The sequence below is a fragment of the Lepisosteus oculatus genome, chromosome 2, assembly GCF_040954835.1.
Source record: "Lepisosteus oculatus isolate fLepOcu1 chromosome 2, fLepOcu1.hap2, whole genome shotgun sequence".
Classification (NCBI taxonomy): domain Eukaryota; kingdom Metazoa; phylum Chordata; class Actinopteri; order Semionotiformes; family Lepisosteidae; genus Lepisosteus; species Lepisosteus oculatus.
Window position 1 is genome coordinate 7,495,422 of NC_090697.1, and position 68,830 is coordinate 7,564,251.

At 38.8% G+C, this 68,830-nt stretch overlaps 1 protein-coding gene across 2 annotated transcripts; it reads left to right on the forward strand.

Moving 5' to 3' along the window:
• The first annotated feature begins 28,470 nt into the window (after positions 1-28,470).
• On the forward strand, positions 28,471-59,528 carry map3k7 (mitogen-activated protein kinase kinase kinase 7). Of its 2 annotated transcripts, XM_069196351.1 has the most exons (18): positions 28,471-28,766; positions 29,118-29,206; positions 33,088-33,198; positions 33,587-33,652; positions 33,985-34,030; positions 36,162-36,300; positions 37,095-37,223; positions 39,282-39,406; positions 40,536-40,666; positions 41,614-41,695; positions 41,877-42,007; positions 42,481-42,640; positions 44,411-44,491; positions 49,456-49,523; positions 52,307-52,406; positions 53,108-53,169; positions 53,697-53,812; positions 56,195-59,528. In XM_069196351.1, exons 1-18 carry the CDS (start codon positions 28,706-28,708, stop codon positions 56,373-56,375), a joined length of 1,878 nt encoding a protein of 625 aa, XP_069052452.1. In that variant the 5' UTR covers positions 28,471-28,705; the 3' UTR covers positions 56,376-59,528. The 2 variants fall into 2 exon arrangements, with proteins under 2 accessions (XP_069052452.1, XP_069052454.1); XM_069196353.1 differs by lacking the exon at positions 44,411-44,491 and having other exon boundaries at positions 28,472-28,766.
• Positions 59,529-68,830: the final 9,302 nt, after the last annotated feature.

The window sequence follows — 68,830 nt, forward strand, 5'->3', positions numbered from 1 at the left end:
TCAGAGCTATGCAGCAAGAACCGGAAAACATTTTTACACTTGTGGTAAAAAAAAAACTTAATAAGGCAGATCTTTGTTTTTCAGAGAGTTAATATATGCAAATTAAAATCCAGGTGCACTCAGGCAGCACTAATACATATGATGATCCTTCTTGAAATAAAGCCACATTTTTCAACAGAAAGTGGAACAGTCACAGTGTACGTTATACTGATAATGATGATTATTGCTTTTTTAAAATTTTGAGTTGGTGAAACGGCACTACACACTGAATGCCCCACATTGTAAGTGACTTACTTTTATTTTAAAGAGCTCTACCCTTCAAGCAGGTAAGGGGTGGAGAGGTGGCACTGGGGCTAAGGATCTGCACCTGTATGGCATGGCTGGAAGATTGCTGGTTCAAATCCCATAGCCAGTAGAGGAATCCTACTCTGCTGGGCCCCTTAGCAAGGCCCTTTACCCCAGCTCTCTAGGGGTGCTGTATAAATGACTGACCCTGCACTCTGACCCCAACCTTCTCTCTCCCCTATTGTATGCCTGTGTCTCATGGAGAGCAAGCTGGGGTATGTGAAAAGACAAATTCCTAATGCAAGAAATTGTATATGGCCAATAAAGTGATCTTATATCTCTTATCTGGTTTCTACAAATACATAGGACAGTTTAAGCATTACACATATCATATATGCATTTAAAACAACAACAAAATGTGTTCAAGGTTAGCCCTAGGCTGTTACCTTATGAGGTAGGCATGATCTTTGGCAATGCAACTACAGCTATAAGCCAGTCCATGAAATCCAGTATATGAATACTCTCCCTTTTCACTCAGGGGTACCATGTATGAGCCATACAAGCAGACACTGAAAAGATGCACAACACCGTGCATCCACAATGTGAATGTTAATCAATCACAGAGGATGACATTAACAATTTACAGATTAATCCCCTGTCCTATTGCTCTTTGAGGTCAAGTCTCTTTAGACAGTGTCACAACCAACACTGTTCTAAAGCAATGTGTCAAACCGTGCATGACACAGTGCTGCTCAACTCCCACACTGTGTACCTGCCTGTCCATCTCGGTGCTCCAGGCCACACGCACTACATTAGTTTTACCAGTGAGGCACCAGACTGGATTTTAGTAAAGTGACAAAAACAGATTGACAGTGCTAACTAATTTAATACACTGTACAAGTTTTGTTAAATGTTTAGACAAGGTTAATTTAGATTTTTATCCAGTATATCCTTTCTATCCTATTTCAGTTTTGTCCTGTTGATTATTTTTTAAATCTTAAGAATAATACAAATGCTAGACCGCACATCATTCTGAACCTTCCAAAGAAAGTTGTAGACAATTAAAACTGTTAGACAGAGATAACATAAAAGTTAATGTTTTATCAGGTTTGAAAGAATCCAAGTGTAATTGTACAAAGTATTTGACAAAACCCCAAAAATGTTCTTCATGTTTTATACTATTGCAGTATCAGATACAATAGCTTTTCATGTGGTAAATTTCAATAAACTTAATTTAGAGGAATCCATGCCTTAATTCAGTAAATATTTGCAGACCCTGACTCTAGTCTGAGGCAGCTCTGTGGTGGAAAAAATAGAAAATAAACTACTAATAAATTAGCATTTCACTCTTCTTGTGAATTACTTCACAATTCCCATCATACAGTATATTTGCACATAGGAATAGTCCATCAGTTTGAGGCTTTTGATATTAAATCTAAATGAGGGCAATTTTTTTTACAAGTATACTCACAGGAAGGCAGTTGAGTGCTCGGAGGATAATTCAGGATCAGGATTATATGAACAGTGTCATATTATATTGTCTAGTACATTAACACAGCTAACCATGTCCCCTTTGCAATCAGCTCTGAAAACAGTACAGTATATGCACCCTTCAGAAAAAACAGGCAGTACACCATCTCCCCAGGTTACCTCTTGTGCATAATACCCTTAAGACACTTTGAAGTAAGAGCTTGTTACATGTGTAAAAAAGAATAAGGCACACGCCTTCTGCAGAAGAATTGGGAGAAACAAATGTACCTGTAGATAAACAGTGATCAGCTCATCACAGTAGGACCCCAGTATTACTTATTGTAAAAAAAAGTTGATATTGCTCTGTTTATTTTTATTGACTATAGTCAGGTTTGGTCCAGGCAATTTATCAGTTACTTAATTGAAAAGCAGTTATTTAAGTATTTGAATCACACTTGGTTTATATATTTTGATACTGTTGTTAACTTACCATAAGATGTACTGTAAGTGCTACAGAAAAGAAACAGATTAATTTTCTGAACCTTTATTAACTATTCAAGAATTACACTCACAATGACATTTTCACACACACCAACTACTGCATATATGCACACCAATTCATTTGCATCTTAGGCTGTACTTTATTATACTGGAATCTTATTAAATAGTCTAGAAGTTCAAGGACACAGGAGATGCGCAGCAGACATCAGAAGACACTCAGTATAACCACAACAAATTAACAGTGATCAGGAAAGTAAAACCTCTTGAAACAGGTGCCCCTACCATATATTTTACTGAACAGACATGAAGCACATGTACAGTGCTGATGAATAGTTATCACCAACAGAGGGATCTACAGTGAAAGTTGCAGACTAATAGCATTGAGAGGACTGTTGGAAGCAGTACTGGATGTAGATCTAGGACATTCTTTGGACCAGGTTTCAGATACTTTCCTGTTGGATTCTATTGCTTTGCTCCTTTGCTTGAGGGCTGGGTCCCATCACCCTGTTCCCTCCTTCCTCCATGAAACCTACCTAGATTCTTTGCCATGTTCAGATCTCCCACTCAAGTATAGATCCAAGTCACAGCAGCAGGTCTTACCAAGAAAGATCACAGTCCCTTTCCACCTTGTTTTGTTTTCCTCATGCATAGTAAAGAAAGTTTCCAGCAAGTAATATCAGACAAACCACCGAATGTCACAGCCCTGCCTCTAAACAGGTGGCTCATGAGGCTTAAGCACATAGAAAAATCACAATGGGGAAAAAAAAACATCATACAAGATTTTTTTTCTATCAAAAGCCTTTATACTACTCAAAGAAAGCCTACCACCATGAGTCCCTTTATACAGTATATACCAAGTAATCTAAATTAAACCCATGTGACTCTCAGCCCTTCATCAATGATCTGATCAATCAATAATGCACCACATGTAAACCTATTTACATGGAATAGAGGCATGGGCAACATCTAGTGGCATGTCAGCTGAAACTAACGTCTTAATTACTCCTTAGCCTGCCACAGTTTCACATCTGAAGATTAAGAATATTTTATAATGCAAGATACCTGCACAGTATCTTTTAAAAAATGGAGAGAATTTCTCCAGTAACTTAAATTGGACCAAGTGATAATTACAAGGTTGGTTAGAAGGAAAACAAGCATATACTACAACCCTTGAGGGATTAGGTTTCAGACATTGGTCAAGAATCTCTTGTCTTTCCAAGAAAATTATTTGGATGCAGCCTCTTAACACAAAAGCTTTGCCCTAATGGACTGGACACAATAGTGTAATGGGATTTTTAAATCACTTTTATTTGGTTGGTTTTAATTCACCCATGTAGGCTTAATTTATCTTCTTTGATCAGTATATTCCCTGAATCCCAAACCAATTGAGTTCCTTTAGAACTTGATCACATCAATTGAAAAAGGTTTCCTTTGTGCTCCTTTTTCTTATTGCTGATAGATCCACATTAAAGACATAGAATATTAGTTCTGTGGGGGGATTCTCTAGAGTTTACTGCAGTTACAGCATGTCAACCTGATTGACATTAAGTGCTAGTGAAAAAACAGAGGTTCTGAAAGTGTTAAAAACCTTTACAAGGCTCTGGAAAGTGATTTGGGATATACACTTGTAATTATCTTGTTTAATTATTAATAAATATGAATATAGTTGCAGGAAATTTCATGCTGAAAAAATAAATATGAACATAATTGCAGGGAAATGCAGAAAACAAATACTAAAATATACTGTTTCACATCAACATTTTCTTAGGACTCAGAGACTCAACAACCTGCTTGATATGAATTCTGCTTGAATGTAAATAGGCTTATTTAGGGTTTCATAATAAAAGAGAGAACTCCTGAGAATTCTGGATTGGGTATTTGAAGCAGATATACATATAATGCATGAAAGCTCATGCAAAACCACATGAAAAACAGGTGCATATTTTTAAACAATTCTTTAAGGATAACACATTATTCAGCACAAATGTTAACTAAATGTTTCTGAAGTGGGATTTATAATTTTTTTGTAGAATGTTATTTGAAAGCCAAGATGCAAAAAAAATCTAGCAACTTAAACATGAACCAGTGAAAGATGCCTAAAGGAACATGCATTCAATTGGATCGTTTACTGCGTTCTTCAGCAATGTTAAATTTACATTTCCTTAATGCTCTTCAGCATGTTTCTTTTGTAGATTGTTATACACAGATTATTACCAATCACGATTTGTTGGTTTTCAAAGCTTGCAAATTAGATTTTTTGATAACACTATCCATTTTGTTGTGTTTATATTAACCTAGTTTTAGTGCTGCTTTTACAGAAAAAAATAAAATCTGTCCTGAAACAGTTACCTAGACTACCAACTAGCTCATCAAGGATAACACTTCCGCTTTTATTTCAAACAAAAAATAATCATGCACATATATTTAAAATCTTATTTAAATTCACTATAATTTTTTTTAATTATTCTAATTTCAGAACTGGAAAATTAATTTTGCAACATTGTTGTTTAAATAAAAGAGCAGAAAAGATTATAGAGTGTGTGGCTCTCCCCCTCCATTGTGAATTTACACTACTCCCATCTGGGAGACACCTTTGTTAACCCGGGTGTAACAGTAAAAGAGTCAAGAAATATTTCATCACTCTCAAACAGTATAAAATAAATCCTGTAACACTATTGTACAGAAAACGTTGTACTGTGGCACTGTTGTACTCTTGGTGATGTTTGTCTTTTTTTGTTGTGTTGGAGTAATAAAATACAATTTGGTTGTAAAAAAATTATCCCAGGGGATAATAAATTATAAATTGTAAATTGTAATATCTATACAATAATAATACAAATTAATAATTGCTTCCACTTGTATAGCGCTTTTCTAGACACTCTACTCCAAGTGCTTTACACGTAATGGAGACTCCCCTCCACCACTACCAGTGGGCAGTGTGCACCCAGTACCAGTACACTCATCACACACCAGCTATTAGTGAGGAGGAGAGTAGAGTGATGAAGCCATTTCAGACATCGGGATTATTAGAAGGCCATAATTGGTAAAGGCCGGTATATAATTTGGCCAGGACACCAGGGTAACACCCCTACTCTTTTCAAGAAACGCCCTGGGATTTTTAATGATCACAGAGAGTTAGGACCTCGGTTTTATGTCTCATATGAAGGACTGCGCCTGTTTACAGTATAGTGTCCCCATCACTATACTGGGGCATTAGGACCCACATAGACTGCAGGGTGAGCACCCCCTGGGACCCCTGCTGGCCCCACAAACACCTCTTGCAGCAGTTTTTCCCAGGAGGTCTCCCTTCCAGGTACTGACCAGGCTCACACCTGCTGAGCTTCAGTGGGCTGCCAGTTGTGAGTTGCAGGGTGATATAGCTGCTAGCTAATATATGTCTGTAATTTTCACCCTGCTCATGTTACTTCTGTTCTGAGGGTGCCATTTTTTAAGAAAGTCATTATTTACACACTATTAACTTCCATATTTCATCTGTGATAAAAGAACATAAGAACATAAGAAAAGTTAAAAATGAGTGGAGGTCATTTGGCCCATCTAGTTTATTTGGTTCTTAGTAGCTAAGTGATCAAAAGATCTCATCCATCTACTTCTTAAAAAATGCCAAGATGTCAGTTTCAACAGTATGACTGAATAAATTATTCCAAACACACACAAGTCCTACTTGGCTTCTTTAAATTATCACATATTGACTGTTTCATCCAGGCAAGTGTCTGATAAGTAAAGGCATTCAGAAAATAAATTGTTTTCTTACATGTTGGCTGCAAAAAGCACTATCACAGTTTTAATAACAGCTGAGTTGAAAAGCACAGATCCCTTCAAGCAATTATGAATATTTCAGTTTTACAATAAAATACAGAAGCCAGCAAACTTAGATTATAAGTAGTAGCAGTAACAGTATATATGTTAAGTATCCGCATACTTAAAAAGAAGTTCTACAAATATTCATAATCTGGACATTCTTCTAAAAACGCAAATTGTCTTGAAGAAATGCAGAAATTAGCAGAAATAATCCTAGTGAGCAGAATTACACTGCTTGTTAAAGACTGTGTCAATGATTTGTGAAAACAAGTAGGTGGCGATTACACAACATATGCAAAAAATAATATTTTTCAAACTTAATTTAATGGACAAATAAAAAAGTTTTCTGACCTTTTTGAGCAAGAAGGAGGTTTAACGCCCCTCATTACTGTTTTATTGGCAATGTATTTAAATACCTTTTGTGTAAATTTATTTTCTGTTCAGATGTTCCATTCATCTACCCTTTTCCTATGAACTGAGGTCCCATGTAATTGCAATCGGCGTTTCAGAACAGAAAGAAAATGTATTGTTTGAAAAGAATACATGCAACCTCGATAGCCCCTGAGAAGATCATGTTCCTCCTCTGGGTACAACTAAAATGGGCAATTATTACCAGATGCCTCCCAGGGGGGTATTTTTGGATTGCTAGCCCACCCAGCTGGAAATTGCCCATATGGCAAACACAAATCACTCTGAATATGATTGTTTCCGTCTGAAACAAGATAGATTCGGTAGCAATCCAGATTGCTTATTTTGAACTCTGCCTACCCTTAAGAATACGGGGTAGGTTTATGAAACCGAAAGTCAGAAAAAAGTTTGTAACATTGTATAACATATAAAGCACAAAGCCACCTTGTGTGTCTCACTCAGAAACACAAGGAGGCTGAGTAAGCAGTCTAAAGGCCACACTTGCTGTGTATCAAATTATACTCCTGACAATGTTATTATTATAAAGTTATTTGACTAGAACATTTATCCAACGCAACCTACATTTGTACCCATTCATACAGCTTCACATTTTACAGATGAAATTTGAGTGAAGTACCTTGCTCAAGTGTTCAAATATAGCGCTCCATGCAGGATTTAAACCCACAGCCTTCCAGGGACAAATCTAGAGCCCTTAACCACTCAGGAGCTTGATTAGTGTTGTTTTGAAGTCCCTGTGTGATTCCACAACATATTGCACAGCAGCCTCAGCTCAGCAACAGAAGGAGAAAAATCTGTTGACCACTGAAAACCATTGCAGAGGACCTGATCTGGCTCATTGTGATTTTTGCATGAGGAAGTATTGCAGGCTAATCCTTGTACTTTTGAGGATTTCAGAACAGCAGCTGAACAAGTCTTTTAATCAATTGGATTTATTGCTCCCAAGTGTACGGTAGAATTTTGCAGTACATTGGTAGAGTGTTATTGAATATATTTAATAGGAAGCAAGATATATACAGTAGGAAGATAGATGGCATCTGTTTTAAAATGAATTGTGAATGGTACAAACTACTGTATCGTGAGAACTCCATTAGAGAGTAGAGCAGTAGAGCACAAAAGGTGCATACCCAAATGAGACAATGAGGAGAACATTGCTGTGGACGAAGACACACCAGCCAGAGAGCACTAACATTTTCTGCACCCACCTCAACTGTCAGTCGCAGAGTGCACTGTGGCATTGTGCGAGTGCAGATGTACACAAAGAGATTCATGAAGAATGGTGTATTCTGCGGCACCTCCGGTGTTTTCTGATGCAGGCTGTGTGGGAAGACAGGCTGGAGCACGGGAAGCAGACTCACACAGAGGCTTTAAAATATAATAATAATAATAATAATAATAATAATAATAATAATAATAATAATAATAATAATAATAAAAATAGGTTGCCTGAATTGTATATGCAGGGAGAAGCTGAAAGGCCTGGGAGAGAGAAAGATGTAGAGCATCAGCTGGATGAAGATGAGGACAAGAACCAGAAACAAGACTTCCCCTCTTTTTTATAGCAGAGGAATACCACAGGAGCATGTTCCCTTGGCCCTACACTAAATGTCATCTCTCTACTAAGCACAGGTTTTGCAATACAGCATTCAAATAAGTTACTATCACCATGTATTTGTCAGAAAAATAGACGTTTCACCAAATCAGACTACTTCCTCCTTTTTTGGGCTTATTCCTGCTTTCTTCTTTCGTCCTCACCAGTAAACAGAGGCTGTTGTTATTTTCTCCCTGTTCTCTAGGGCTTCGTTAAGCCTTGTGCTCCAGATGCAGTATTCTTTCAGGACAGCCACATGACATGAAAGGTTCTTACCTGAAATACAGTAGAGAGGCTGAAGGGACTAACGTTTTAATCATGAGCTCTTCCTGTTTCCATTGAACTCCCGGGAATTATGAAGGACCCTTCAGAATACTACTCTGGTTCAGATGGGGAAACGGTGTGTGTATGTTGAGAACAAAAGCTTGACGGAGTTAATGTGGCAGGTCATGTATCTTGCTAGAAAGAGTAACGTGCATAGATGTGGAAGACCACAGGCGTTGCACGATTTAAAAACACATTTAGATTTGGCACCATTTTGCAAAAAGGACAATTCTCTTCTGGAAAGAGTTCAAAGATGAGGGGACCGAACAAATCTCGGTGGCGAAAGACATTTCACAGAAGGCAAAGAAATGGAAAGTATTTACTCCACAAAAGAGGGGAATGTGTTTAACGTATTCACAATTCTCAATGGGGAACTTAGCCTTGGGGTTACTTCAACCCCAACCACAGAAAATGAAGACTTGGGGTAAGAAGCAAAGAATTAAGAACAGATGTTTGCAGTGCATAAAATAGGAGGCACATTTTGTGCAAAAAGTTTCTGGGAGAGCAAACTACCAAGCTATGTTGTGACTGACCTTCTCAGATCTTTTCAAAAACACCTGGATGCGATGCCAAGATCACTTCGAAGCCTGAAAACGTCTGTAAGACAGGCCTTGTTTCATTCACAACCTTTATGTTCTCTATGAAACTTGTGTAGGATCTGTTGCATGTGTTGTTCAGGTCTGAACAAGCATCTGTGCATCACTGGGGATTTGTGTGCTAAGTAATGGGTTGATATTGCTCTCCTTTATAAGTTACAGTGAATGTTGACGTTTATGCCACTGGAAATGTGGAATTATTTCTCATTTGCAATGACTTCTCTAAAGATTTATCAGAAATGTCTCTGGGGTCTGCTTTAGGCAGGGTCACAGGAAGCTCATGAACAGTTTGGATCCCTGTCATAAACAATATATCATTCACACCTAAAACTGTATAAACAATTAGTGGTGTGTCTCAGACATCCTTTCAGAAAAGAGATTAAGGCAAGTATTAAATTTGATACCACTGTCTTGTTGAACTGAAAAGGTCAACCTCTCCCCTTAGTCAGAGCTCCTTAAAACATAAAGTGAGAGAAACTATCGCTAAAAAAACATTGAAATCCCTGTCTTAGGTGATCATAACAATCTGGTAAAGCATTGCTAGTCATAAATATAGTTTTGCTTCTTCGCTGCCCACTCACTCAGCATTGCTTATCAACCATAATGCCTCAGAACTAGAACTGAAGAATCTGGAAAGGTCACTCAGTTAGTCTTTGTGTGCTGCCGACAGTCTCTACTCTGGGTTGGGTGCCAAAAAAAATTCTAAAGTATAGCTTCAGCACATTCTGATGGTGAATGTGTTAGACTTGAGCACAAAATAATGTTTGGTTGTTTTTTAAAAGTAAAGCCTGAAAGTATTTAGGGTAAATCGGGGCATATTATGTTTACACAAAAAACATTGGCAATGAAAATATCAGGAAGTATTAGTGAAAACCACTTCAGGACAATATAATTTGCTTTGCATAAGGGCCACGGGTTTTCAAACCTTTCCCCATGACCCATTCAGCTTAATAGTGTTGCTGCAGCACAGACTTGGGCTGGGCAGGCTTCGTGAACTAGTGAGGAGAATTGTCATTAACACAGTATGAACAAAGCTTGTGTTGTTGCCTATCACAGGCATCCCATACTGTATGTCTTCCAAGAGAGAACTCAGGAATTAAAAATCTGAAATCTTGAACAGGAAAAAAGGTCCATGAAACTCAGAGAACCAATAAGGGACACATCACCTAATAGTTTGATCAATGGTCAGGCCATTTAAAGTCAAAATATACAAACACTGCTAAATGCAATATTAAATATGCACCAAATATGTCCATTTTACATACAAATTACAACTTGCAGAAGTGTACAGCAGGCAGCAAATAGCAATGTTTTAAAAGGCAATTCTTAATCATCAAGTTATTTAAAAGGCAGACAGAACACCGCAATCTCAAGTAGGCCCAGACAAGCAAAGGGTCGTGCTTTAATCCAACTGACATTTTTCATTCCAGAAAGAGCTAGAAAAAAGATTACAGCGAATTAACCGTGCAGGTGACTGGAAGAGCAGAATCCTGATTAATAGGACAGTGTAGTGTAGAAAATTAGGACTGAGACAATGAAAAACGCTGACCAGCCTCTACCAGCAAAGTTGTCAGGTAAAAACACACACGGAGGCACTTCACAAGTGCATGACATAACAAAAGGGGCTCACTTGATTGGAGCAAAGCTCGAGCCCCCCAGTCCAGCGGTGACTGAGCAAGCCTGGGCTGAATCATTAGCCGGCCGTGGCTGGGGTACCCCCAGTGGCTGCGCTGGAGCAGCAGAGTGCCGTTGGGCTTGGGTGGGCCGACGTCAGCCTATGTATCTTCCAACTGTCATGCGGCTGTGACCCCCGGGACTTGCCCAGTTACCTGTGAGCACGCAGCGCTGTCAGTGAAAGATCACCTCTCCGGTCGATGAATTATCTCCTCCGAAGCACTCTGTATGCCTGTCGTGCGCCGGCTGGCGAATGCCCTGACAGCAGGGGTGTCAGGGAAAAGTGCACGCGCAGCCTTCACAAGCCCCTCTGCTGGTGCAGGGTTTGAGACAGTGTCCTGAGCTGATTAACAACTAGTCCAAGTCCAGGGTGTGAGCAATTAACACAGAGGGGAAAAAAAGACGTAGACAATTCCGGTTTGATTAATGGAAACATGCACTAAGGCACGGGCTTATTTTCTTCAAGGCAAGTCAGAAAGAATGAACCATTTCATCAAAAAGTTGGAAGACCAAATGATGTTCTCCAAATTAATTGGTTTATATGAGGATCTCACTGAGAACCCCAGCTGAACCCCTAAGGGGCCAAAAATGATTATCCCCCCTTGTACAATTTTCACATGATTCCGAAGGGGAAAAGCTGATTTTACACATGATCTGTGGAAACGGATAACTCTGCAGAGAGGATATTTAAAACTTAGCAATTTGGCGTAATTAAAGTTGATTTATGTTGTCTTTCAAATGAATTTGTCATATCTTTAGAGTTAGAGTCCAGAGCACTTACAGAAAGTGAAATTTGTGTAAAAAGATAAATTAGTTCACAGTAGTCCCTAATGTCCAATGTTTCATTAGCTCTGTGACAGCACTCTCAGGGAATTGTAGTAGAGCCTCCAACTGAATGTATGTACTTGAATATTTCCTTGGAATAGCTATGTATTTCCACTGTGCAACATTACGCATTTTTCTAATTAAACAACAGTATTTTTATTCAGACCAAGATGAGGGCTATTCATTATACCATGCTTAGAAACTGACTAAAACTCAAAGCCATAAACAAAAGATAAATGTTAGTCAGCTGTGAAGGTGTTATGCAATCAATTTCACAAATTATTATTAGAAAAGTAATATTTCCAAATGAAATATATTGTTCGTTCTGACTTAAGGAAATGAATGCAGAGATTTTATGTTAATTAAATGAAACCAATGCAATAATACAAATGGCTGTCATTTGTTTTGCTGTTTTTCATTTTTATTTTTTCACTTTCCCTTTCAACATACAGGGGTCACTTTAATAGTGCATCAGCATCACCATGTGGAACACTAGGTGTATTACATCGAGTTTTTGTTATAGCGGGACAATGCCAACAGAATAGCACTGAAATCAGACTTCAACTGGCTTCAGTGTCTGCAAAAAGGATATGTTGACAGAATGATAATCACAATCACAGTTAATGATAGTCACAATCGGTATTGAAAAAAACACAAAAGAAACTTTCAAAGTAGCTCTCAAGAGGGGTAAAAGTGATGAGGACAGAGGGCTCATTTTAATTTCATTTTAAGTATTAATTTAACTCATTTTCAAGTATTTTAACTGAGAAACAAACAACAAAAGAAAAAAACACAAAACAAACAATACACCACTAGGCAAAGTTCAAATTTGTTAATGCTTTTTTACCATATATTCATTTTAAAATAAATTATTTCAAAAATAAAGCCATTAACAAAAGTACCAGTGCACACTCATGATTTCCATCTGCTGCATATTGTTGGAAAGCAATAAAAAGCTACAGTATATAGGGAATATTAAAGATTTACACTTAAAACCATACTTTTCAGATAAAACGATTTTTTGTAAAAATCACACAATGCACTAGTAAGACATCACTGTACATTTCTATAATGTTATTCAACACCAGCTTAGAAACATGAACCAGGAGGAGCAACGGGTAATTAATGGGAAGAGTGTTTAAAACTGAGAACAGGAGACACCTATTTGCACAAAGAGTCGTAGGAGTGTGGAACAGATATATTTTGAAGCTGATACCCAGGCTTCTTTGAAGAAACAAATGATGGAATAGCCCTGTCTCATTTATATTATGTTTTTAGAAATAAAACTGAATAAAGGAATGTTTAGCTGAATACCAAAATTAATTTCAGTCGTCTGCCATTTTGTTTTGCAATGAAAGTAAAATTCAGTACAAAGTATCAACTCATACATCACAATAACTCTTTGTACTAGAAATAATGTTATTCAAAAGAGGTGAATGAGCTGTTTTGAGGTTCATTAGTGAAAAGATCTTTCAAATTATTTCTCTGAAACAAATTAAAATTAAACATTTGTGGCTCAAACTTTACACTTAAAGTCCCTTATTGTAATGAAAGTGCTCCAGTATCAATACCATTGTTGATGGATGTTTGACACTTAAATACAAAAGGCAAAGCTGGTTTTGTTGGACTTGGTCTTGTAGATTAGTATTTAAACATTCCTTCCCAAGCTTAGGCTACTGGAACACTCTACTTACTAGTGTGTCATCTACTGTACTAAATAAGCTTCAATATGGCAAGAATTCCGCAACTCAAGTCTAACTTAAAGTAGTCTTTTTGTGCCCATCTTCCCACGTGGAATACTGGAATGAAAGAAGTGTGGATGAACCTGACTCAATGAATTTGCTGACGTGAATTCTGGTACAAGGGAATATTTTAAGGGAAAAGATATTCATTGTTATTTATTAATGATAAAGAAAAGGGAAATATTAAAAGGTTAAACGTAGGATTTTCAAAATCACTAACCCATGCATATCATTTTAAATATTCAGTGTTATTTTGGGAGGAAAAGATCATCATTTTGTCAAATGGTCTGATGCAAGGTTTCTTCCTAGCAACCGGAATACTGAATTCCTTATCTTTCATTGTGTTCTTACCTCCTATGCAAACATCTTAATCCCAAGCTTCTAATTTAATCCTTCTCAGAATGTAAACCAGTAGTAATTAGCAGAAGACATATGGTATAGAATCCTGGTTTATAAAATTATTACAGGAAAAAAAATACTGTTCAAAGCTAATCAGGGGAAAAACAGGTTTAATAATATGATAAAATCAGTACAAAGACTGATGAAAAATTACAAAGGTGAAGATGAAAAATTCGAGGAGGTACATCGTTGTTATACAGTGTATGAAAACACGAAAAGTTTACGATTGCTGAATTAGGAGAGCTCATCTACTGTAGGTGCCTTGTACAAACAAGAGTCATTCATGAGTGCAATAAAACTATTGCAGTCCCACATCATATATCGATGCCTGTGGTCTGTGAAGAGACCTGGGAAACAAAATAATAATTAGATGCTCATTCTGCAATTAAACCCATTATTGCAATGTGAAGGGATTTAAATCACACACATGCAGTATATTAGAGCAAGCACTTCTAATCTCATTAGAATTACTTAGGAATATGATATAAATATCACAGACAGGATTTTCAAAGCTGTTTATTCAAGTGCATAAATCACTTGAATGTTTTTATAAAGGGAATTGTATCCATTTCTTAAATGGAGAAAAAACATGTTCAACAGTAAATTAGGTGGCTGTGTCATCTGTAGATGTCAGCTCCTTTTATTTGTATTTCACCAGTGTAGTCAAATCCTTGTTTACAATGACATCCTGGAGACCCATGTATACAGCAGGGCATTCACTGGATTCATCTGTGCAAACTGTTTTGCTCCACCACAGCTGTATGTTACCTGGGATTTGAACCCACAACCCAGCAAAGTCCCAAGCCCAAACCACTACTACTTGAGAAAAGCCTGTTGGCTAAATGTCCAGACTAAACTACAGGCTTTTCCCCATTTGTCCTAACCAAGTGTTTTCAAAAATGAAACTTGTGCAGGGATGAATGATCAGGAAATAATCCAGGGCCAAATATTTAGTTGTTTCTTTTTTTAATTACATACCAACACATAGCAAAAGCCATTACTTTCAAGGGGTCTACTGGTTGACTAGTGTGAGGTTTTATATACGAGCTCTGCAGGCTTCATGGCATTTCCTGGGAAACAAGGTCAATGTGAAATAGAGGCTAGAGGGATGAAGATGCTATGAAGATTGAGCACATCCCATTTCTGTGCACTTGGAGCTCAGAGGTACTGACCCTTTGTACTACAGGATTGCTTTGTGTTTTCATTATTCTCATGATTGTACCAGGTCTGCCACTGATTCTGCCTATTCAAACAACAAACCACTATGTCAGCCATGGACACAGGGAAATGGAAAAGGCGGATGATTAATGTGCATGAATAGATCCAAGAGAAACAAAGCTTGCAGTCGCTATCTTGTATTTCGACGGACGACACTGGCCTAAAAATGGAATCATCAAATAATATTCGAAACCATCCGAGAACCAATATTCATTTCTTTGAATAACATTTACTAAAAACGTAAGCAAGACATTCACTATCTAAACACGTCTGGGTTATTGCCCTTCTATTAAGCTTATTTTGGTAACCAACACTTCCAGTGATAAATGTGTGCATAAAATATAACGAGATTTATAAAATAAACATTGGCACAGTAATGAAAAACAAATGAGCAATTATGTACCCTTCAAAAGAATGAACATTGTTTTGCAGTGTAATAACAAGCAGTAAAATTATGCTTATAGCAAAATAATGAAGGCAATGGTAATTTATTGTTTTCAGAAATACTGTGCATAGTTAATGTTTCCTCCTGATTGTTTCTGTACGGTTTGTAAGTTGTGCAATTTAAAATAGTGTGATGTTTTATATAATGCCTTTCCTTGTGTAAATATTCAGAAATCCAGTTAATGTTTTCAGCACTCTCTCAATTTTTTCCAAAAAAAGTGCAGATGGAAGAATGGCTTTAAAAGGTTGAGAATAAGATGCATTCACATCCAGAAGATGGTTTATTCAGGAAGCCACTGGATGAGATCCTTGGACCAATTAACAACTCTCCTCCTTAGCCTTTCTTATGTTCTTATGGCCAAGGGTATATGAACATAAGTGATGTGACAGTACATCTATAAATAACAGATGTAATGTTATTTGTTTTGTTTAAGTGGATATGTAACTGTTGCATGACTCTGTGAAAATGTATAAGCTTTTATGGATGGTTAAATACTTTATTTTAATCAAATTGCCCATCTCTGTTAAAGGTCTGAGAAAAGACGTGGGCGAGTCCCTTTAAGAGAGGATGGTCCTTGGAGAGGAGGGGCTATAAAAGGGACTGGGAGGGCTAAGTGTGCAGAGGGTGTCTTGGAGGGAAGATGTGCAGAGAGGACTCCTGTGAGGGGTTTTGTTTTGTAGTCCCTATTTGGTGGCAATAAATCCAGTTTTGTTTGCTTTTGAAGACTGCTGTTTGGGAGTTTCTTTTCTTTTGAGCCAAACCTGTTTGCTTGGCCGGCGACACAGCTCTTGTACTATACGTGCACTAACGGAGACAGGCCACCCAGGAGTGTGCAGTGTTGAAAATTCCTAGGTCAGCAAGCTTTGACAGGAGGATCTAATGATTCACACTAAGGATTACCTAGTTACTTTGACTCTGTCTTAGGTACTGTAACAGAGGCACCAAGAAGGATTACTACAGAGGACAGGTGAAAAGAAGAAAATCAGTAAAATTGGAGAACAGTTTTTGTTGAGAATGCTGGTCAAAAGCCATATTGGAGAGGGTCAAACAGCAACTGCTGCAAGAGGAGTGGAGACCCTGATCTGTGTTTAGGGTTTTTAGAGCGAAGAGAAATAGGGAAGAAAGTGTGTAAATGGGAGGTCATGAAACCCATCCACAGAAGCAATCATTTAACTGTGGTGATATGATTTGGTAGCTTGTTCCTAATTCACACGTTTTTCATGAAATTGTACTTCCTGTTCTCAGCTTTATTCCAGCTTTAAATGGAGTTTCACTGTTGATTCTGAAGATGGGGTTGGTTTTGTCAATGTCTTTATGGATTTTGAATCAGGTGCCACCCACAACTATCTTGTTCAAGGCAATAAATATTTAGTTTTAGCCGGTCAGTGTAGGACAGGAAGCACAGGGATACGGTATGGTTGCTCTTTTCTGGACAGATTCCAAAGCAGCAGTGTCTTATGTGTGAAATGGAGACAATGACAGTACACCCCTTGTTTTAAACTCTATGCTTTTGACTATGTATCTTATCACTATGTTTGGCTTTTTCATTGACTCGTCACAGTGTCAAACTGTGGTTCAACCTATTCCCTGATCCTGGAGCACTCCTCCGTCTGCTGGTCCTCCTTCTCACTTAGCTGATATCCACTGGTGCTCTATTTATCTGTTTCAGCATCCTTCTGTTTAAAAACATACTTCACAGGCATTGTTTTAAGAAATGTTGCAGGCAGACCTTTATGTAATCTATTTCTGCATTTATTTGGTCTATCTTGCTCTTAATAAGCGATAACAGATACAGGTGGGAACGACAATGTATCAAACATTCCAGCAATAAACTTAATTTTCTTTCTACAGACTTCCTTTTGGTTACTTTCCATTCCTGACGCTCAGAAAATCTTACAAGGATGATGTAAATTACAACCCAGTTTAACTTTTTAAGAGCTGAGCACATGCTTCCATGAGAAAGTTTAAAATAAATTAGACTGTGACTAAGAATTCAGCTGAAACTCAAACCAGAAGATGGGTGACCCTAAGGACCAAGGTACTGTAAATCAGGGACAGGCCGGTCCTGAGGAAGCAGGTATCTTTAGGTTTTCAAGGTCTCTTTAAAACAGCATCTGAAGACCAGGCACAAGGTGGCAAATTCATCCAGTTAAGCCAGCAACCAGATGATTTAGCACCTGAAAAACTGAGGTGGAATGAAAATCCACAGACACACTGAACTTGCAGAATCAGGATTGCCTACCTGTGATGTAAATGATTTGTCAACACAGACCTGTCTGCATTAAATGTCACCTGCCGGGTCTGTCTTCAGCCTTGAAGCATTGCCGTTTCAACACTGTTTGCTAATCCTCTTATATTGCTATTGTATGCAAACCTGACTAGATTGCTAACTATGCCAGAATTTAGACTGAAACATTAATGTTAATTAGGAAAACCACTGGTTGTAATACAGATACTCTGCTAAACACATCACCTGCTAAAAACATCACCTCAGATTGAGCATTCTCTGATAAATTCTATATTGTCCTATATTCTATACAAGATAAGATCACTTTAGTGGCCCTATACAATTTCTGGCATACCCCAGCTTAGTCTCCATGAGACACACAGACAGGGAGAGAGAAGCTTGGGGTCAGAGCACAGGGTCAGCCATGTATATGGCACCCCTTGAGCAGCTGGGGTTAAGGGCCTTACTCAGGGGCCCAATGGAGTAAGAGTCCTCTACCAGCTATAGGATTTGAACTGGCAACCTCCAACCCACAAGCACAGGTCCATAGCTACAGTGCCACCTCTCTGCCCCATGATGAACCATCATATAACCAGTTCTGAATCTAAATACATTTCCTTGAAAGTCTACTGCCTTCAATTTGATTTTTTTATGAGGAACTTCATATCCTTTTTATCAAAACCCTTATGAAAAGCTAACAACAGGACGCTAACAAGTTGCCTTTTTTCTAAATGCATGCTGAATTTCATTATCCACAACAATGGAGGCAGAGTGACAGTTGTGAAAGGTTCAGAGATTAAAGGTGGGCGTTTGAAGAGAGGTACAGTATAATGCAGACCCGTTTGAAAACAGCCCTGTAGTAGAAAGGCAATCAGGAGACAAGAAATAGAGGAACGAAGATCTGGGGCAGCAGGCTGGAAGTGTTGAGTGGGGAGAGGTTAGCAAATATAGGTTTGCAGATAGGTTTATGCCCCTGGAGGAAGGAGTTGATGTCTGATAGCGAGAAACGGGGTGTGAAGGAGAAAAAGGAGGAAAATCCAGTGGGAGGAGTGGAATGAGGGAGAGTGAGCAGGCTGGGGGCTGGGGGGAGTGAGGAGATGAAGTGCCGGAAGAGTGTGTGTTTATCACAGGCCCAGAGAGGAGATGCAGCTCGTACCACCACCCCAGAGAGATGGGGGGGCAGTGGGATTAGACCCAGGCAGGACAGAGGGCTGCTGCGCTGGTGCGCAGTCAGGGGAGATCCGGGTACTGCGAAGGGCTAGGAACATCAGAGCAAGATATAGAATAACTCCACACAGCGAGTGGCACTTGAATATACAACAGTTGTTCACTTAAACAATTAAAAGTAATTAAGATAAGATCACTTTATTAGCCATATACAATTTCTTGCATTAGGAATTTGTCTTTTCACATATCCCAGCTTCCTCTCCATGAGATACAGGCATACAGACAGGGAGAGAGAAGCTTGGGGTCACAGCACAGGGTCAGCCATTTACACAGCACCACTAGAGCCACTGGGGTTAAGGGCCTTGCTCAGGGGCCCCAAAGAAGAGGATTCTGCCAGCCACAGGATTTGAACCAGCAACCTTCTAGCCACAGATGCAGAGCCTTAGCCACAGTTGCCACCAGTCCACCCACAACTAAACTAAACCTAACTAGAAGGGAGAACTAAAATTCTCCATACAGTACCTTTTCCTGGAAAGTACTAAACAACTAACTGCTACAGACATTATCCCTAAAGACAGGGCCTGCCCTAGCTATTTGGGGGCCCTAGAACTCCAGATCACAATTTCTGCAGACAATACTATTATCAGCTCCAAACACAATATTTTACTACAAAGAACAATACAAATAAATTACATAACTAGAAAACGTCCATTAACCAGCTGTGAAGAACACATAAACACCTTAAAAACAAGAACACGAGGCACACATTTTACAAAAGACGACGTATTTTAACATTGAAAGTAATGCAAAGGAGCATTGATAACAATAAATAATAATAATAAACAGGATCTGTTACTTCCAAATTTTAGCCAATCGTAACTTAAAAATTACTGCGTTGAAACCTTTGTAGAAAGGAATTGCAGAAATAAGTATGAAATTACATAAGACATAAAACATAAGTACACGCAATAACAAAGGAGGTGAGATGGGAAAGTTTTATATAAAAACGTTGTATACAGTAAGTCAATTTGCCTAGATTTTCAACCTCAGGTACATTGTAATCAACTTGAGCGCTGAAAAACTCCCAGAGAGCACAGGCTGTGCTCCCACTGCCAGCGGGGAGAAATAGAAACAGGGGTGCGCTTCCTACTGCACTGTGACAGAGACGCTGGGATTAGAGAAACATTCTTCCCTAAATTCAGAAATCTAATCCCAGAGTTCCCACACCTGCCAGTGTAACGCAACGGGGACACAGGCGGGCGCCCTTGCCGCATTAGGTCGGCCCCTGCACCGTCCGGGGCTCGAACCCGGGACTTCCGCGTCTCTCTGCAGCGACCTAGCCCCGTGAGCCAAAGAGAGATCTCTCCACAGCCCAGTAGCTGTGGTCCTGCTATCACAGGGAAGGGCGGTGACGTCACCCGCTCTGGTACGCCGGCTCTTACACAGCGCCTGTCGGCCGTAAGCGTTACACCAGAATCACAACTCAGTTGAACTGGCAGCCCAGTATATGATCTCCTGTCACAGCCTGAGGAACAGTGAGTCTGTCTTCCAATAATGCTCACTATGTTTACAGTATATGTAAATATTTTAGGAAATGTCTATAGATTTTATTTTACTTTTATTTTTTGTTTTATTTCATGGTAATTTTTATCATTTTTATTTGCTTTGGCAACACTGTACTCATCGGTCATGCTAATAAAGCACCTTGAATTGAATTGAATTGAATTGAAAATTGACTGCAATCCGAAGGGCTACAATTTGATTCTCAATACCCTGATTTAATGACATACAGGAGAAGCCACAAAGAAAACACTGTCTTTTAATGCCGATTACGCATAATCGCTGAACAATTTTTTTAACTGCACATTTACTTTCACGCTGCACATTTGTTTTGGGCGACCCACACTGCATGTGTACATTTGCGGAAAAGGTGAATCTGTTCACTTTAAGTAAAAACACCTCCAGTCTCTGGCTTAAAAATGTGACACGTCTACCGTTCGCTAGTTAAAACGGACCTGACGGACTCAAAACCAAATTATGATGCATATTGTGCATGGTTACAATACCTTTTGAGTCCCCTTATCCCACTCTCCTTTTCTGCGCTTCAGAAACATATAACGTACTCGATTATGAGTGGTCATTTTTTGGACCGAGCTTCCATTAGGATAATTCACAGCAGCAGCAGAAAGATACGTGCTTATTAAAGATATATTGTGTCGCACACTGAGGGGCCTCGGGCAGTCTCCTAGTTCAGCTATGACCAGGGGCGACCCTCATTAAAGATATCATTATTACGGGATTAATATTTGTGTTTTGCGTTACTTATTACTACTAATGTCTTATTTTAGGACTCACACCCCGAGTTGATTTGCGTTTGATTGATGCAAATACGACACCTCCCCTGGGTCCCATAATAACAATTTTTGGATTAAAGGGAGTTACAGGTGTCAGAAGCGCGGTGAGACTCAGGCGGTCTCCGCCATTTAATCTTCGGCCTCGCTGTGCTTTGCCACACGTGTTTTTCACTGAAAACTGAGTAATCCCTTTTTGAAATCAAGTCAGGGCAGCACCCAAGTGGTTTTATTATTATTATTTACAGTGTATTTTTTTGTTTAATTGCTGAATAATACAGTGTGGGTTATTGAAATGTACAGTATTACAGTTAATTATTGAACAGCTCATTCTCTGACTTAGTGTGCTGTATATTTTGTAAGTGTGTGCTGTAATTGGTGTTTAGTTATTCCAATTATAGGGTTTTTACATTTTTTGTTATTGTAGCACTTTTGGGGTCACTTGGGTATGCACTCTCGCTGCAGCTGCCTCAGATTAGCCCCCCGCCGCTGGGGGGGGGGGGCTTGAACCCGGGCCTCTGGCATCACTCATTTGCATTACAATATTTTATCTCTCCTTTTATATAAAGGGGGTGTTTCCTTTCCCTCTACCTCATGAACTGCTGGTGGGTGCTCGTTATCATGAATGGTGATTCTTTATACTGTATGTGTCCATCCAGTGGCTAAGAAAGGGCCACTTCCAATTTATGTAAAATTTGGGTTAGGTGACGACTTGCGAAACTAAACCCTTTTTTTCAGGGAGTGGGAACAGTACATTCAACGAGCTGTGGTTAGCTCCCTTCTCCCTTACATTACTTGATTGCAATTATACAGACATGCAGGTCCTGTAGATGTTCAATTCCCATGCTCTTAATGTGCACGTTTCAAATTAACACACTTCAAGACTATACACTACGTCTTAATTTATGAGAAATAAGTTCTCACTTTAATGAGCTTCGGCACAGCCAGAAACAGGCAACCTGATGGAGTGTTTGAGACTCTTTCTTTTCCTAGCGTTAATATCGCATCAGCAGGGTCCGCTTGTCGGCCCGCCCGTCTCCATTTGGTGGTTTGAACAAAATCTTTGAGCTGACGTTGCCATTAACTGCGACCGAGAAATACTCCAACCGGCGCGTCGCTCTGCCTGCCGTCGGAGTGGGAGGGAGGAGAACAAAGTAATGTAGCCAATTCATAGAGGGGGATTATTAGGAGGCATCGAAAATTTGGCCTGGACGCCAGGGTTACACCCCTACTCTTTTCGAGAAACACCCTGGGATTTTTAATCAGGACCTCGGTTTTACGTCTCATCCGAAGGACGGCGCTTATTTACAGTATGGTGTCGAGTGTTTGAGACTAACTCAGTAAAAAAAAGAGCCTCATGTTAATGAGTCTGACATACTGAAGACTTTAATCTTGATCTAATCTTTGCAAGCAGAATAAATAAGGCCTCGATTCATCAAAACTTAAATACATCTGCTTAGTTGAAAATTCCAATCATTCTTGGCAGATTTCTCTGTGCTAGAGAATCCTTTTGGCCAGCCACTATAGAAATCCATCCATTATTTGTTTGGAATTTAAACTGGCAAGCGGATTGAAATTTCATATTAATTCAGACCAAAGGGAGTGAACCAGGCCTTCTGCTGTATAGCTGAAGAACTGCACACTACACTGCTGTGAATGGCTGTTCACAGCTCCAGACACATGCTGCCCAGTTTCAGCTTTTGATATCAATTTTTTTTTCCTGCTATTCATTTTCTGGTGTTAAATAATTAGAAAAAGAGATCTCCTATATAATTAATTTCTAGTTTCTTTTATTTGAAAACAAAACATGGCTATATACTCTTATTTGGACAACACCTGTGAAGAGCCCACTTGGTGTTCTGTTCACTCAGGCATCCAAAATGTATTCAGTAGGTAGTGTACTTTACACTTATATAAAGTAACGAGTACATTTCATTAGGATTGCTTGAGTGACGTTGAGGTTTCAGCAAACCATGTGTGTCTGTTGTTTGAAATCCTCCATATTTTAGCATAACATATTGTGCACGGCTGTCCTCAAGGAATACAGCAATCTACAGATGTGGTTCATATAGCATAAGGCCTTTTTGAACTTTTGAAGATTCTGAAAGAATAATATGTAGTATTTTTCATATTGTAACAATATTGTCTGTAGAAGTTACCTTTTTATCCATTTATATAAGATACATTTTTATAATATATTGCTTGGGTACTAGAAGTGTTGGTTAAACTGCAGTGCTTAAAATGTAGAACTTTCTAATCTAGCTGAAATATACTGTAAATATACGTATCTACAGAATAAGATATCTGCTCAGAGAGCACTGTGAAATGAAATTACACAAAAAAATGAATTTGTAGAATTTCAGAAGAAGAGTGGCCTGAAAGGTATATGTTATTACTTTCTTTCTGAGTGCTAGCACATGCCCAGTACATGTCTGTTTAATGAAACATTAATAATACATATACTGCTCTTGAAAAAAAAACATACCATTCTATGAATGTGTATACTGTATGTTTTTAGAAAAAGAAAGTATACAGATTGTCGAAAATGATTAAATGTTGTTTAGGCATCATTTTGATAACTTGATTGTGTATAACTGACCAAGATGCACTTGAGTAACATTTTGACTGTTGCTTAAAGTGCTAAATAACTTCATTAATGAGAGAGTCGCCTCTGCACAAGATTTTGTTATTACCGCGGTAACACCTTCGTGAATTTGACTTACACTTCTGCCCGTTTCTGAAGCTTAAATCTCTTAAATCTGTAGGACGACAAACTGAAGATAATAGCCACATTTTCTTCTAAATTAAAATTCATAGATTGCTGTTCTATTTAAAAGGTGCCCTTTCTTAAAGAGATTTTAAATACGAATAAGAATGAATTACAAATGTTGGCACCCTCACAGCCAGAATCCAATCGAGCAAATGGCTGATACATCAAAATGAAGAAACCGATGTTTTACAAAATACTTTTAAAAGGAGATCATATGGCTGTCATCCAGAAGGCACACCTGTGCCAGATGGAACAAGACATTGAGTTAGGGTTTAGAATTTACCTTAGTTTAACCTCTGAGTCAGCATTGTTCACAACAGATGTGATTTTGTTGCAGAAGTTAATGTCAGCTATTTCTAGTCTGTGACGTATGAAGTCCCTGTCGAATTCCAATAAAACTTGTAATACTGCTCCACCTCTATATGTATGCATGTCTCTAAATGTTCAGATGACACATATCATTCTGGTCCAGACGGTTCACGTCAGTTCAGGAAATTAATTATCTTTGAAGTGTAATGCAATTTTGTGTAGGGCAATGGGCACTGATCTCCCTAAAAGGCAGGAGGAAAAAAATGCAGTGAAAGACATCAGAAGTCACCTCAAAAATGATAAACAATGGTCACATTTAAAATAATACTTTACAGGTAAAAGATTTAAAAATAAACACAAAGAATCAGAAAACTAATTAAAGGGTACATTAGCAGTCTATGTACAGAATTGTTTGCAGTTTTAATCAATATTAAATATAGATCAATACAGATCTATAAAATAAAGCACAGAGTTTCATTCATCGTTATCTCAGTAATTGTAAGTCTATGTTCTGAGGAATGAAAAAGTCTGGAAGACATTTAATTGGTCAAGCCCCTGGGGATGAATAAAGTATTTTGAATTGAATCAAAAGACCTGCAACAGATTCACAAAGTTAACTGAAAAAAGACCCAGTCTTTGTTGTAGCAGCAGCTGTCATGTTACTGAACAGACATGACATAGATAGATGTCATTTGGTCACCATTGGAAGCAGTATAAGATCTACACCAGTGATGCTCTGCACCGGGTTGCAGCTGATTGATTTTTCATCAACAGGGATGATGAACTTGGGATCTTGAGTGAAAGTTTCTAGGCTAGCAGCACTGCTGAAAGCTATGCTGTACCTCTGCTTCACATGCCTTGCGCCAGGTTTTCAAATGCAGTCAAGTTGGGTTCTAACCCATTTCTTTCACAGATACTAGACAAGCATGTGCAGTACCTCCCCATTCACTGGTCTCTGTGCCCTACATGCCACACATCATCTCGGTTCAACCCCCAGTGTTCAATAGGGATCAAGTCATGCAGTGAATCGACGGCGACGAGAACTTGTGACATTCTAATCTTGCAGGAGAGCCTTTTGTACACGAGCAGCATTAATGCTCGGCTTTGTCCTGCGTTTGTCCTGCTGAGATGTGCGTCATGTCGGGATGAGCCTACAGGAAGGGCAGTAAGTGAAGGCCCAGGGCCTGATCAATGTTGGGGTGTGCAGTTAGGGTGCCATCAATCACTGGAAGGACAGGCTCCGTAGCTACCAGATGCTCGTGCCCAGAATATCACACTGACGTGATGATGCATCCAAGTTAGGTGTCATGACTCCCAGCCTGTAGCCTAGACTTGTGTTTTTCAGGTTGTCTCAGTTTGAGGTACAGAGAGTTAACGTCTATGTGGTGCCCGCAGATGTCTGTAAATGTCCTGTTAATTGTTTCTGTCTTGGCAACTCTGTAATTCATCGGCCATGACAATTACATTCTTGAAATTAAAATCTGAAGATGGAGGCAGTTAGGAGTTCAAGAGGAAGAGAAAGAAAAGGAGGAAGTGAATGTGTGTGCAAGGCAGCAAGGGGAGAGGACAGACAGCAGACCTTAGCAGTCCAGCGCTGGGGGTGGACGCTGCAATATCATATGTCTCTATTGTGGAAATTTTGTTATATCAATGTTTTGTTTTAGAAAATACATGAATGTATTCATGGTGTTTTATTTTAATAGTTTACTTACATTTACTCCTAGACGTCTGACGTATATTCCTTCTGTAATAAGATTTCTTGTTAGCAGGAAGGTTTCGCTAATCCTTTTAACTATGCAATGTAGCAGTCACATTAGTAATGACAGGAGAACAGTAAGATATTTGTCAACAATGTGTAAATCAAGAGTTCTGAAGTGGTGTACTGAAGAAATATATACAGATGATAGTATATTTCATAATCAAATTGTATTAACTCAGGGCTGTTATGTTAAATGCTCATACTTGCAGTTTTTTTTGTTCTGGTTGTAAATCTTAATGGGAAGAGAAAAGACAAAAAATGTTATTAAAATTGTATAATTGAGCACCATAATTTAAAAGGCAGCATTCAGGATATATTAAAATAATAAACTTCACTATTTCAACGGCATCAAAAGTACTGTAGTTCACATTCTTGCAATACTCGCTACAACCTCTGCTTCAGAAAGTGCATCCCAATATGAAACAAAAAAATCACAATTTTACTCATTTAAAAAAATAACACTGTGCAGGGAATGAAAACCAAAGAAGGTGCCAACTAAAGAGCAAACTACGGCAAATGTCACAAAAAACTGAGCGACAAAAGTTGAGAGTGGGGCAGGAGCCTGGGGCCTATACAGACAGTAAGTTTGCACATGGTGGCCAGGGTCTTTATCACGGGATCCGTTTGTCTTTCCTCTTCAAGCTTCCCCTCAATCTAAGGTCTTCCTAAGGCACAGGGTAGGACGGTGGGGAATCCACAAAGACTGAACTACACACAGTTTGCAGAGACACACGTCAATAATCACACGGTTCAGAGGTGACTTGTGGGATTGCTAGCCGGGAAATCTAGGTCTGACACCAGGGGGGGCCTCTGGAACAGGAGACCAATGGACACTGCTGCCAGTCTGTTGACTGGGCCTCCAGCCGTTAGCTCTGCCCACACCTTAGGCATCACCAGGACACACCCACCCCTCAGCTTTCGAGTCCTGATCTCTGGAGCAGGAAGAGGCTTCACAAGCCCCACTCAGGAAGAACTGAAAGAGAAGAATTCGGGGAACACGGGGTTTCACCAGAGGGCGGACTATAGGAGAGGACTTAGACATCACAGGGGGACTCTACACGGAGCAGCAGAGGAAGGCTCAGGCATCATCTTCCTTCCACCCTCACCTGTACTTGACTTGTACTCACACAACACTAGGAAACAAGGCTGGGGAAAGGCATAATGGACCACATGTCTCTGGAGGCCAAAGCTGGAGAGAGCACTTACTGCAGGTCATTTAGACCATCAACGTTTCTCTGCCTTTTGGCTAAGATCAAGTGTAGTTCGTGCAGTTTAGGCCACTGAAGGACCAGACGCGAGTTTCGTCTGTTTGGTCTGCTGTGGCAGAAAGAGCCAGACGCCGGGGGCCAGCTGGAGCTATTTTCGGAGAATTGCGCTGCTGGACTTGTCCTGTGGGACATTGGTTTTGGGAAACTGTAGTCCATGGGGCTCTTGTGCTGCTCCGTGTGCTCATGTGTGTCGCTTCTGGTTACTTTTCCATGTTTTCTTTTACAATTAATGTTAGACTGTACTTGACAGAGGAACAAAACTATAATGATGTAGATTAACTGTCTGGTCTGATCTGTGGTTCCACAGATATAAAGAACCTGTTTTGAGTGAAACAGGGTCTTAGTGACTACAAGCTACAACTGTCCAGCAGTTGAGGTCCGATACTATCTATCCGCAGCACAAACAACACACTTCTCTTGTATTTCTGTACTCAGCAGCACAGTAGACTTTGCAAATCCAGTTTAACTCCTCATTTTAATTTATTTTCATGCAGTCTCCTTAATATTGGTTTCCTCCTCTCCTCTCCTCTCCTGCACAAAAACAAGATACTGTACTCCAGATGGGCCCCTTGACTACACCAACAAAATGAATTTTAAACAATTGTATTTTTAAGAGTAATTCAACTGGCTGTCAATTATCCTTAATTTAAATAAGGAGTGTAAAGGAGTCTCTTAAAAGAAGCAAGATCCCATTTATGTTATTGTATTCAGTAGAATATACTACACTGCTACAAACCTCTATGCAGACGAATAAAGGACTCAACTTCAACCTTTACTCAACAACTTGGTTGAAAGATGATTTATGCGTGTCGCCCCTAAGGAAATCACAGGTGTCTCCGAAAGATGACTGGGAACTGGTAAAGACCCTACAAGCAGATCATGAAAACTCACATCAGGCTCCCTAGTCTGCCTTCAAGCCCCGGGGCTGTGACACTGTGTGAGACTCACCACCTTCCACCCCTGTGCTTATCAGACTTCCATGCATTTGAATGTGTCCATCTACTGTATGGATTTTTAAATATGCATTTAATATGAACATTTCTTAACCAATGCAGGAAACTAACGGGGCCCGTTAATTATTTTGCACCCCAAAAAAAAACCATGTAATTTCAAAATGTTAACCCCGGTGTTAAAACGTATACGCGTTTCAGACGAACCCAATGCAATCGTAAAAACTACATCTGTAACTAAGATCATAATGTGGTCTGTAACGGGGTATTTTTTCGGGCAATTGCAGATACCCCTGTCCGCCCCCCCCTCCTTCACAGCTCAAGCGCCGCCTCGGCGGGCCGGCTGTCGCTGTCAGTAGCGCCTCTACGGGCGGGAGCACGAACGCAGCGGAGCCGGAGGGGCGCCTTTCCGAGCAACACCCACTTCCTGGAGCTGCCGCAGCAACTGCGGAAAAAAAAAAATACTGTAGTCAATGGAAACTCGGCTTTAAACTTATATCGCCGGATCAAATGGGTCCGAGATACTTCTTCCTTTTTGGGAACGGGTCTGCTCGTACGCGCGGGTTGTAGCCGCAGTTCGCCAGAGTAAATGACACGCACCTCCGCTCAAGGCACAGCGCCGATGTGGGAAGCTCAGTCTGCGGCAAGGGGTAGTCAGTTCATCCCTAGGCTGTAGCCAGGCCGACAGCGGCCTAGGCGCTTAATAACTAATCGTTCAGTAACAGTGATTTTAGTAGCTGTAAATGCATACTTTTTTTTAACGTGAGGTATTTATCCACGTGTTGTTGTTTTTTTTTTAGGTTAACAGCATCTTGCTGTCAGTAGGCTATATTAGCAACGTCTTCAGACTTTTTTTTTCCAGACTGTTGTTTACGTTTGCAAAGTAATAATTGGTCTACCAGATCAGTTGTTTCTGTTGTTGCTCGTTATTACGATGAATCTTATGTGAACTTTTTCGCATTTCCGGATGTTTTTGATAACCCCTCAACTTTGACGAATAGCGATGTCTGCACCGTCCGCAGAAATGATTGAAACTCCACCAGGATACCCTTTCGAAGAAATTGATTATAATGATATAGAAGTCGAAGAGGTAAGGTTTTAAATAAGGGCAAGTCTTTTATCTAGGCCACTTAGAGAGGACTGAATTCAAGGGAATGTATAATCACTTATTGAAACATCATTTGAAGTCTGCACTTCCCACGGTTAGATGCAATCTTTTCTAGGGGGGCTGATTGATTCGTCTAGGCTTGTTTTGGCTAAGAAGTTAAATTTACTCCCCGCAAAACTGCAGCTCCGCGATTTATTAAATTAATATTTTTGGGATTGTGAAAAGGCTACGACGTTTTTTTTGTGTGGAAATAATCGGCTGAATGTTACATCTGCTGTGTACCACAGAATAAATGCATATAAGTTATTTTTCCTCTGCTCTCCTCCGCATATTTCGGTTATCGCGATTGATTTAAGAGCTGCAAGACCTGTTTTCACTTTTTAGCATTGTATTTTGTGTTGCACATCTTGTGTGAAGAAGAGAAAATCCCCTTTATGCGAGTGAATTCTACAACAGTGGTTTACAACAAGGCCTTCATTAAATATGTATTGAGTACTGACAACGTAGTTTACTGTGGTTGAAAGGGAAACAACTTACACACTATTTATTAATAGATATCGAGTGGAAACATTAGCATTTTAACCACAGTGCATTCCACAGAGTGGTGAATTGTAACCGTATTTGTTAAGTAGACTAAAACCCACAGTCTGTTTTCGGAATGCCCGCATTGCTCAAAAGAACAGCTTACAAAATAATAAACTCAGTTGCTCCTGCTCAATGCATTCGCAAAACAAGGAACTTAGAAAAGGTTTCGCTCTGGGCCAAAATTTGCTTCGATTATTATGCATTATGCAGCCAGATAATTTTCCAAAATCATACTTCAAACACTTTAGAAATGAGTGCCCTCACTCCTTACTAAGCCGTGCTCCGTTAACCAAGACAGCAGCTTCATAATGACTTTACAAATGGTGAGATGTGACTGTAGAAAATGTTAATTCTGGTGTGCCTGTTCTGCACTTCTTGTCATTCCCCGAGAGTGACATGTGAGAATGTGGGACATGCCAAGAAATGTACGCCTGCGAATTTGTGATTGTGTACAGGCCTCGCTGGTTCGTTTGACTCAGTCACACTGCAATGCTGCAGCTGCTCACTGAAAGAGAAGGGAGACATGCTATGGGAATTGTGCTGACAGGTGTGTACCTACGGGACAGCAGCAGGGCCAGAAACCGATAGGACACACGCTTTTTTGGAAAAAAAAAACAGTCCACCCACCTGAGGGGTCACTCCTGGATAGCAGCAGCAGCTACAGGTGATCTTGCAATAGAGCATCACGGACGATTCATGAACCCAATTATGGCCACCAGAAGTCCCAGGGTTGCCAGTGCCGGTACCTCTGCAATAGGAATGAACTCACTGGGCTGCACTGACTATTCTGTTCTATGATGAATTTCTCTTCTTCGCACAGGAGAAATGTTTGATGGTGGTGGAGTCATGCTGTAGACGAGGTGGGATTTTAATTTAGGAGTCTTTATTTTTGCTATCGGTTATCCATTGTACTGGCATTTTAAGGCTTGGCATCAGCACCACTAATAACCTAATGTTTTGGTACAGTTATGATCAAAACCCACGTCGCAACAGTCGCTCAGTCCTCCCAGCCGCGTTTTGGGAGCAAGCTCGTGTGCTGTTCTTTTATATTGCTGGCTTTAACCTAGTCCGGCACCTGTGGAAGAGGTTGGTGGAGACATGCAATGTGTCAGCATCTGCTCATGTGTAAAATTCAGCTTTTGTTAGGGCCTGGCAGGTGGTTTTCAGACTGAGTTGGACTAACCGTGGGGACACCAGCAAGGTGCAAGTGACTAACTATACCATTTCACATATACTCTGCTGGACTTTCAGACGTCATCAGAAACGTTTCCAAAAGTAATGTAGTTGTCCTTGCCCAAACCTGTATCTAGAATAAAGTTACCTTTTTCTTGTCTGATGTCTTGAAATGGGTTAGTTTTCTCATTTTAAGAGTATGCTTAAGTGAAAAGTTAGAGAATTATTTCTCATGTTCATTACTTTTAATTGTTCCTTACAGGTCCCTCAATTTTCTTTGCAAGGCGATCTTAACACATTTTAATATTGCTGTATTTTAAAATGCATTATTGTAGTGCTTTTTTATATAATTGGCATCCCTGTTATCCACCAAAAGAAATTCAGACTTTCACATTTTAGACTGGTGTTGACTGAGTTGTATTCCAAACACATGGGCACTTAGATCCCCTTATGACGCAATAGGGATTTCTGCACCTAAGTGCTTTGGATATAGGGACTGATGTGTTTGAGGTTTTGCTGATTTTTAAGCAATTAGCAATATCATTTTTGAGGCTTAAGGTTCTTACTGCAGAGATCAACTACGGGCGATATGTTGGTTTAGGAAGTCTGTAATTCTGTCAGTTACAGTACATGTGCAGTATTGTCTTTTGGGTGCACGCTTAGCCTTCCCTTCAGATGATGTTTCATTTTAGAGGAACAGTATCTCTTTTCCACAAGATGGACTTTTTAGCTTTGGGTATCCATTTTCACCGTCTGAAATGGGCACTGCTTTATTCAGCAGAAAGCTGTAACGGGCACATGCAAAAAGAGACAGAAGACCTCAGGTCAGATGCTGAATTTAGCCAATAACTATGTTCTGTTCGAGTGTTAAATCTTAAATTAGTTGTATTTGGATTGAAATACCCACCTGAATTAGTATCATAGTTTGCCTGAGCTATGATATCAGCTTTAAACTTCAGTCTTTAGAAATTGGATTGTGGTATTCAGCATTCCTCGCCAGCCTTGTGTTAGGGACAGAAGTGCTGAGTTTTGGACTTCAGACTGTACAGCATCTGCTTAGTGTGCTTTATAATAAGTTAAAAAGAGTAACCTTCATGGTATTAAACTACCTGGAAGCCTATAGTGATTGCAAGCTTTTCTTTTTTCCATTCCAAATTTCTTACTGTTCCTGATTGAATTACAACATGTGTAGCTGATTACATATGGAAGGTAACATCGACATTTCAGTTGTGAGATAGTATGCTCTTTTGTCAGCCAAGATGGTGACAAAATTATTTTTCGGTTATCATCTTCAGCACTAGTTAAGTGATTGACTGCTTCAGGTTTGCGAAACACAAGTTGTGTAAATGGTACTTCTTCATATCTCTTTGTTACCTCCTTTAGGCTGGCATTCCAAGGACAATCAGAATCACGTTTTGAAATTGTTTCCCTTTGTAAAACACGATGTCCATCTCACCCACTTTTTCTGAGCTTACCTTGTAGTGCGTTTTCAGCATAAAACATTTTTCCCACTGAAAAGCTTTAAATCCATTTTCTCAATTTGGCAAAACCGTCGTCCTGTGTACAGTGTGATTCAGATCTTAAAAAAACAGTGCTCTTGCATTAACCAGGATGACTTCCTCCCCCCATTTTGATCAAATTTCAGACAGTTTATTTAAAAAAATGGTTTAGGCAATCAACGCCATATGTGAAAGAAATCGCTGCTGATTCATAGTTTGAAAAAAATGTTCTTCTGTAAACCAGGATGGCTTTTTTCTTTGGAAAGGAAGCTAAAAAAAACTATTCCTTTGTAAAGCAATGTGATTCTACTTTTCACTACAGCCCTTTTTTGCAGCTAACATCAGTGTTCATGCCCCTGGTACATTTTGCTGCAGTTATGAGAAGGGGGTGTCTTAGAAGCCTTATAACTGTAAGAGCTTCTGTTTCATCAATGGATATCTTTTTCCAGTTGCTCAACTAAAAGAGGATAAAGGAATGACATTTTAGAAACAGAACAGTATGCAAAAACCCGCAGTCACAGGCAAATTGCCTTTCAGTCATGCTAATTATGATGTTTGTCTTAATATTGCTACTGTTTAACAAGTTGCTGATTTGCTGTTTTGCAGGTTGTTGGAAGAGGAGCTTTCGGTGTTGTCTGCAAGGCTAAATGGCGAGGCAAAGATGTGGCGATAAAAACCATAGAAAGTGAATCTGAAAGAAAGGCGTTCATAGTTGAGGTGTTGTTTTTTATACTTCATAGTAGGATAGTGTCTTTTTACTTCAAGGCAAGATACCTCCTGGATGGGATGCCTGTCCATCACAGGGCACACACAGACACAGTGTTAAATGTACAGTATATTCAGAACACAGTTGATGGCAGTAACATAGCTATCATGCCTATCATGTACATTCGTACTGATAAAAAAATAAGATTTTGATGTGTGCTACTAAAAGCTTTTAAAATGCTTAGAAATATCTTTTTAACTTAATTATAAAGACTTACCTTTATAAATATGTAGAATATTACAGAAAGCCATTTCATTGTCTGTAGTTCTCCAGTTTTGTACAACATTTTATGGAGGTAGTATATGGGACTTTATTTTCTGTTTTTTTTTTTCTAAACAGCTGCGGCAACTATCGCGTGTAAATCATCCCAATATTGTGAAGCTGTATGGATCATGTAGTTCTCCTGTGAGTAGGTCTTTTTCATTCTGTCATTCCTTTCCGTAACACAACTGATTAATTGCAGGTCTTGGACTTCTGCAGGCATGTACTCTTAAAGGAGGAAAAAAATGTTTGAATTGTATTTGATGTTTTTGGAAATCCTAGAATGTGCATAGCATTTTGCCATCTCTCTGGAGGATAATTTTAGTATGATCAATGCAAGGGTTAAGTGCGGACAATATCCATCAGAAGGATTGTAGAAAAGTTTGTAGCGTCGTTCCTTTGAAATACTGTAAACAGCTGTGTTGTATAGGTTTGAAGAATCTATTGTGTTTATGAAACCTTTAATAATTTTTTAGGTTTGTCTAGTAATGGAATATGCTGAAGGAGGATCCTTATACAATGGTGAGTTTCTACCAGGTTTTGTTTCATGTAATTTTTAACTACATAGAGTACATAGAAGCATTATGTATTTATTGCATATATGTGTATATACAGTGCCTTCCAAAAGTATTGGGACACTAAAGCCTTAACTGCGATTTTCATAATGAACTAAAATAGGGTCAGTTAATTCAATTACTGTTAAAACATTTTGCAGGACAAAATGTACTGGGGCAATTGGCTGGCAGGTGTCTCTTGTCCGTCACGTGTTTGTTATATATTTAGGCATTTCATATAAACATCATACCAACCTACTGTGTTTTAACTTCAGTGTTGGGAGTCTGTAGTCAAATTTCAAAATGAAAACCAGAGGTTTGTTTTATGAAGCAGGCAGGTTTTAAGCTGAAGGGAAAGAACAAAACTTAATCAGAACCTTAGAACAGAAATTGAGAACGCCAAATTTATATGAGGAAGAAAGTAATCATAGGTCAAGTTACCAAACAGCCAAGACCAGGTAGACAAGAAGTTTTTATATGGATTTGCCATGTCAAAAAATACATATCCGCTGATGCGTATTATCAGAGCTGTCAGTAAAATCTCCACCAACCTACAGAGTTTAGATGCAAAGGTATAAAAATGCACCACTATCAGGAGACTGAAACGGCAAAGTTTCAAAGGCCACATTGCAAGCAAGGCAGCAAGAACAGAAAAGCTAGATTCGATTTTTCTTGCAGTAAAAAGTACAGTTATGAACCGGGAGAGTTTGCAAAGATGAAAATAAGAATTGTATGGATAGATGGGAACAAGTTAAACCTTAACCAGCATAATAGAAAGGTTAAATATTTTGAGAATAATGGATCTGCAAACCACCTAAACTCTGAAGCACAGTAGAGCTAATATCACAGACCCCTCTGGAGCTGGTTCACTTGTCTTTATTATGTGTGATAGCAGAATGAATTGTGTGGGCTCCAGAAACATTTTGTCTGCTTATCTCCAAGATTATTTACATTATTATCATGAAGCACATACCATGAAGATTGACAGTGACTTAAAACAGACAGCCATTGCAATCAAGGAGTTCATCGGGATGAAAAAAAATGGAAAATCTTAGACTTGCCAAGTCTATTTCCAGATTTCATAACCTGATGAAAGGGTTGATGTCTGGACACCCCAAGAATAGGCACAAGCTCACAGTGCCACTTAGATATCACTTGGTAAAGCATTTGCAATGATTATATATTTTGCAGACTTTATCCAATTATTGCTCCAAACTACTGTTAAACCAGATGCTGAATGTTACACTCTGAAAAGCGCTTAATAAATGTGCCCCAATACTTATGGTCACTTGAAATCTCTGGATTGAACTCAAAGTATGTTTTTGTTGTAATATGATCAAGTGTATCTGTAGAATTGCCTCCAAGCTGGGAGGCAGGCATAGGCTGCAAAGGAACAAGTAATAAGTTTATTCCATGCTGAACAAAAGAAGAAAGAAAACACAATGTTTTAGCCATGGAGCCTTCTTCAGGTGTGAGAAAGACAGGTCGGTAAGTAAAGGTAATGTAGCAGGAGAACAAAGGCTGGGAGAGAGGAGGAGCAAGAGGCAGGAGCAGGGGACAGAAAGAGAGGCCAATCAAGAGGTGTGAAGTCAGAATGGGTGCAGAGAGGTGTGACTCTCCCGCCTCTCACTCCTCCTCTCTCCCAGCCTTTGTTCTCCTGCTACATTACCTTTGCTTACTGACCCGTCTTTCTCACACCTGAAGAAGGCTCCATGGCTAAAACATGTGTTTTCTTTCTTCTTTCGTTCAGCATGTATATTATGTAGTACTGTACCTGTCATGAATATTATTCTCACGAGTATGTGTGCGTTAGAGTTTTGGCTTTGCTATCCCTGCACTTTTCGAGGACACGGTAAATGTCAATGTAATCATCAACTCTTAGCAATGGCACTTTGCAACGTTTCTTCCTGTTTGCCCTGATCAGCTGTCATAGACATGTAAATAGTGGAATCTGATGTCCTTCTCGTTCGTTTTCTTTAACACCCCGTCCCTTTCTTTGTGTTGATTTTGTTTGTGATCACAGTTGGCAGATTTTGTGCCTTGTTTTGTGTAGCTGTTGTTTGAAAGACTGTCCAAGTGACTGTGTTTTCTGTTCACAGTGCTGCATGGTGCAGAACCCCTCCCCTATTACACAGCCTCCCATGCCATGAGCTGGTGTTTACAGTGTTCCCAAGGAGTGTCCTATCTCCATGGCATGAAACCAAAGGCTCTTATTCACAGGGACCTCAAACCACCAAAGTATGCATTCTCCGAGTTATTCCTAGCTTTGTTTTTTGGTACAGTCATACAACATTGAAGCCTAAAGATGTCTACGAAGGCCCTGTGTCATATAGAAACTTTCAAGTGTTTTTGTGTGGAATTAAAAGAGTTTGAAGGAGAAGTAGTTGAAAATCTATTTAACTCTAAGTCTTGAGTCAACATCACGGAAAACTGATGATCTACAAATTTATATCTAGAAAATCGCATTACAAGCTTGAAATGAAAAGCATTGCTTTTGATCACTTATGTTTGCCTACAGTGTGTAGAAAAGATGCTACAGCAGTGAATTTATCTTATCTTTCTGTTGCTCATTAACGCTGACGAATGGGAAAGTATTTTGCTGTAAACCCTTCACTGAAGCATTTTTTTTCTGTGGAGATGAAAAGGATGGCCTTACAACACCGTGTGATATCAATCAGATGAAAGTTAACAATGAGAAAAAATATAGTAAAGTCTAAAAAGAGAATTTGAAAAGATTATATTAAAATCAGAGTGTCTGTACCTTGCAGAATTCCTCGGTTTTCACTGTAATCAAAGAGTGACTGATATCTGACTTTTAGGGATGTGCCAGAAATGACTATAATTTAATTCTCTGTTCTGGGGTTAAGGTGACCAGAAACGGTCAAAGCTGGAAGCTGTCTCAGCCCATCTCTTGACATTAGCATTAAAATAATCGGCAGTTTTTAGGCTTCACAGATTCCACGCCCGGGAGCTCTGAGAATTGATAAATGATCTGTTTTTCACAAAGATTTTTCTCTTTTTGTTTCTGTTAGTTTGTTGCTGGTAGCTGGCGGAACGGTGTTGAAGATCTGTGACTTTGGTACGGCCTGTGACATTCAGACACACATGACCAACAATAAAGGAAGTGCGGCTTGGATGGCCCCTGAGGTTTTTGAAGGCAAGTATGACAGGTGGCTGTAACATTCACAGTGCTTTAGTGCTGATCTGTAAAGAGAAGTTTAATTCTGATTTGTTTCATTCATGAAACTGAGAAGGTTTGCAGTAATCACTCCTTAGATACAGGAAATAAAAAGTCTGGATAGAGTAGAGCGCTTTTTGTTTGTTTTTTTAAAAAAAACCTTTTCCTTCGGACTTGGTGTGGACTTTTCTTAAAAGATGCATTTTAGGGTATTATTGCTAGTTGTAAAACCCCAATTTTTGCAAGCCTGAATCTTTATTCAAATAAGGAACATTTATTAATACAGTAGAGTCCCCATTATCCGACCTTAATGGGACCGATAGTATGTCGGGTAATTGAAAATGGAGGGTAATGCAGAAACTATGTAGACAAATCCAAAATTAATGGAAGTGCGGTATAAGTATGAAATCTGGTTTATTAATCTACTGTAAATCAGAGCTTTGTCTTGAAGTATCTGACCTGTGATAGGCACGCCCTTATTCCTTTGCTGTGTGAACCACAAGAACAAAGCTTCACTGACTTTTTCATATTCGCATTTCTTCATAGTTTTTCTGTCCCTCAGTCCTTCAGTTGAGGCCCGATCAGAGCACCACTTTTCAATCTAATTTCTTTTCCTCTTCCAGTCACTGTCTGTAACTCGTCCCACACCGAATTCAGATGCAGTTTTTTGCATGGACTCACCCTTTAGTCTTTTTAACACTTCAAGCTTTTGTTCCATTGAAAGAACTACTTTCTTTCTCTTCGCACTTGTCATGTTTCTCAAATAATAAAATTATATATACGAGCACAAACAAACAAGCGAAGCTACATCAATGGCAGTATTTGGTGCACTGTGAGACAAAGCAATATGGGATTGAGCAAAATATTGTATGCATGCACACACATACAGTACATAGCATGTATGTATATAGCATGTTAATTGCTGTCAGATAACCGAAACTGTACTGTCTTACAAATTATGGTGTGGTTTAGCTCTCTTAAGTTTTTTTCATTTCATCAAGTGTAAATACTAAAAGCTTTCTATAATGATTTACATTCCAGTATTTTACATTTACCAGGCACGCTGATCAGCTCTGCCATTAGGTCCTGTGTTTAATTAAGAGCAATCTGTGTGGAGCTTGCATGTTTTCATTCCGAGTTTTCTCCCACAGCTCACAGGCATGCAATCCTCTTAATTGCCCTTTGCAAATTGTCAGCCCTTTGCATATGTGCTCAACCATACCTTGTTTCCTGTTCCTGCCCTAGTAGGCCCCAGTTTCATGCCACCCTATAAGAATAAAGCAGTCACTGGAAATGAACTGACAGAGAGATAAATCTTCGTCTTATTTCATGCTTTGAAAGAGATTAAAATATTGTTAGGGTTATCGAGACTTGATAACATTTGGTTATGCTTCCTTTTTCTTTATTTTGGGAATTAGATATTTTAATAATGCCCTGTACTAGCATATTCTGAAGATGGGTTATATAAAAGATCAGTGTGAAATTTTTAAAATGGCCCGTGCTGTTACTCAGCTTTTTACACATACCTTCTCAAGCAGAGTCTTTAGTTTCATGTCTCGGGGTTAGGTTTGTAAATATCTGACAAGCATGTTTAGAGTGTTGTTTGCGAAGGGAATAATGGTCTCCTATGCAATTAAAGCTCTCATTTTTGCCCTTAGATTGAACTCCTCTGAGCTTATTCTTATCTGCCAGAAACATCTCCCCTATCAAAAGGCATGTGTATAACATATTTAAAATATCCAAGCAAGGGATGGAAAGGCTCTGGTGTAATCAACAGAATAATTAACAATCCTTGAGCTCTGGTGTAATTAACAATCTCCCAAGATGTCCTTTTGAAAATTGCTACTGTTTTTTAACAGTACAGATTTGCAACAAAGTCGCTGACAATCTAAAGCTGCTCTGATGCACAAAGCAAATTTTCCGCTAAACATACGAGTGAGAATCCCTTCGATCGCCCTCTGATATTAAAGTAGTTTTTAATGAGCTTACAGCGGATAAGGAGCAGAGATTATAACTTTTCAAACTTCTGTGTTACAGGCAGCAATTACAGTGAAAAGTGTGATGTTTTTAGCTGGGGGATTATTCTCTGGGAGGTAATAACGCGCAGGAAACCTTTTGATGAAATCGGAGGACCTGCATTTCGCATCATGTGGGCCGTGCACAATGGTGAGTGTTAATAAGTAATATTCAGGACTCCATCATTCTTTGGCCTGCATTTGGAAGATTGCTCCCTAGTGAGACCCTAGGAGCGTGATGGGTTTTGGCAGCTGACTTGAAGAAAATATGAGTGACCCACTTGACTTGCAATCAAATTGAAACTTCACTTTTGCCGGAACAGTTCAAAATTAATTTTCTGTCTACGCCATGAAAGTATCAAATAGATTTTTTTACCCTTTGGCCACTGCCTTTTTTTCCCCCAAACAGAAGAGGAGGAACCCCAGCTGCAAAAGCTAAAGGAAGGCTAGATGAATTACTTGTCCAGTGGGCAGGTGTAGTAGGAGCTGGTTAGAGACAATGGAACAGCACTTTCTTTCTGTAGACATGTGGGCCCTACACAGGCTAAATGGGCTAATCAGCCTCATCTGGTTTGTGACCTTTTATGTAATTGCCTGTACAGCAGGAAGAGGTACTTCAATATTAGCTGTGTAGTGAATAGTGTAGAAGACATTTTATATGAATAATTAAAGGAGAAGTTAATCTGGGTGATGAGCATGAGATTTGACTCTTCTAGCCTGTGGTTTCTTTATCTCTTTTGCTGAATATTACGTTTTAAGTATCATTTTGGGTACCAGTGTTCTCATTTTGTTAATACAGTGCATGGAATTGAGTTTTTTAAATTCAGCCCAGTACGCTTCAGGGAACCAGTTCCCCCAAATGTAAATTGATATTATACAGCCAAAGTGAAAACCACATGGTTCAGAGCTTGTGGGAAAATATAGACCCAAAGCTTTTTAATGATGTCTGTTGTTTGCCTTCAATCTTCTTAGCCACAGCTACGGGCTTCTAAGTGTAAGCCCCCCTCATATGACAGTATGTCGTTCCCTTTCTACAGAGTAACACGCACATAGTGTAAACTACCCAGGAGTCACACTTAAATGAAAATAGTGAAACATGTGGAAATAGGCAGCATATAAAGAGATATGAAGATAAAAGTTCTGATGACTTGTATCTAGAAAGAAAATGACTGACAAATAGTTGACGCGTGCTAATATAATAAATTCATGGTGTGTTTTTTGTATTTATCTGTTCGTTAGATATATCAGTTACATTGTCAGGTATTTAACCTGTCTTTCAGGTACACGGCCACCTTTGATTAAAAACCTCCCCAAACCTATAGAGAGTTTAATGACGCGCTGCTGGTCCAAAGACCCCTCACAGCGCCCTTCCATGGAGGAAATTGTGAAGATTATGACTCATCTCATGCGGGTAATTTCCCTACAGATTTATTATTTTCTTCTTTAATGAAGCAAATTAAACAAAAATCAGTTTAAAAAGTCGGTTTGGAATGTGGAAAATCTCCTGATTCTTTGTATTTTTTCCCACAAAAAGAAACAGTTTTTCTGATGCTACTTTATTTAAATGTGACAGCTTATTGTCACCTGCATATGACACTATAATGAAATTTGCAATGTTACATTTGTCAAAGTATGTTATAGTATTATGGTTAGAATTCCCATTAGGATTTGGCTGATTATGAAAAGCTTTGTAACTGTTATGTCATTTGGAAGAAGGGTCATGAATGTTACAAATTCGTGTAACAATGTGTCTTCTCTAATAGAGTTTTATGCTGGCTACATAAATTCACATTCAAGTAGTGTTATCATATTTTGTGTTTCTAGAATTAGAATAATTTAAGTAATAATCATTTCTATGTGCTTTTTAATTTAGTATTTTTCTTTTTAATGGCATGTTTATCTCTATTATTGGCAAGACAAAAGACTTGCTCAGAATATTCATGACGTAAATACTGTAAAAAATAAGAGGAGTCTAATTTTCAGGACCGTATGGTCTGAACTGTTTATTTGATGCTTTTGTAGTTTTGAATCACCTGTGATTTCTGCCGATACAGTTAGAATATAAAATACTTCGTTATGCATTTATGTTCTCCAGATGTTATTCTTTAATTAAATGTGACCATTAAGCCTTGCTTGGCTTATTTCTGGGACCTGTACAGCACATTTAACCTATTTCAGAATGTCCTCACCTTTCTTTTCTAATGATAAGATCATCTGTGACTTGTCAGCCTTAAAAGGTAACATTGTAGTGCCATTTTATATAATTCCCACTTTTTATAGAAAACAGATTTTCTTTTAATGTTGCAATGATAATGACATCTTTGCATATATTTATTAAGGCTTTTTGTCCTGTTCAAGTACTTCCCAGGCTCTGATGAACCCCTCCACTATCCTTGCCAATATTCCGATGAAGGGCAAAGCAACTCTGCCACCAGTACAGGTACGTTAGTATTCTAAGCTACAACACAAAGGTCTTGGCTTTTAAAGGTATGTTGCCGTATTACACACAGTAATAAAGTCTTCAGGTGAGTGGAGAAAGAGGCTACTGGTTTATGTTTTATGGGAATGTACATTTGTCACATTCCCCCAAAAATTAGCTTTAATGTTTTTGTTTTCATTAGGATCTGTTCTGGACTACACCTCTACAAACACCAGTAACAAAAGTGATGCTAATATGGAACCTGTTGACTCCCAGGTTAATGACACGATAAAGAGAAATGAGTCAAAATATGTGCCACCATTCAAACATAAGGTAATAAAAATGTTCTTGTTCTATGTTCACTGGAGATCGTCTCTTTGCTGCACCCTTTGTTTAATTTCTTAGTATTTCACCTTTGTCAGATGTCAGATATGAACATTATCTACAACGAATCTCTCAAATTCAAGCACACTAATTAGAAATGATGATTGAAATTGAGCCACCCTGTACACTGTTGAGACTAATGCTTCTTCACATTTAAACATTACTTAACTGACTAGTACTGTATAGTAAATATAATTAAACATACTTTTTCAATTAACTATTAGAATTAACTCTTGAATTACATCACTGGGGAGGTAGTGTCCACAATTATCAATGCCGTTGGGTATCAATCACCATCATTAATGCACCACCTAATTTCAGAACATATGTGTTCCTGGATTATCGTTTTGTATTTGAATAAGTGCTTGATAACTGTACTTGCAGTTCAATGTATACAGATTAAAACTAGACTTCTGTCTCAGGGGGATGCAGTACGTCCGGTCCTACCTCTGTCCAGAGGTGGCAGTGTAGAAAGCCTGTCTGATTCCAGGGGACGGCCACAGTCTGTTGCCTCTGCAGACAGCAAGAGGATGAGTACAGACCTGTCAGACTTGGACTCCAGGATGACATTTGGAAATGCAGGTGACATTAGCATTCAAGTACATAAATGGTTGATATTTGCATTTCCTTTCAGAGTGGCTAAGAAATGAAGCAATGAAACCCTTGTTAGGTTTTCCGATTGTGGAGATTTAAGTAGTTTTGGAGATAGTGTCTAGTAAATACATTAGCAACCAGCTCATCATAGATGATGAAATTCTGCACCAGCCAGAATCAAATGAAGAATTTCATTCAAATGCTGTTTACTAAGTCTTCAATCTTAGAGTTCTGGGTTAGATTGATTTGTAGTGTTTTTTTAATTCAGTGTAAATGAGTTAGGATCAGGCACTAATGGACCAGTAGTTGCTTTTACACTAACACAACTTTAAGGAGTGAGAGGACAAGAGGATGTATTCTGATACTGTAATGTGAACAATTCTGATGCATTCTGGAATCCTGACTTTTAGCATCTCAGAAAATGAGTTTGAAGAGTATGGATTCCACTGTTTTTTCCACTGTCAGTGTGCTAAAGGTATTTACTGAAACATTATACACAAATAACGAACATTCACTGAATGCTGTCAGCAATCATTTCAAAATGGTACTATTCCATAATTCAGAAAACATCCCTTGTTGACAGTTGTTTTAAGTGTTATTTTTCTTTTTTTGAGAATAGAACATTTTTAAGAAATATTGCCAAATATAGATACAAGTGTTTTCACACCATCTTGCTCATTTTAATTATTAAACTTCTATGTGCAAATTTTCAGCAAAGTGACATTTCTTTTGTAGCAACATTAATATATAGTTCTGTGAAGTTGTGATTTTCTTTAATCTACACTAATCTTTCGCAAAAAACATTGCATTATACAATATATTAGGTCTGAATCTCATTTTCATTATGATCCTTTTTAAGAATGGTTTAAGAATAGTTTTTCAGTTGTCCAGTGATGTTAAGTATAAAAATATTAGCCTACCGATTTTTTACTTTATCTTTTAAGTCATAAAATATCTTCAGACCCAAATGGGAATATTCATTTTAATTTACTACTCCTACATCAAATATTTTTGTTTATATATTTGCAGTTTCTTTGCCATAGAAAGCTATTATTTTTATTTCTAAGTTTCCTACACTGGTTTACACTCAAGACTCAACTTGTTAAGTTTTACCGGCTTGCAATGTGAAAATGAGTTCTTTTCCCCAATAATCCCTACTACCGCCTGTAACATTGCACATCAATGCTTCTTGAACTGTGTGGGTTTTATTTTTTTGGCCCCAGTTTAGCGACTTGGTAAGCATTTTCAGGTTAGAGAAAGATACGCATGAGGAACAAATTTACTACTCTGTTCTTTTACATTTCAAATTTGGATAATTTGTCATATTCATAGTTTCCTGTATAATAGTATGCTTGAGTGGAAGTTTGATTAACTATTGTGAATGACAGTTTTACTCAGATTATATATATATATGAATGCCCTGAATGAGCCCCTCTTCTCCTAAACATCCCTGTGCACTCTCTGCTTTCAGAGTTTTTTTTTTTAAGTGAATAACAGTGTTTGTGTTTGGAAATTGCTGTGGAGGCTTGTTTTTGTCGACCTGGTCATGTCTACAGCAGCGTTGCTTGTGACTGTTCTGCATTAACACCTGAGCTTGCGTTTTGACAGGACGCTTGTTGTGCATTGCTTGTGCATGTAGGCGTTCTGCTTGTCGTTGTCTCGTCGGAATAAGAGGCTCTGTTAATCCGACTATTAACATGCTTTGGTACAGTGTGTAGTTCTGCATGTGTATGCAGCTATATATGTGTATTTTTGCAGCACGCCCCCAGTCTAAAAGAGGCCACCGTAAAACTGCTTCATTTGGCACCATTCTGGATGTTCCCAAGATCTACATATCAGGTACCAGTGCTAACAACTGGGCTCAACGTTGGCTGGGTAGCTGGCTTGTCTGAATCAGCAGTTTGGTTTGCTGGTGTGATTGTTTCCCTCAGTGCCTGTTGCTCCAGGTGGTGGTTTCTTGCTTTTGCGCTATCCCTGTATCTTAAGAAGCTTGATTTCCCTGCCCTGGTAAAAGTGATTCACAAACGGCTAACAACATATTCTATTATAAGACAAAATGTCAGCTGTATTGGAAGACAAATATTGTAATTTTATGCTAAATGAATAGTAGCTCTTTTTAATCAGCTTTATATATAAAAGAAAATGTGACGGCTGACTAATGTGTTTTCAATGTAAAATATGATTTTGGCCCTGTTCTATAACAGACAGCCTAGATTATAAATTATATTTTCACTTCAAATACATATAACAGTACAAGATTTAGGTAATTGAGGTGTTTTTTCCTACAAAGGTTCATTGGATCATGTTAGGTTTTATCTTTGTAGCTTTTAATAACCAGCTGCTTGAAATATTGTTTTGAACAAATACCAGGAGAAAGGAGATACTGTTTAATGATTCTTTGATAGTGGATTGGTTTTCTCATATCTGGAGCAACATGTACATGCAGCTTTTAAGCTTTCTTCATGTTTTGTGTTTCTTAATCCACATCATGTAACTTAATGGTTTTTCTTTGCAGCATGCTGCTTATGGAAGTGATGAATAAGTCAATAGTCATTTATTTTGTCACTTTTCAAAAATGATACAATGCATGACTAATGTTCCCTTTTGTCCATCAGACATTTCACCAACAAAATTACTGAGCACAACCATTTAAATATTGCTAAATTCATAGATTTTTTTTATTTATTTCTTAAATCCTTTTCAAAAACTATTCCATTTTATTTTTCTTCAGAAATCTCAACTTTTTGTTGGTTTTCACTATAATATCCATCCACTGTGCTTTCTGAATGTGTAATATCTGTTGTTTAGTTCACATATAGTCTTGTGCAAGAGCTACAGACAAAGTATTACACAGAGCTACCACATCATGCAGTACAATCCAAGACCACCTCGTTAACTTTTAGTTTCTGGAAGACTGTCTACAATTCTCTGATTATTCTCCTTAATTTCGAGTTGTCAGGGGAAAAACATAAAGTATAGTTTCAAGTCCCTTCATTGAAAGTGGATTGTGAGTGAGATGTAATGCATTAAGGGTTTTCATCCAATTAATATTGCATTTAGTTTACTAACAGTTTAGTACTACTGACAGTTTATCCAACTTAGATTTTTTACAAATCTTGCAGTGTTGTGCAATTAAAAATTGCAGCTTCCTTTGTGGACTTTTTTTTTGCAGTCTGATATAAGAAGCACTTTCACCTGTATTTTAAACACTTATTCTTATTCTGACCTATATTCCTCCTTTTGCAAAGCTTTTGCAAGCAGTTGAATGGATTTGTAATAAATATACCAGCTGTGGTTTTGGAAGTGGTTTTTAAACCAGTATTCAGGCTTTAAGAAATACTTATTTGTTAGGAAATTATAAATGATTGTTCTCAGTTTCTCCAAAATATAGCTTGAAAAATATTTACAAAAAAAGATTGTGTGCACTTCTGTCCTGTTTACTGTGGGCTAAACTGGCCTTTTATTTGCAAGGTCTCCTTCGAACCATGGGGCTCAGGGTGGAGCACTCTTTAAATTTCATTTTTATCATAAAATGTAGGTGAATGAAGCATCATCCTAGCACATCAGACATGAAAACAAATTTTTAAAAAAATCCTGCACTCTCTTCTGGCCATTTCCTTCCAATTAAGTCATTTTCCAAGCCAGCACTTCCTGGTCTCAAGAGGTAGTGAACTAGATCGACAATTCGCTCAGTGGCAGTAATAATGTTTCTGAGCAGCATCTCAGCTGGCCTGTACTTTTGGGGGGGCTGGTAGCAGAGCTAAACAATATTTGGTGTAGTAGCTGGAACTGGAAAATATGGGGGATCTTTTTTTCTGGCATTTCCATGTTCTCCCCAGGGCTTTGTGCGTTTTTCTAGGTGCTCTTGCTTCCTCCCAGAGTCCAAAGAAATGCTGGTCAGGTTACTTAGTGTCTACATTTAAAGTGAGTGCAGGTTTGTGTGTCCCGTGATGGAAAGTAAATGTATTGTTTACTTTGAAGCCAATGTCTGGGAAGAGCTTTTTTGGAGGATCCATAACTTGGTACTGTATTCTCTTTTGGCAGTTCACTACTCAGGAGATCGGTTCTTGGTTATGTGTTTTAAGTGTGCAAGAAAGACATCCGTAATAATAGAACGGTGTAATCTTGTTTTGTATCAGCAGAGGGCAGTATTTGCTACAAAAAATGAAAATGACAGTGAAACTTGCATGACAGGAGCGTGTTACTTTTAATGACAATATTTTCTCAAAGGTTTTCTTTGCAGTACAGGGTCTGACATTTAGCAGTAATGAGTAACCCCTTGTTTATATACTACTTTCATTCCAAAGGGTCTGAAAAGGAATGACCAAGTATTCAGAACCAGGACAACAATTTGATTCATCTCATTCTAAGAATGTCACATGCAATTGGAGCACCTCTGGTCCACCAACACCACTTACAGCATGCATCTGCAGCCTTCGTCCCGGAGAGCCTTGATCCAGCAGGTTTCGTAGGTCACCATCACATCCCCAGTTTCAAAAAGATGTTGAACAATTACACTGTGGTCAGTTAAACAGGTGAATTGTCAAGCAATTCAGAGATCATTTAGGTCTAAAATTTAACTGCAGCTCGGCACTCAAGGGCCAGAATTTTCCTGATTGAACAGAATTTCTGTTTGATTTATTGGTAGCTCACGGGTGTTGCTAGTCTTTCAAAACTGGTTACCTACAAGGCTTACTGGATTGGGGCTCTCTAGGACTCCTCACCTATACCATCCCTGTACTAATCAGGCCAAAACGTTAGGCCTGTGATGTCAATAGGCCACAATTACACCTTATAGCACTGAACTGTTTAAGAGTACAACTGAAGTGGGATGAAACCTAAAGATGGAAGGTGGGTCAGTTTAATTTAGTTATTAAGGCAGATCCAAAATGGTATTAAATAGTTTTTTTTTCCCTTTCTACTTGTTTTTACTTGCAAGTGTATCCAATCACCTCATTACTCTCATTGTTTTGATTATTTCAGCATGTTTCATCCTCTGAAACAAAAATTACTGAAAAGTTGGTAAATCATTTTTTAATGATTTTGTTTTGCAAAGTTTTCCATCATCTAAAATACATTTTGTAGTTAAAGGCATAGAGTGCATTGAAATAGTAGAAAAGATCTGCTCTGAGGCATAAGATGTTGGTCCCTTTTGCAAAACTGAATATTTTATTTTATGTGCTTAGTAAATAACAAATCTATTACATTTACACACAGCTGCATTTGAAATTTAGATTTTTTGTTTTATGTTAGGCAAAATCTGTAATGATCTCAAAGCTTCACAATATTGTACTTATTGTAAGTGCAATTTATTTATATTATTTGTGTGGAGTAAGGGTGGCTAGCCCTGGTCCTAGGGAGCCTCACTGTCAGATTATTAATTTGTAAAGACTTGAAAAACTTGAAAAGTTCAGTTTTGCATGAAAACAGACTTGAATGGAATCATCAACAGTTGTCACTAAAGTGGTAGAAGCTGTGTTCTTCTATTCTAGTTTCTGTAAAGCACTGCACATTGATTATTTATGATAGGTGACCCATCTATCATTGATGTCCTAAACATTTTGAGCATTTTTTTATTTGTGGCTCTTCACAACTACAACTGACCTCTCCAGGAACAGAGGAATGAGTTAATCATGTTACACTGAGGAGTGAATCAGGCCTTATTGATATAACAGGACTGGTGTGTTATTGCATTTAGTATCCCTGCATTATTGTGTTGTTTACTAAAGGAATACATTTAATGTGGTTGACTAAATATCGGCATTAGAAATTTACACAAGAAATTCTAAACAAGGTTTTGTCACAAAAGAACATCTTAAAACATGGCAGAATTTTTTTTGAACACTTTTGAACTTACATGGCCATTATGAACAATCATCGACAGATTTTCATCCCCTTACGTCCTCTTTTTTCCTGGTTATTTTCCCAAATGTTGAGATCAGTCACAAATGAAAGTTTGTTTTTTACGAGTTTGAAAGTGTAGGGAACTGCAAGAATTTACTTTAAGGCCAATATTAATATTTTCATTTTATCTGTATGACCTTCTAGGGAAGAATGTAGTTAAAAAAGGATAATATTAAGGATTTGTGTACTCTAATCCAAAAATAGGTGCTTTCAGTCTTTTGCTCTGCATGGAAATTCACTACAGATTACAGAAATCAATTGATAGTTTTTCTTTGGGTGAAGAGAGTAGTCAGACCATAAGGCTGTCATTGTCTGATAATTGCCAGCAGGTGTGGAAAGAGAGATTACAGTATTCTGTGTTAATAAGTTCATAGCAAGACGTGACTCTTAGGACATAGTTAGGGCTCTCTTTCCAGCAGAGATGGAACTATTTATATACCTAAGCCAGATAGATGGAATTTGTTTACTTTTGTTCTTACGTAGTAAGCCAGGTTAGACCTCTTAAAGAGCAAAAGGACTGCAAGCAATATCCCCAGGAGCTGAGCAGAGCCTGAGACCTTATATTGCCAATCTTGCTGTGAAAACTGCTTAAGTGAAAACCTAACATCACCAGCTCTGCCCCCTACACAAATGGATCTGTCCAAACACGTGACAGAAAATGGCAGAGGAGAGTAAGGTAAACTATTTGTGTGGTAGGAGTGGTCAGTGTGTGAGGGGCTATGCTGCATGTTGACAGGCCAGCATTTTTTGAGTTAAATCTCTGCAGCTGTCCTTCTGTCTCGCTCTCTTCTTATTACACTGTCCCTCCCTCTATGGATGTGTAGAGCTCCCATCAGAAGCAGGCACTGGTTCTCAGTGGCACTTACTGTTCTGTTCTGTGTTGTGTCTTCGTTAATTAGCAAGCAGTGAACAACAGAGGCGCAGATCTGTGCAGGACCTTCCAGGAATAGGAACAGAATCCAGTCAGGTAAGGTGGTTTAACCCTCTAACTGTGGAAGGGCCTCTTCTGTCTAAATACCACGGCCTTAAAATGGAATGTAAAATATGACGTGTTGCCGTAACATAATCAAAAAACAATCATAAGAAAAAATAATCATTGTACTGATCTCCTTAGAAAATCAGACATGAAGATGCATTGTATAATTCAGTCTCTTTTCCCCTCAACGGTTTTTATTTTATCCGGTAGTAATTTTTTTTTTTTTTTTAATTCTGTGCCATGTGGTGTTGAATCCTACACTGGAAATTTGTAAAAATGGCAACACCTACAGCATTCAGAAATTGCTTAAATGTCCAGCAATGCAACATCTGTCAAGCTATGTTAAGGGGGAAAGAGCAGAAAAAAAACAGAATACGTGGTAACTGAGGGTTACTCTGTACAGCCAGAAAGCAAAGCATAAAAAGCCCTTGAAATCTATAGCATTCCTTGTGCCCTCCATCATCCTATTGGCTTTGGGTGTGCTGCTCTGATGTCCTCAGAACAGCACACTTACTGTACTTCACAGGTTTCCAGTCTACCCTCTACTGAAGTTATGGTGAAAGCGTACCAGGGTTCACAGCAAGAGTACAGTTACGCTAAGCAAAATGAGGTACCAGCAGGCAAGGTTCAGAGTCAGGATTTTCAATTTTTATAAATTGTAATAGATGATTTTACTTCATTCTAATAAGTTAAAAATACAGCCTGCGTTAACTTTTCTCAATAACAGTAGATGTACGTGTCCCCTTTGTTAAAAGATGTATTCTTGAATTGGCATACTTCAATCCCTTAGACTGAGCTAAAGAACTTCCCTGACTGTCCGTCACATTGTGGACCTTCTTACTCCGGCAGAACTGAATGACGATTAGGGAGTATTGGAGTACGTGGGTAGTTCCCAGTTTTACTCAGCAAAGCCTGTTCCTCGTGTTCTGCCAAGATGCTAAACCATGAGGGGACAGAGTTGCGGTGGATTAACCCTCCCTGCCCTGCACGTTCTCCAGTGGGAATCGCTGCCGTGTTGTTGGGCCCACCAGTCCTTGCTGTTGAAAGACTAATCAGCCAGGACAGCCTTTGTCGCTCTGTATCTTTCCCTTTCCACTGCACTGATTCAAGACAAGAAATATTCCAGTTCTGCATACTTTATTCTTAAACAAACGCATGAGTAGAATTTGTTTTTAACTGTGTGAATGGCATGATTTTGTTTGACAGATTGCAGAACATGTTTTCCCAAAAAAAACACTTCCTAAAAATGTATGCTGTTGTTCGTTTAATTTTGTATATTTTATCTTATCTTCTGTTTTTACAGTATTTTTATATATATTTTAATAAATGATTACACGTTTGACTAAACGGTGGATTCAAGAATTTTTTCTTAAATGTACCGTTTGATTTTAAAAGAGGTCTTATGTAGTAGAATAAGAAATGGAAAACATACTCTATTATTGAACATACCCTTATGAAACAGCACTAACATTCATTCTTCGTTTTGTTGGGTAATATTTTTACTGCGTTGACTAAAATTGAATAAAGCAGGAAATGACCTGCTACTGTAACAGTTAAACTCTTTTCAGCTTTTTTCCCTTCTCTTTTAAAGATAGGCTTCCGCATAAGATGTGATGAATTTGTTCAGTATATTATGAGTATCTTTTTAATTAATTCTACTTGTAATGAGTTTTTCTTGACCCCAATTTACCCCTGGTTTTCATTGCTCTTTAGCAACTATTGCTGAGCATGCCAGTGTAGTGGGGGCATTGCTGCAGTTCATCTGCACCTCCTAGACACCTAGGCTGGTGCAACTCTTACACCAACCAGCTCTGGGGAATGTGCCTTCACAGGTTTTTTTTGCATCCACAGCATAAGTGTCATGTTCTCATCACATTCTCATCTTGCAAAAAAGGTGTTGTGACAGGAGTCACACGAGGACATGCTTCTTGTCGTGAATGCGGACAACGAGTGTTGTCCTAGGACTTGATCAGTACAACACTGTGCAGTCATGCTGTCATCAGCCTTGATCACATGAGGTTCTGTAGAGACTTGACACTATTGCTCAGACCAGTACACCTAGAACTCCCTATTGACTGGTCTGTTGTACACAACAAGTAGCGTATCGTTCTGCACTGTATGTGCTGACGTCAGTCAGAGTGGCCAGTGCAAAACCTTGATTCATTGCTAAAATGACAGGTTCGCTGCTGGCATGTCCACCTGAGGTGACTTTGTTCAGCCTCAAATTTAGTAGTCAAAAGGTGCTCTTCTGATGATAAGATGGGAAACATTGGGGGTTTTGTGTGATTTTCCTTCTAGATTTTTACCAGGTTTCACATCCAATGGATTAAATCACCTCGTCACTCAAGCCCACTTATTTGTCTTGCCAACGAGGTGATTTAGTGCTTATAGAGCAGTCATTCAAGTGCATCATGGTCATTCATGAATAACCAAATTAATCACATTGACAAAAAAAACAATAATTATCCAAATTCGGTTGGCTTTATTTTTTTAAAATGCATGATTAGTTTCTTTTCATGCTCAGTTAACTCACCTGGTAGTCTCTTACTTTGGCAAGTTTCTCTAAGGCCCTGTACAGTGCAGAAGCTTCACCAACGTTGGAGAAACGAGGGTGCAGGAAGATGTGTAATTCACTGATAGCACCCAGCTGAAGAATAGTTAGAAAATGTATACAAAAATACAGCGATGGGTTACGTTTTTGCTCACTATATTTTCTTTACTTTTATTTGTTTTAATTCAGCTTCTTATTTCTTCCCCAATTGTGGTGTTTTTAGGGAAGTAGGAACAGCAGCCGGTCATCCAGTCCCAGTGTGAGGATGATCACTCCGACAGACAAGGCCAGGAGTTTAGGCTTCTCACCTGATGATTCTGCAGGTAGAACCCAGTTTCACGTTAATCTGAAGTGTGCATTTTGTTTTGAATGGAGATTAAAGACATTTCCACTTCTTTTTTGAAGTGAATCTGTAAAATGTCTGACAAAATGTCAGTCTTATAAGTGCCATAATACCTCTTGTAAAGTTGTATTTTTTAAATGCAAAGCACAGTAAAGAAATCACAAGTGTTTTCATCTTTTCAAGGAAATACAATTTCAGCTTCACAGAATTAATTTGTAATTTTAGACACTTTAAAGAAGTCATCTTAATATGTGTGTAGTCTTTAGGTGCATAAAAAATCTTTTAATAATCATTTAATACATATTTACATGTATACATGTTTTAAATAGCCTTTTGCATCAGGTTTAAAATAAGATATGCTAGAAGGGGAAAGTCTGAATACAAGAGAGAATTACGTCGCAGGTACTATTGTGCCAGGTTACATTGAGGGTTGAAGTAGATGTTGATAATATCAGCAAACAATTTTATTCTGAGTGTCGAGAGCACAATGTATGCTCTCCAAATCTCCTGCATATGATACTTAGCCTTCTAGCTCTCTCTTAAGGAAACATTAACTCATTCATTGCACTTAATGGAAGCTTCAACAGTTCTGCTCGGGTGGCGGTTGGTAACTTAATTGGCTACATTTTGTATAATGTTGTCTAATGTTTCTCCTTTAATTCTTAACTTCACATCTCCTAGATACCAATGGGTCTGACAATTCTATCCCCATGGCGTATCTCACTTTGGATCACCAGCTGCAGGTACCTTTCTGGTAACTGTGTTCACAAATAAAAACGGCGTCTCTTGCTATGCATTTTCACTTTCACTTTTAAATGTACCCAGTATTCCAAATTTTTTAGCAGTTTGCAAAGTAATGTTAACCGGGAGTTTTTGTTTTTCAACATTCAGCAGTTGCTTCCTGTGAACTTGGATGCATTTTTATTGTTTCCTGAAAAGAAATTGTGGTAAAATTTCCCGTGTGATCGTTTGGCTGTGGTTTGGCTGAATTTCACAACCAAAAGATGATTTCAAGGACGCTGAAATTTGAGTATGTTAATTTAATTAAGGTTGGATTACTTCTTGTTGCAAATAGATGAAATGATGCTATATAAAAAGTGGAATGTAAATATAAGTCTACTTTGGCAAAGCAAGTGAGACATTTTGATTTTGGAGTGTATTTTTAAAAGCTTAGATGATTCTGATTGCTGGTATAAATACATGTGCATTGCAGTCTAGCAAGTCCTAAGCTGCCGTACCAATTAATGGCAACATGTGTGTTTATTTTCAGCCACTTGCTCCTTGTCCAAACTCCAAAGAGTCCATGGCAGTGTTTGAACAGCATTGCAAAATGGCACAGGAATACCTAAAAGTTCAAACGGAAATTGCATTGCTGATACAGAGAAAGTAAGTGAAGAAAAGGTTGAAATAGCAAAAGATCAGAGGTGTCAATCATTCATTTTATTGTCTTTTAAGATGTGTCACTATAGATCAGTCAATGCACTAGGGCAACTGTGGTAACATACAAGTCATAAACGGTTACACAAATAAACATACAGTTCGAGTTTGCATCATCCTTTATTAAACTCATTTTGAGGCTCTGAAAGCTGTACAGGTTCACCGCAGCTCAAGCCAATTTTGGAACAATGCTAACAACTATTTCTGACCTATTATTTACGTTCTTAGTTTTATTTTGTAGTACTTGCTTGGAATATAACATGTCTTACTTAAAGGAGCTGCTTTTGATCATCATAGAATAGTTTACATAATCGATTTTTGTCACGTTTAGAAAGCAGGTGATCTTAATAGGCGTATTAGAGTTGTGTTGCTTTCAATCATGGAGGGACGTGACATAATTAGGAGTTCAACGCCAACGAAAGTCCTGTCAGCTTTTAAGCGTCTATATTTAAAGGAAGGACTTTAAAGGAAAGCCTATGATACATCCTGAAGAAGACTATCCAAGGCAATTACTGAATTTAGGCAACATGTCCAAGACAAACAGAGCTCCTAAGCAGTGAACGCCAAGTTTGTCTGAAGTCATGCCTATATTTTAATTACATGTAGTCATTTTTATTTATAGATGATGAGTTGTGCTGAATTAGGAATGCCGCTTTTCTAGAATCTTTTGTGTTCAGTTCGGTATTTACTCTGCTTTTACATTACACAGACTTGCTAACCATATGCGATTTGGAAAATTGAGATACTACCATGTTTTGCAGTAGAATTAGATGTGAAGAAAATCTGTTAGCTATTTAAGTGAAACGATGAGATGTCCTTAGTACTTACAATAGTTTCAGCATTGAACACACCCTATACCCACGTTTTATAAAATTGCAGTAAAACATTTTGGTAGTTTTCCCTTGCTTGGAATTGTGGATTTGATTAAAAAATGTGTGAATCTGATAAGTTAAAAAATAGAAAAACATGCTTAGTAATGTTATAAATGGATACTTAATGTTTAATCCATTTTTGTAGGAATATTGCTGACACTTATTGTCTGTTGTCAGAGTAAAAACATTTAACAAAATTCCCTTCTTCCCTCAAAATAACAGTATAACCAAACCGAAGACCCTTCATTATTTCAGGCCTGTTTATAGTAGAGTCTGTCAAGATCAAGTCTTTAAAACAAATACTAATGTTTTAAAACAATAATAAAATATTAGCTTTTAAATCTTGCATGCTGCTTTTTTGTATGCTGCTTTGTCTGAGTATTTGAGACCGAACTAGTAAAATAAGCCATGCAAGTGTACTAGTAATTTCAGACCGACTGACTTGTTCAAGTGTTTTTTTAAAGGTTTTAAATTAGAATTTTTTTAAAATGTCCAGTAGATGTCTTTATCTGGGATAACTTACAATAGTACTTACAAATGTATTTGTCCTAAAACTATAGATATGAAATTTACAATAAAGCTGATGGATATACAGCGTATATACCCATCATTACATATAAATGTCATTACAAGCTGAAAGAGCAATACACACATCCCACCTGGAAGGCAAGACATGGGTATTGTAGCAACACAGCTCTAAATGGCAAGGAATTAGGTAGGATTCAGCAATGAACGCACGCTTTAACATCCGTGCTGTATTTCAGTCACTTAAACTCTCCTGCAGTGGTAGCTTTCATTTTGTGCTTAACCTGTTCTTAAATCCTGTCTTCCCCAGTTTGTTAGCTGACAACTCTTTCCCTCCTCGACTATTATTTAAGTTTTGTTTTTATTATACGTCCGGTGTCCCGTTGTTCTGTAGTAAAGATGTTCCAGACCTTGGCCCACTTTTCTGCTAGTGAGGGAGATGCTCATGACCTCCACCTGTGCGCTCATCAGTAATCTTAACACTCCCGTAACTTAACACAAGTGTTGCAGGTTTGGTGTTCAAGTCCGCGTTGCCCTCGGTGTCGTGCTTGATGCTGCCTGTCCTGCAGAAGCCAAGAGCACAGTGAGAAATACTGCCAGGTTGTTACACTAGAGTGTCAGGGAATCAAGCACGAAACTTTATACAAGGCCATGCTTTGATCTTATCCATGGCTTTACGTGAACAAGGCTTGTGACCTGTTTTAGCTACTGTATTTCACTGTTGTTTCGTCATTTAAACCAGTGTCTTCACCAGTGTTTAAGAAAGCCTTTTATAGCTTTTTACACTCCATTGCACAAGATTGAAATTGGAAAACCGAAATTTAAAACTTGATTTTTGAGACTTCTTTAGCTTACAGATGTGACAGAGCTTTGCTTACCATGCAAATTCAAGGAAGTAAAACATTTTCTTTAATTCTTTCTGAATTATTTTCAGGAATGAGCTGATAGCTGAATTGGACCAGGATGAGAAAGATCAGCAAAACACGTCCCGCCTGGTTCAAGAACATAAAAAACTTCTAGAAGAAAACAAAAGTCTCTCCACATATTTCCAGCAGTGCAAAAAACAGCTCGAACTTATCAGAGCACAGCAACAAAAGAGACAGGGTACTTCATGATGCCCAGATCTGATGCCTTCCCTGCCCCAAGTCATGCTGCAGATAAATGGACTGCTCACGTTTTGTAATATCTGCTGGTTTGTTTTAAGGATTGTCATCTTTTGTGTGATCTGGAAGCTTATACATGTCTGCCACAGCTTTCACTTTTATTCTTTTTTGAGTGAAATATTAATCCTTGGTCAGTATGACAGAGTTGGTTGTGGCTTTTCTTGCACTGTAAAGAGACCTGTGATCTACTGTGTATAAGCATGCTGCATATAATAATTGGTCTGGGGTAAAGGGTCTAAGTGATGGAGTCAAATCCATCCAGAACCCTGCATAAACGTGTGCTCTTGTATACTGTACATCAAAAATGGTCTCAGAAGTATGTAAAAAGTATACTTCTGTACACTTTCTTGTCAAGGATTTTATGGATGCAATATGGCACACCTTCATTGTTCAGAATCATCCATGCAAAACTTGAGATTTTCTGGGTAATCTGGCATTATGATTATTGAAAAGACATTCTAGATAACCATAACATTCATGGAAATGTCATACGGTATGTTTGCAGCACGTTTTGCCTTGCAGTTAAACATAAAGGGAAATGTGAAGGCTTTTTTGTGTCTAAAATGTGACAAAGAAGTTTCACTGGCCAGTTTACTTCAGTTTACCTAGTTATGTCCATCTGGATCAAGACGTTTGTGACTCTTCGATAAAATATATGAAATACAGCTCATAATTACGAAAAAAATATAACGGCCAACTCAGATATATATTTTTAGCTGGCATAACTGTTCAGCATCTTGTGTCATATAGCCATCTGTAAAAGCCTGATATAGCCTTTTCTCAGAGGTGGGAATGTAAAGAATAAGTTCTTGACAGGACAGAAATACAAAAAATACAGGGGTCGATCACATTCTTCATTCTACATTACATTTCATAATCCTTTTCTTCACTTTTTGGAATCTTGAGACCATAGAACGTGATTAGATGAGTATCAGAGGTCCGTGGTGAAATATCATCAGAGAGAGCATTGCTTTTCTGCTTAGGTCATAGTATTAATTGGATACATCTGGGAGCAGTTACCACACATATTAATGTTGATGCACCTGGGATGTATTTAAAATAAGCAATATGCCTTTCATATTCATCAGGTGTCGCACAATAGTGAGACCTAAAGCCACGTAACCAGTTTGCAAACCTTAGATTTACCTGCATATGTAAAGATGAAATATTTATGTTTTATTCCATGCTAAAAAGACCACCATTATAACAACACATAATAGCAATATCTTTGAAGGAGTAAACTAAAAAGCCCAATGCTACTTGTTGACTGGATCTGACAAGAAATTACATTTCCATGTAATTGAAAGTTCAACTTATGTCATGCTTTCTATTTTCATTTTTACAAAGTTCTTCTTTTTTAAACGTGGACAAAAATGAAGGGTGATTATTTTTGTCCTGTTCCCCATTTCCAGTCTTCTGTTGTTAATAGGCTTCCTCCTTTTTCACAAATGTCTTCACAAGTTGCCTTAAACAGCTTGCTTTTTTATGTAGTTAACTCTTGATCACTTGGTCCAACTTGAAAGCCTGTTAATTATGCACTGTGCCTCATTTCAATATATTAACCACATGAAAAATAGCATGGCTGTTATGACGTAAATTATTTAAAAAATTCTTTATGCGGTGCAGCACTAGACTTGTTTGCTATAATTAATGCTTTTTGTACTGGAAGAAAAATTGGCAAGTATTTATAGCTGAATCTTAGTTTGGAAGTTAGAGGTCCAAAGTGTTGGAACAAGTGATGTACAGAGAAATTGAGCACAATATTTTCCATTCTTTATGCTACATTTTAACATTTTTGATTCTGTGAATGGATATCTGTCTCTGTAAAATACATTGTCGCGGCTCATCTTTCGTAAGAAATGGCGGACTAGGAAAGCTGTACAGTAGATGCAGATTGTGCTTGTTGCACCTAAATCAACACAGGGTACTTGCATATTAAATATGTTGCCTTTTCTGAAAAAACCTGATTATTTTTGCATTGTTTTAAACTGCTGTCTTTGGAAATGTTAAGCTTCAGCTTAAATCTTAGTGCTTTGCTGCCAGTGTGATGTAAATCATACATTTGTAGAGTGTTAGTGTTGTCTGAGTAGGATATATAAGGTTTTCAGGTTACAGCAGTTCCACTACGTAGGAATATATGCTCTTTTTCACCACTGTACACTACTCTTTCCCATTCAAAATGCTGCCATAGACATTGGATTACTCTTAACATTTTGTATTGTACATGATGGTGCTTGCTAAGTATTTTTTACAGTAACTTTAAAAGTTTTACAAGTTTAGGAAGTTTAAAGTTATTGCATTGCAGCTTTTGTTTGTTGTATTATTTGGACAGATGGCAAATTGAATTAGTAAACATGATAAAAGAAACATTTGACTCTTCAGAAAAGTCACCATATTTAACATGCAGATGACCTCTGACCATCACAAGGTGATGTAATAGGGAGAACCTATATGCCTCACAAATTGTACAATTTTTCCTGTGCAGAGAGAACATTCAATGATAGCTTTGTATTTTACGTGACAGCTTCCTCATCTGTGTCTTTATAAGTGCTGTTAAGAACAGGTATGCAGTGAGGTCTTTAGTGGGTTAGATATCACTGAGTCGTCTGTCCACATTTGTTTTTTCATACAACCCTTTGACCTTTATTTCCCCCCATAGGAAAACGGAGGATATGAGCATGTCAATTTTAAAACTGAATTCTCAGATTCTCAGCAGTATGTTTAATTTGGCATGTTTTCAAGCGACCATTTGACAAAATTTTGCACAGTTTAAGAAATTCCATTATGTACAGCGAACGGACCAGCTATCAATTAAAACAAACAAATCTGAAACAAATGAAATGCCATAGGATTGTGCTTTCTCAATCATGGAAAAGGAGAAAGCCTACTTGTGAATCTGAGTACAGTATTGTTAAATACTATGTAGCTAAAACAGTGATGGTGTGTAGTGTGGTTTCTCCAACACAAGCTTTTCCTTTTTTAGGTTTTAATGAAGTTATGGATATATTTACTGTGTACTGTACATAATATTGTTTGATTTCTTGAGCTATGGGAATGAATATGGTGACTATAGCAAACCATTTAAAATAAAATGGATGGAAATAATTTGTTTCTTATTGTTAATACACAAGCTTTAAAATTATTAACCAATGCTTTATGTTTGTAAGCTTTAATGTTTTGAGCACAGCGATTTTCAGTCTGTATATCAATGTATTAAATATCCATCTTTACACACTGGTCATTAAACATATGCAGACACCTGGACAATCATACTGAAGTACAACAAAAAAAAAAACTTTACATTTCTCCGTATGAAAACATCGGCCTTAAATGAAAATACAACAAGGTGCTTTCTGGTACTTTACCTCTAACATTTTTCATCACAGTCCTCACAGCAGACGCTGCTTGTATGTTCTGTGCATGCTGCAATTATTTTTACTTCCGTTACCCCCCAGACTATATACAGTGCAGGTTGTATAAGGTCAATCGCTGTTACTGTTCTTAATGAGAATACAGCATTTTTCTAGCTATTAAATATTTTGTCTGTCACGACCACTGTCTATGTCTAGTATATTCTCACTTCTCAGGTGGGAGTTAGTGAAGCCTTGATAGCTAGTCAGTACTGTTCTGTAAGTGCGGGACGTTGAAGAGGGCATCTTTCCAGTTATGAGCCGAGATCATACTTTTTCACTGCTGCGCTGCTTGGTTGGTGATTTCGGGCAGGATAGAAAGTTTGGTGCATCGGCCAACCGGGAAGAAGGGGTCAAAGCCATGTACAGAGGAGAATATTCTTGCCACATGTGTAGTCTCATTTTTATGGTCTTCAGAGTATAAAGAAGCAGTATAAAGTAGCAATACTTCAGCAGGGGATGCTGGCAGAGAGTGATCGCAAGGTGGGAATTGCTTACTGAAGATTGCCTTTGAGGGCAATTAGCTTCTTGGAGAGTGTTCCCTCCCAGTGTCAATGCTGCCACAATTTTCTACTCTCAACAGCTCAGTTTTTTGGTATGCCACCTGCAAACTGTCTAGTACGAGATCGTCAGGGAGTATGAAGAGAGTTACTGTCCTTTAGGCAGGAGGGAGATGAGAACCTCACAGTTTTGACTGCTGTTGCACGATTAACTAATAAGATTGTAAGTGCTTATACCATGAAAGGAGGGATGTGATTAGATTGGAGATTGAGATTGGAGATCATTAAACTTGATGAGGACGGCTGCTATTCAGGATTCTTGGATTTCTGTAAGCAGGCTTTTCGGCTTTAGAAATTGGCTACATCAATTTTCAGAAGACCCTATCCTAGCAAAAAAATATGGTAGTTCTTGTGCTTAAGGATGACAAGGACTTAAAGTCTAGTCAAATGCTTGAAGATGTTGCCTACATCAACCTTTCCCTTTGCTGTACATCAAAGAGTCCCTGGGTTTGCGCATGTGGAGATTAGTCTGAGCTCCTAGTTGAGTTTAGGATAGATGGTGGCTTGTGAAGAACCAGTAGGTTCCATGAAAAGGGGCATCCATTAACCCTTTTATTCAGTAACCTACTCTTTGCAGATGATGATTTTGTTGCTGAATCACCTGAAAACCTGCGAGTAATGATGATTAATTTACAGTATCTGAAGAAGTCCCATAATTTGGAATAGTTTGCAGCATACAGAGAGCTATGATCTTGTCTCCACCATCATCACTACTTTAAAATTAACAAGGAACCTGATGCATATGTTAGAAAAGCCTCTACCATCTTTGGAAAGTTTAACACACTTGGAAAAACAGGCTTTTTCCTTTCATAATTAGTGTCTTTTCTGTAGACCCTGTGTCTTGAATACATCACTGTGCTGATCTGAAACAAGGGTTACTTGTTACTTGCAGGACAAGAATACAGGTTAAAGTGTTTTGGTCATCTGCATCTTCGCTAAAGTCTGGGCAGAGACTGGAGAGAGCATGTGACAAACAATCATGTCCTCCACATCACTGGCCCACAATCAATCCAAACATTGCTGAACGCCCAAAGGCCCTGCTGGCTAAGCTCTATTGAACAAGTCCTGTGATGGCAGCCAAAGACCACATGGCTGTCTCCAAGACTTCCCTCTCTCCAGAAGTTCAGGTTTGCAGTCAAGGTCAAGCATGGTCTGGAGAAGTTCAACTTATGTACACTAAGACTGGAATTGTGCTTCTACAGGCATCATTAAGAAAGTTACTTTATATTCAAATAGTAAATATGCAGCCGTTAAATATACAGCACCTCAATATGGAAGGATTAAGTTAAAAAAATAGTACCAGAGTGGATTCTTAAAACCTCTGAGATAGTATTTTCATTTTGTGGTAGAATAGGAGTGATACCCTCGTATACTGTGGTACAGAAACTTAATTTTTCTCATTAGGAGGAGAAAACTTTCCCACCACTAGATGGCACTATAAGATCGTGTCCATGTCCATCAGCCAGAAACGCGACTTTTTAAAAGCTAAACCCAGTGAACAGCTAAAAAAAATGTTATGTGAGGAGAAATTTTCATTCTCCTTGAAAATGTAAATGGAGTAATTTAGTTACTGTAATAATGTAATAAAACACAGATCATTAACTGAGCTGTGATCTACTCTGGTCTATCTACTTTGCATGAAGTTTTTCTTCCTATAAATCATAAAACACCAAATGTCTGTTTTTCTGACCCATAATAGAATTCTGAAATGACCCCTTGCAGCTGTTTAATTTACAGAATATATATTTATATTTGATGCTGTTTCCACAATCACTGAAGTGTCTAAGGGCAGGTGTGGCCAGATCAGTTATAGCAGAACTCCTTTTCTGTCATGATCTTCCTGGAGTATTTGCAACACGTGTGTCATTTGCTTGGCCATGAGATAATCAGTGGAAATGTGTGCAGGGAATGTGAACATCTTTCACTGGGGTGCTCTCTGCATGGAGAGTGTGTGTTCTTCCCATGTTCGCATGGGTTTCCTCCAGGTGCTCCAGTTTCTTCCCCAGTTCAAAGGCATGCTGGCAGGTTAATTGACTTCTGGGAAAATTGGCCCTGGTGTCAATGTGTCCTACAATGGACGTGGATGCTGCACACTGGTGGTGGTGGAGGGGAGTCCCCATTACCTGTAAAAGCGCTTTGAGTGGAGTGTCCAGAAAAGCGCTATATAAGTGTAAACAATTATTATTATTATTATTATTATTATTATTATTATTATTATTATTACAATGGACTGGCGTCCAGTCCAGAGTGTGCCCTGCCTTTCACCCATTGCTTGCCTGATAATGGTAAGTATGGTGGCCCTGGTGTCCTCAGTGTGTATACAAACAGGAGTGGGAACGATGTCTACTGCTGTCGATTGGTAATGTGGTGTCTTCTCCTTACAACCTCACATTTACATAGGTCAGCACAGTGACAAGAGGCATATTTTTTAATTCAGTGGAACAAGTCATAGGTTTATTCCATGCTGAAAAGAGAAGAAAGAAAACACAACGTTTTGTCCGTGGAGCCTTGTTCAGGTGTCTGATTTTTTAATTCTGTACATTATTTTTTTAAATAAGGTGATCAGTTATTGCTCTAGTTTCCTATTTTGCTTAGAGAGGAAGGGTAGTAAGCAGAATGGTGGTGCAGTGGTGAGCGTTGCTGACTCACACTGCTGGGGCCTTGGGTTCAATTCCAGACCTGGGCTGCTGTCTGCCTGGAGTTGGTACGTTCTCCCTGTTTTCATGTGGGTTTTTGTCAGGTGCCCCTGTTTCCTCACGGCCTCCAAAGGCACTGCTGGGTTCATTATCTTCAGTGGACTAGGCCCTGGTGTGGGCGTGTGCCTGTGCCTGTCTGTCTATGAGTGCCCTGCTTTGGACAGGTGTCCCATCCAGGATGTACCCTGCCTTGCACCTGCTGCTCGCTGGCATGGACTCCAGCTCCCCCGTCACCCTGAATTGGAAGAAGCATTTACTGTAGAAAATGGACGGATAAATGTGTGGTAGATTTTTTTTCAGTTTGGCACAAGTACAAATAGAGGTCAATTTATTATACTGTATGTGTTTGTCTGCCTCTGACTTTCCCTCCGCTTAGTTTTTCAAAAATTTAAAAACTGTTGAAGGAGAAAGACATTGTAACTGTCTCATGAGCTGGTTTCGATCTGTTCTGTAACTGAAAGGAAACAAGAGATACAGGTTATCTGTCAGGTCCACTATCAGTCTCTCCAGGGATTTTGAAGAATACACTGTCTTATGCCATCTTTGGTCCTTGACTCCAGTCTCATGCTGAAATATACTGTAGGCTGTGTAATGTTCGTGGCTCTTACAGTAAAATATTATTCTGAACATTATCATCGGTGGTTAGACCAAGGTCCTCAAGTTATAGTAAGTAATGGAGTGGTTGACAATGATAAATGCTAAATAAAAAATATCAATATTTTAAATCAGTGTGATTTTCCATAACCTGCTATAGTTGTGTGCATATCTGGATTCAGTCAAATCAATATTTCTCTCTGTAAAAGCTGAAAAAGTGCCAGAAAATGAGCCACTGAAGAATACTGAATGATACATCTGAGGGGTAACCTTTATGTAACCTGATAGAGTGGAGTTCTTGATATTGGCTACATTTAAACTATTAGAAAGAACTGTTTACAATGTTCTGTACAAAATTATAATTATTATTATCTTGTTTATAATAAAAATCATAACGTCTGTGTTATTTTAAACATATCCATGAGAAAGCCTCAAAGACATGTTTGGGAATCTTTCGCAAGAAAATGAAAAGTTAACTTTGACTTTCATTCAGCGGTTATCTGCAGGTTTCCATGGAAACAGTGGATGTAAAAATAGGCCAGAACAGGGAGAATTGTACAACTACCTTTTAAGTCTGTGGCCATAATTTAGGTCATAATATTTATTTAGGAGGGCTATAAATTTTGCCAGGTTCCTGACTGATCCACGAATGTGTCAGAATTAGTACTAGGATTGGCATGTGGCTGCAGGTTATTATTCTAAGATCTGTAGGAATTTCAAAGAAAGGAAACTGCTTTAGGTTTTAAACAGAGACAGAAAACACTTTTATATTATTATATATGTCACTATTTGAGACAGTGACATTGTATTTTATGTATTCCTTTGACTTAATACGCAAAGCTTTCTTCCACTAGATACCGGTTGTGTATTTCTTTCTGCATGATTTACTGCATGCCAGTGTCCTGGTTTCCTCCCACAAACCAAATACATACCTATACTGTATGTTAATTAGTTACTGGGAAAATGGGCTCTGGTTCAGTTCGGTTTATTGTCATATGCACAAGTGCAATGGAATGCTTACTGTATTTGCATGTATGCTTCAGTACAAGACATTAAGGAAACACCAACAACATAAACACAGAACAGTGGCAGCAACAAGAACAAGTTAAATAACGTACATCTTAGAAAAAAAACATCAATGTGAGCCAGTGGTTGGGGTAGTTCAGTAATCTGACAGCTTGTGGGAAGAAACTGTCTCTGAATCTGGGAGCCTTTATGCTCCTATAACGCTAACCAGTGGAAAGAAGGATAAAAAATGAGAAACCAGGATGATTGGTGTTCTAAGCGATACTTCCAGCCTTCCTGAGAGGTATCTCAGACAAAAATGTCTGAAGTAGAGGGGAGCTGTACTCCAGTGATGGACTGGGCTGACCTGATCACCCCCTTCCGGTCAGACAATGAACTGCTGCCAAACCACACTGTAATATCACATGTGAGCACACCTGTAAAATGTGGTAAGGACAGTTGAAGAAGAATTTTGTCAATTGTCTGAGGAAGTAAAGGCACTGTTTTCTTTGTAGCTCCAGTTACTTGCTGGGACCACGTTAAATCATTAGCGATGAAGGTACCCATGAACTTGAAGCTGCTCACTATCTCAACAGCCACCCCTTTGATTTGAACAGGGGTGCAGTCCCCACTCTGCTTTCTAAAATCGATGACCAGCTCTTTGGTTTTGCCGACATTGAGGGAGAGATTATTGTCCAGGCACCACTCCACCAGGTTCCTCACCTCATCCCTGTATTAGCAGAGATTTGGCCAGTGATAGTAGTATCATCAGCATATTTGTAGATGGAGTTGGAGCTGTTTCTGGCCACACAATCGTGTGTAAACAAGGAAAACAGCAGGGGGATAAGCACATGGCCCAGAGGGGCACCTGTATTGACAGCCAGCGTGGAAGAAAGCTTTCCATTGACCATCACAGTCTGTGGACTGCCAGTCAGGAAATCCATAATCCACCTGCACAGAGAGGTGTTGATGCCCAGGTCACTAAACTTCCTGACTAGTCTGGAAGGAACTATAGTGTTAAATGCAGAGCTGTAATCAATGAATAGCATTCTTCCAACTGGTCTGCACAGGACTTTAGGACCCATCCGGAACTGCCATCCTGCCTTCTGTGTGTTCACGGAACACCGGTGTTGTGTGTGGGTGGGTGGGTGTGGGGGTGTGTGTGTGTTTGTGTGTGGGTGTGGGTGTGTGTGTGGGTGTATGTCTGTGTGTGTGTGGGTGTATGTCTGTGTGTGTGGGTGTGTGTGTTGGTGTGTTGGTGTGTGTCTGGGTGTTGCCCTTTGATGGTCTGATGTCCCATCCAGGGTGAATCCTGCCTTGTACCCATTGCTTACTGGAATAAGCTCCAGCTCCCCCAGTGAAGTGGTAAGAAAACAGATGGATGGATGAATTAATGCAAGTGGTGAATGTACAGTAGCAAGTCTACAATATTCTTCAATGGATAATGAGATCTCTTGTAATTGTGCACCCACATACTAGGACAGTAAACACATAAGAGAAACCCAAATGATCACAGCCTTTAAATAAAGGCTCAAGACCTATGTTTGGTCACAGTTTTCCTTCGCCTGTAATTCTAATAGAGCTTCCAAAGGACAAAGTTTGCTAGTTGCTATATAATGTAATTCACCTTAAACCACAATCTTCCATGCAGTTACTGTAACACAGTTTCATTTTACCTCTGCCTGGAGGGCTCCTGCTTCTGGCATCTGATGTTGAGTCTTAGCAGCCCGTGACACTGGAACCTGGAACACTAGACCCAAAATGGCAGACCTAGGGAACCTCAGATACTGCTCTTGATAATCATGAAAGACCTGGGGGGGCACTATATCAGCCACGGACCTTGCAGAAACTGCTCATGGTCCATTATGATTAACCTTCCCCAAGCCCACTGCCAGCGAGCCTAGGACACTCAGAGGTTAATTTTCTGACTTTCCCTCCTGTATGCACAGTGGTTGGTTGGTGCTCTTGCATATAGGAGCAGACACTGTTCAACCTTCTTGTCCGCAGTTCCCTCATGTGTCCACAACTCCTATCCACACCTGCAACAGAAGCCTATGTATCACCTGCAAGTACATATCCAGCTGCACACACGTATATGTGGCCTGTCTGGTGACTTCAGCATCACCCAGAGAGCATCATGTGTGTTCAGCAATCTCATTTATTGCATTTCATGCAGAAACTGTCCTGCCAGTTAAATTGGGGAATCAGGAAGAAGACTGGATATCCATTTTGGGGACCATTTGAGGGCAGTGAGGATCAATGAACTATGCAGGAGGATATGAACTCCTCCAATTACGATTACGCTGTCATCTCTGTGTCCTTTCCCAAGGATTTCAAGACACTTCTTCAGGAGAGACATCAGGGACCCCATTCACATATTCTCACAGCACTTAAACATCCGCTCGTCCATCTATTTTCTAATCATTTCTTCCAAGCCAGCCGGAGCCTATCCATGCAGGCAAGGCAGGACAGGATACTCCCTGGACGGAACTCCAGGCCATTGCAGGGCACACACAGACACAGACACACACACTCACAGCAGGGCCAATTCTCCCAGATGCCAAGTTATCCACCAGTATGTTTTTGGACTGAGAGAGGAAACAGGACACTTGCGTACAGCACATCATACAGCAAATAAATACACACTTGGTATCTAGTGACTGTGAGAGGAACCTGGAGCACCCTGAGGAAACCCACATAAACACAGGGAGAACATACTGTAACGCTTACGGCCGACAAGCACTGTGTGTAAGAGCCGGCGTACCAGAGCAGGTGACGTCACCGCCCTTCCCTGTGATAGCAGGACTACAGCTACTGGGCTGTAGAGAGATCTCTCTTTAGCTCACGGGGCTAGGTCGCTGCAGAGAGACATGGGAGTCCCGGGTTCGAGCCTCCAGTCGGGATGGGGCCGACCAGATGCGGCAAGGGCGCCCGCCTGAGCCCCCGTTGCGTTACAATACAAAAAATACACAGACTGCAGCCCAGGCCCAGAACTGAGCTCAGGGCCCCAGTGCTCTGAGGCAGGAATGCTAACCACTGTGTGCCAACAATCAACTAATATCTTGTGTAAAAGACCGACTGATTTCACAGCCTGCTGCTTTTCACTCTTCCCGTTAGCATTTCTCCAACAGATTACCTGCAACCATTCCCATCTCGCCTTCTTCTTCACACACCTGGGAAAGGCTCTGCAACCAAAACATTATGTGTACTGTTCTAGTTCTTTTGTCTGTTCAGCATGGCTTTGACCTCCACTTGCTCCACAGTGAGAAATGACTACACATGAGAAGGCAGGGCCTCACAGTTTGTGTCCATCAGGTGTCATTAAAGATCAAGACCATAGGAAGCAAAATCCTGCATCCATCAAGAAATATACAGTATAGTGTTACAAAATACTGAGCCTGAATTAGTTTCACTGAAGAGCACCTTCAAGCAAATTTAAACTATTTTCCTAATTTTATGTGGCTTTACAAAAAAGTGAGTTTTACATACGGTGTGTATGTAATGTATTGAAGCAATTATCCTGAAAAACTAGTGCCTTGGAAGACAAACTTGATTTTGAGAAAATGTCCTATGCCTAATTCTATTAATATTTGGTGTACAGATATTGTTTGTAAATGTTCTCTGCGATGCAGATCAGTAATCACCAATGGAACCACAGATGTCATTACAGCTGTTTACTCGCAGGGAGTAAACAGGATGTTGTGTTAATACAGAATTGTAATTATAACATGCTGATTCATACTGTGAGTTCGTTTTTCAAATACAATGAACGCACAGATTCATTTGTAGGTATCCAGCATGTGTAAGGCTAACTGAAGGTCAGATGCCTGTGGATTCCACTGCTACCACACCCTGTACTTGTTTCAACGTATGCATCACTTCTCCACTCGTTATTTTTCATTTGGTTTTGTTTGAATCTAACCAAGGAACATAAAAACAGAATGCAAATCTGGAACATCACATTCTGAGCAAACCATTAATTGGCAGGTTTTTTTTGCAAGTCAGAAATCGTACTCACTTTTTTGTTGTTGTTCTTTCTAACATTATCTTTGTGTGTGCCCTATTTTTGTTTTGTTTTTATCAATACAATTGTAAGACACACAAAAACTACTGCCACTGACGATTTCTCTTTAGTTTTCACA

What these genes read in the sequence shown, in the direction of transcription:
- map3k7 (XM_069196351.1), top strand. Translation starts at nt 28,706, where the DNA reads ATGACACGCACCTCCGCTCAAGGCACAGCGCCGATGTGGGAAGCTCAG. An exon ending in GATGACATTTGGAAATGCAG is followed by an intron (nt 42,641 to 44,410) that starts GTGACATTAGCA and finishes GTATTTTTGCAG; the next exon opens with CACGCCCCCAGTCTAAAAGA. An exon ending in CTCACCTGATGATTCTGCAG is followed by an intron (nt 52,407 to 53,107) that starts GTAGAACCCAGT and finishes CACATCTCCTAG; the next exon opens with ATACCAATGGGTCTGACAAT.